Here is a 72,089-nt window from a genome sequence, read left to right on the forward strand (position 1 = left end):
GCCCTATTTTGTGATTCGGCACTGCCTTAAGTTAACGGACAATTGCGCGGTCTTGTGACGCTGTACCCACATAAAATTGATGTCCTTTTCTTCTCACAAATAGAGCTTTATTTTGGTGGTATTTGATCACATGTGCGATTTTTATTTTTTGCACTATAAACAAAAAAAGAGTGACGATTTTGAAAAAAAAAAAAAACAATAGTTTTCACATTCTGCTATATGACATTCTCAAAAAAAATTTAAAATCAAAATTTTTTAACATTTTAGGCAAATTTGTTTCCTGCTACATGGTAAAAAAAATCGCAATAAGCGTATTTTGATTGGTTTGCGCAAAATTTATTGCATCTACTAACTAGGGGAAAGATTTATGTCATTTTTATTGTTTTTTTTTTACTAGTAATGGCGGCGATCTACAATTTTTTGCGGGACTGCGACATTGTTGCGGACAGATCAGACCCCTAACTGACATTTTTGACACTTTTGGGGGTACCAGTGACTAAAAATCACTAAAACAGGGCTAAAAATATGCACTGTTATTGTAATAATGACACTGGCAGGGAAGGGGTTGACCCTATGGGTGGTCAATGGGTTAAATGTGAGCCTAGGGGAGTGATTCTAACTATATGTGGGCGTGGCTTGTGAAATGACCATAGAGATGTGATCCTATATAGAAGGATCACATGAGCTCTGTGATCATTTCAGGGAGAAGAACGGTCGGCTGTGTTTACAACAGCTGACCGTTCTTCTCTCTCAGTGGGGAGTGATCGCGGGTGTCAGACGGCAATCGGAGCCGCTTGACCCATGCATCGGCTTCCCTGCTGCCGAGTCTACGTCGGTTTGCGCAGGAGAGCCACTCTGCCGCAGTAAAAAGGCGGCAGGTGGTCGGGAAGTGGTTAACTATACCCTAATATATAAATAAATAAATGTATAGAGTAAATAATTCTATCATTCCTAATCCCCCATAATAAAATGTTACAATATACAGGAAGGATGAGATTCATATATTTATTTTTTACTGTACAATTTGACCTAAACAGTAGATCGAATAATAATAAAAAAAGTTATGTGTGTGGCTAGCTTCACTATATAACCATTCTATATCATGTGCAAGTTAAACAATAAACTAACCGCACCAAGGGTAGAACAGAAATATATATATATAGAACTAAAGATATAAATGGAACTAAAAATAAATAAAAAAAGTGTACCCCCTGCTGCCACTCAAAATTGTGTAAACCATAAATACTCTAACTGTCACAAGTTAGCCTATAGTTTTGTCTGTATATTCTTACCTCCTTGCTGCAGTGCTTCTGTCTTGCCTCCCTTCACATGTGATGTTTGGGCTTCTATGGGCGTCGCCTGCTCCACTGTGGGTTATATCCTGTTCCTGTCAATTACTTCCTGGGTCACCTCCCTGTGTGCTTCCCTATATATACACATGCTCAGTGCACTGCTCCTTGCTTGAGCAAAATCGCTGTTCTCTGAGCTCCCATCCGTGTATCCCTTGGCTATTGTATCTGATCTCCTGTGTACCGACCCGGCTTCGTTTCTCTGTTTATGTTCATCTGCTGCCTGTCCTGACCTCAGCTTGTCTCCTGGATCGCCTTATAGTCTCCTGTTTACCCTGCACACGCCAGCGGTCTCCACATCCTCAGCTGGGCCTACCTGGGGTCTGCGACCTGGTTCCAGTCTGCTGCAAGTCCATCCCCACCATCAGGGGCCCTGGTGAGGAAGCAGGCTGGGGCTTAGACTCCGCGCCCTGGGGAATCCTGAGCTGGGGATCTATAAGGGCTCACTACCACAGACTTGTTGACACAAACAATATATATAAATGTGAATAGCACTAGGTCTCCAAAATATTATTACACTTAGTGTCCTCAAGTATAATAAAATGGTGCCAGAAAACTGTTACATGCTCATATCCTTCATGTGTTATACTGTACATTAAAATCCACCATCAATGTCCATCACCCATGTCCATAAAATAAAAAATGTGCTTCACAAATTCTGTGCCTCTTTAGTGCCAAAAAAAGTGTTCTGTCTAAATCTGTGACATCTCATCCTAAGCTCACTGAGACTCAATGGATGTTTTGACCCTATGTATATAGGCAGGGAATTAAGATGCCCACGTAACCCCTGTGATGTCACTTCTGGCCTGTGAAACACACGCTGCATCAGGATTTCCAAAGTAGCAGGGACTGGCCTATACAGTCTTGCTTGATTACACTGTGTGCCAGTCTTTGCCCACGACCATGTGTGTTTATTAGATGTGACACTTGTGTGCATATCGGCGCATGAAAATAAAATGGGTTGCGCTATGATGTTGTCTGTGGTTCTTTTATTCCTTTCCTGAGCATTGGAGAGCGGGGAGACAGTGCGTGGAGATCTGGAGTGGCATTAGAAGTAGAGGCGCTAGCACTAGGTTGACCCATAAATACATAGGGTCAAAGGATCCTGTGAGCACTGGGTGAGGTGTCATGGACTTAGACAGAACACATTCTTTGGCACTACAGAGGCACAGATTTTATTTTATGGACACATGTTATGGTCACTGATGGTGTATTATAATGTATAACACGTGTCTGATATGAGCATGTAATAGTTTTCTGGTACCGTTTTAGTATATTTGAGGACTATAAGTGTATTAATCTTTGAGAGACCTAGCGCTATTCACTTATATATATATATCATGTGTCTACCAAGTTTATATTGAATAGCTCAATAAACAAATCTTAAAACAATTAAGAAAATGTTATTAATGACTTCTATGTATAGCCAGAGCTACAGTCTGGATGCACTAGAAGTTTTAATTAGCCATAAGCAATCTATATTTCATATAGTCCCATATCTATAGTTCATATAGTCCCATTTTTTATGTGTGAGTCCACACACAATTGCTGTACAATACTTCCTAATTTTAAGAGATTTTGCTACATGAGTGCATAGCATATTCTGCAGACAGATTGTTACCCAGCTCTATTACACATTTTATGCCAATGTTAAGCTATATAAACATATATAAAAATTCCAATTACATTTTTCTTATAAATATTCTGTGTTCCACCCCTTCTCTCCCCAAGATATGATATCATCCTGTGGTGTTTCCTTAGCATAGCAACCAACAGTAAAGGAAGACTGCAGTGTTTTAATAGATCAAATTTGGTTTTGTGCACTTTTAGGCTTTATTCCAAGAACAGTTCCAAAGCAAATAAAGATGTGCAGAGGAAAGTAACCCATATCATTAAGATTTCAGCTAAATGGAGTCATCTAATATGTGGTATCTGTTGCTGTGGGTTAATGCACTCTTTATGTCATCATTGCTCTAAGCTGCCACCAATACCTTTTTTTTTCCAACTTCTCTTCATTGGGAAACAAAGATAAAGGATTACAGTATATCATGTTAAAGTACCCATTCAAATGATGGGCAAGGAGCATACACACTCAGTAGGGAATTTTTGTTATTCAAGAAGCGTGGCAACATAGCAGCTATGGTGCTGCGACAAAATAGAAAATAGAAAAATGTAATGTGCATTTATTATATAAAGCCATTAGGAAACACCGTTTTTAAGACAGGGTATACTGAAATTTTCAGTTTAGGTCATAAAAAAATGTGAAAGGGACATATGAATGTGTACAGTAATGAATAGTTTTTATATTTTGGACAATGGTCTTTAAAAAGAAATACATTCTATCAAACATTGACACATGAGTATCTTAAAATCTACACAATAACAGACTGTGACATATCTTCATATTTCAAGAAAAAAATACTTTTTGGTGGAAAACTAGTAAAACAAGGTTTTTGACTTACCAATAAAATATGTTTCCTGGAATAAAGTATGGGCTACAGACTTCTTTAAATCATTACTACTGAGTTGTTTGCAGCTACTTTTACAGTGCCTTGAAAAAGTATTTATACCCCTTGAAATTTTGACATGTTACAACCATAAACGTACATGTATTTTATTGGGATTTTATGTGATAGACCAACAAAGTGGCATATAATTGTGAAGTTGAACATTTTTTACAAATAAATATCTAGAAAACTTGTATTCAGCCCCCTTTACTCTGATACCCCTAACTAAAATTGAGTGGAACCAATTGCCTTCAGAAGTCACCTAATCTGTAAAAAGAGTCCACCTGTGTGTAATTTAATCTCAGAATAAATACAGATGTTCTGTGAAGCCCTCAGAGGTTTGCTAGAGAATCTTAGACAACAAACAGCATGATGAAGGCCAACGCACCAGACAGGTCAGGGATAAAGTTGTGGAGAGGTTTAAAGCAGGGTTAGGTTATAAAAAAATATCCAGAGCTTTCAACATCTCACAGAGCACTGTTCAATCCCTCATTCGAAAATGGAAAGAGTATGGCACAACTGCAAACCTACCAAGACATGGCCGTCCACCTAAACTGACAGGCTGGGCAAGGAGAGAATTAATCAGAGAAGCAGCCAATGGTAACTCTGGTGAAGCTGCAGAGATCCATAAGCTCAGGTGGGACAATTTGTACACTATTAATCGTGCATTCCACAAATCTGGCCTTTATGGAAGAATGGCAAGAAGAAAGCTATTGTTGAAAGAAAGCCATAAGAAGTCCCATTTGCAGTTTGCGAGAAGCCATGTGGGGGAAACAGCAAACATGTGGAATAAGGTGCTCTGGTGAGAGGAGACCAAAAATTCTAGGATGTATAACTAGAGGGGTCACCAGCAGGAGGTACTGATTCTGCTATACAGACATTTAGATAGACCTTATTTCGATTACTGTGTCCCGATCTAAAGAACAGATAGAATAAGTCTAAAATGGGAAACAAAAATGGTGAAAGGTCCGAGGGGTAAAACATATCAGGAGAGACTTCGGGAACTTATGTACAGTACAGAGGAAAGAAGGGAAAAGAAGGGAAAAGGGAGACATGATTGAAACCTTTAAATACATCGGGGGGGGGGGTGAATAAGGTTCAAGAGGGAAGTATTTTCAATATGAATCCAAAGTCAAGAACAGGGGGACATGACCTCAATCTAGCAGTAGGAACATTAGTAGGAACATTAAGTAGTTGATGCTTGGAATAAACTTCCAGCAGAGGTAGTCAGTCAGTCAGTCAACAGTAAGTATATTCAAACATGCTTTGGGCAAACATAAATTTTTTACGCAAACAATAAACAAAATAAAAAACATACTAAAAAATGAATAAATTAACAAAAAAAATTGGGCAGATTCAATTGGCCAATTGGTCCACTCTTCCATGTTTCTTTGGATCTACCACCGGAATTGCTCCACTTCCAAAGGAAACATTCCTCAATGGGATACTGTTGGTCAAAATGATTAATGTGGAAAATCTTCTCTGAGTGAGGCCAGCCTCCATTTAGGATAGGTTCAACCAGGCTGTGAACCAGAAAAGTCTTAGCTGATATAGGGAACATTAGGAACCCCATACCAGGCACTTTAGGATGAGCAGACCCAGGCTTCTCTAATGCTAAGCAAAGGATGTATAGATTCAATCAGTGTAGTAGTAGTCTTAGGTTTTGGAGAGATTTATTTAGCAGATGTACCATCCTATTTAAAGGCAATCTAGGGCAAGGATTCTCCCCCTGTATTGGGTCTACCTCAAGGGCCAAGTCAAAGACTGAAGTTGAAGGAGAGTTAGATGGGGCATAATCATAATCTAGTCTAAAGTATCAACAAGTCTAAAAATTCTGCCCATAATCTTTGACACTACATAGCAACTATACAGACTGGTCGCACTTCTTAAATCATGTAGGAACTGGGTATGGTCCCCCAAAGCTCTGCTGAGTAGTTTACTGATCCAGAAGCTGGCATTGACTATGGTGGAACAGAGTGATGATGAAATCTTGAAAGAAATCATCCAGAGAAAGAGAGAGGAAAAAAACCTCCATAGTGAGAAGGTAAGATTCTCTCAGCAGAGAGAAGAGGTCCATCACCTAAGGACAATAGCAAAAACTGAGGCCTAACTCGTAGTCAGATGGGTTATATGGGGGATGTCCCTGCAACTTTTCTTCTTGTGTCCAGTCACCTGAAGGTATAGCTGCACTTCACCCACCCATAATGAATTCAAGAAGTCTGTACTGTATGATCAGGAAAAATAATTTAAACATTTTAGAAACAAACATTTTCCAAGAGATTTGTATATAATGGAGAAAGTATAATTCTATTAACTTTTTTTATACTGTATTTTAGTATGCCCTCCCCACCACAACCTGCCTATTCAGAAAAAATGGGCTGAATGATGTAGCCCACATAGCTCCTTGGAGTTCTCTCAATTCAATAAAGCAGAGTAAGCTCCGTAATTGTAGAGGAGTTGGTTATGTGACTTTGAGAGGTCACATGAAAAGGCTCTCCTCCCAACCCTACTGCACTTTTTAAATGAAACTTTAAGAAATGTAGCAAAAATGTTAGCTCATTGTCACACTGTACTGTAAACAATAGCTGACACAATGCCTGCCTGAGCTCAGAGGTGATAAATTACACTCCACACTAGCAAAAAAAAAAACACTGCCTTTGACTTATTTTATAATTCATTGTAAAGGACTAAGTAAAGTCTGGTATCTGTACATGAGCATATTTCTATGTTCCTTTATGATGTTGATAATATGTCAATAATACATATAAGTAAACAATTAATACAAATATGTATGTAAGTGATATTCAAATAAAGCTGCAATTTAATGGTTCTAAATAACAGTGCAAAATTTCCAAATTCTCTTCCTCTGGCTCTCTTTCTCTCTCTTTCACAGTATATATAATATATATATATATATATATACATACAGTATCTCACAAAAGTGAGTACACCCCTCACATTTTTGTAAATATTTTATTATATCTTTTCATGTGACAACACTGAAGAAATTACACTTTGTAAAGTAGTGAGTGTACAGCTTGTATAATTGTGTAAATTTGCTGTCCCCTCAAAAAGCTCAACACACAGCCATTATTGTCTAAACTGCCTGCAACAAAAGTGAATATACCCCTAAGTGTTAATGTCCAAATTGGGCCCAAGGTGTCAATATTTTGTGTGGCCACCACTATTTTCCAGCACTGCCTTAACCCTCTTGGGCATGGAGTTAACCAGAGCTTCACAGGTTGCCACTGGAGTCCTCTTCCACTACTCTATGACTACATTATGGAGCTGGTGGATGTTAGATACCTTGCGCTCCTCCACCTTCTGTTTGAGGATACCCCACAGATGCTCAATAGGGTTTAGGTCTGGAGACATGCTTGCCCAGTCCATCATCTTTACCCTCAGCTTCTATAGCAAGGCACCAGTCATCTTGGAGGTGTGTTTGGGGTCGTTATCATGTTGGAATACTGCCCTGCGGCCCAGTCTCCAATGCTCTGCTTCAGTATGTCACAGTACATGTTGGCATTCATGGTTCCCTCAATGAACTGTAGCTCCCCAGTGCCGGCAGCACTCATGCAGCCCCAGACCATGACACTCCCACCACCATGCTTGACTGTAGGCAAGACACACTTGTCTTTGTACTCCTCACCTGGTTGCCACCACACACGCTTGACACAATCTGAACCAAATATGTTTATCTTGTTCTCATCAGACCACAGGATGTGGTTCCAGTAATCCATGTCCTTAGGCTGCTTGTCTTTCAGCAAACTGTTTGCAAGCTTTCTTGTGCATCATCTTTAGAAGAGGTTTCCTTCTGGGACGGCAGCCCTACAGATCAATTTAATGCAGTGTGCGGCATATGGTCTGAGCAGTGACAGGCTGACCCCCACCCCTTCAACCTCTGCAGCAATGCTGGCAGCACTCATACGTCTATTACCCAAAGACAACCTCTGGATATGACGCTGGGCACGTGCACTCAACATCTTTGGTCAACCATAGCAAGGCCTATTCTGAGTGGAACCTGTCCTGTTAAATGGCTGTATGGTCTTGGCCACCATGCTGCAGCTTAGTTTCAGGGTCTCGGCTATCTTCTTATAGCCTAGGCAATCTTTATGTACAGCAACACTTTTTTTTTCAGATCCTTTAGAGAGTTATTTGCCATGAGGTGCCATGTTGAAATTCCAGTGACCGGTATGAGAGAGTGAGAGTGATAACACCAAATTTAACACACCTGCTCCCCGTTCACACCTGAGACCTTGTGACACTAATGAGTCACATGACACCGGGGAGGGAAAATGGCTAATTGGGCCCAATTTGGACATTTTTACTTAGGGGTGTACTCACTTTTGTTGCCAGTGGTTTAGACATTAATGGCTATATGTTGAGTTATTTTGAGTGGACAGCAAATTTACACTGTTATACAAGCTGTACACTGACTACTTTACATTGTAGCAAAGTGTCATTTCTTCAGTGTTGTCACATGAAAAGATATAATAAAATATTTACAAAAATGTGAGGGGTGTACTCATTTTTGTGAGATACTGTATATGTGTATTGATTGAACACAATTGAAAAGCCTGCTTTAACCAAAATATCTTCTTTAGGATAAGATGTTTTAAATCATCATGTCTATTGGGTTATGCTGCATCATAATGCCTATAACTGACACAAAAAGATTATTTGAGCGAGATTCGTTCTCTGGTGATTATAATGCAAAGCAGCTCTGGAATGATCACTTTTTATTACTAGCCCAGTATGCTGTACAGTGTGTGCTCCAGTAGACCTCCTATGACGAAACGCGTAGGGTGGAGTCTGACGTCAAACGTCACTTCCGGTATCGGAGCCTGAGCCGTGGAATGCGGAAGCTTCCCGGCTGTTACACTGATCTCGACCAGCCTACACAGTGAGTCTGTATTACTTGCGTTTTATCGCCTTGTATACTATATCATGGGGTTTTCCTTCTGTTTGAGAACACAGATCGATTGATCATCATCTGTCAAAACACATTTGCTCATCAAAACGGAGGGGACCTCTGGATTTATCAGCCTGTCTATACCGCATACCAACAGGTTGTATTGGAAGTGCGACACCTAGTGGACTACACAGGTGTAGGGCCAGCTTTCCTACACCTTTTATTCACTGGAATATTGTTGGTTTATTGCGGACACTGCACACAACACCTTTTATGAAAGAGCCTCTCTCTTTCCTATATTTATTTATCTTGCTCACTATTTATTCCATATCTATTCAAAAGAAAAAATATATATATATATATATATACACATTATTTATATGAACTTTATCCTTTCTCATTTAATTTCCGCACTATAATTTTATCACCTGCACTATATAGTATATCATTTATAATAAAGTTTTATCACTATTTGTGCACCTCTGCTTCAAATTATTGCCTATTGCACACCATTTCGCTCACGGTATAGCATTTTTTATATACTGAGCACCTTATTGGGGGTTGTGAGATTTAACCCCCTTGTTATTGTAGTTCACTGGCACTTTTGCACTTTATACCATTTTTTGAATTTTGCTATTGGTTTAAGCACATTAAGTGATTTTATATACACAGTATCATTTTAGCAGTATATTCACAGGTAGCGCCTTTTACCAACCTTTCTTTCTTTTGTATCTCATATTTTAACCCTTGAAACCCAGGGGTTGGTTGGTGGCAGCTTACACCGATTAATTATATCTTGAATTTCTAATATTTATTAATTAATTTTTAACACACTCCATAGCGCTGGTCACCTTTGTTTTTAATAGTGTGTGCTTACTGGTTGCAACTAAGGCCCTGCAAAGTAATGAAAATGTCAGTCATAGCTATGGCAATGACTTCTCATCATTTATTATTAATAAATTGATTTATTGACCTTCAAATGTATGTAAGATTGGGCTCATTCATAATTGGAGGTAGGAATGAGGTTTGTATTTAAGTCTAACATGGGTCCAAGGCCTGCTTGTTTGCGGATCTCATGATGAACCTAATGCAGGATTTCACTGCCATAGTAACCAACTAACCATAATGCACTTCCTAGCCTTTTATTCGTCAGCTGGACTTCGAAGGTCGGGAGCTGCAGCGCAAACATAAGTCATTTATTTAAAACAATAATAAACTTACATCTAGGTAAGCAGATGGCTGTGTCAGGTGAGAAAGCATCTGCGGCAGGCATGGCTGTCTGGCTGGCAGAACCGTCTGTCATGCACGGATTGCTGGAGGTGCAGAGAGAGTTAAAAGTGGTAGAAGTGTCTCCGTTGGGCAGAGTGACTAGCCACGGGGGGTGTAGGGGGCATATGCATTGTTTTTCGGAGGCCCTGCCACCTTTGTCAAGATACTTGAGTAGGGCTTACAGGTCTCTTAAAGAAGACCATGTCTTGTAAAGATATGGCATATTCAGGAGTAACGCATTTACCACAGCTGACACCTAAAACTTATGTGTGGGCGGGTCACAGGATTTCCACATTAGTAGGAGTAGCCTACATGCATGGAAAAGGGCCCTCCCTACTGCTGCCCTGGAATGCTCGTCCTCATTGACACCTTCTAGAACATTCAGGAGACAGCATTGAGGGTCCAGTGGAATTTTTACCTAAACACCACGTTTAATGTGTCTATAACCTGTCTCCATTAGGGATGATCGAACTTTTGAAAAGTTTGGTTCGGCCAGAACATCCGAACTTCAGAACCCCATTGAAATCAATGGGACCCGAACTTCAGTAATCAAAAAACACAATTTTAAGCCCTAAACCCCAATAAATGCCCCTAAAAAGTCCCTAGGGTTCTGGGTCATGCCCCATTAACTATTAATCACACAAAAAAAGTTCTTAAAAATTGTAATTTTTGATAAAAAAGCCAATTATTGAAAAAAAAAAGAGAGATTTTTTGATTTTGACTTTGGATTTAGTATCTGGGGGGTCTAAAAGGTGTACATGTGAAGTTTCAGCTCTGTAGCATGTCCAGAACCATGAAAGAAAAAAAGATAATTTTTCAGTAGAACAGGGATGTGGGACCCTCCTTTTACACCTATATGATCTTTTTTTTCTGGTTCTGGACATGCTACAGAGCTGCAACTTCACAGGTACACCTTTTAGACCCCCCAGACACAAAATCACACAAAAAAAAGTTCTTAAAAATTGTAATTTTTGATAAAAAAGCCAATTATTGAAAAATTAAAAAAAAAAAGGGATTTTTTGATTTTTACTTTGGATTTTGTATCTGGGGGGTCTAAAAGGTGTACATGTGAAGTTTCAGCTCTGTAGCATGTCCAGAACCATAAAAAAAAGATTGTTTGTATTAGAACACTTTCAGCACAGGAGTTTTCACACCTTGCCGGTTTAATAGCAGGCATTTTGTTGGGTTCTTTTCAGTCAGGAAAAACATCTGAACTTGTGTATAGTGGTACTGTGCACAAGTTCTGATGTTTTCCCTGCCTCCAAAAACCCCCAAAAAATGCCAGCAAAAACACACCTGGGCATTTTTTTTTTTGACGCTAGTGTTTTTTTTGGCATTTTTTTGGGTTCTTTTGAGGCAGGCAAAACATCTGAACTTGTGTATAGTGGTGTATATACACACATACATATATTTACACTTCAATTAATTTTTATTTGGTTTTCGCAACAAAAAACAATCACATAAGAAACACAATAAGTTGATGCAAGATAATAATAATAGAAAGAAGGAAAGAAAAGGAAAAAATTAAAAAAAAAAAAAAAGAGCAGAAGAGACTATTGATGTAGTATGTTAATCACAATACATTATGACATTAAGTATAGCAAGAACAGGAAACGAGGAGGTCTAATACTGTATACGTTCAAAACCTAGGAGACTACCCAGGAAATATATAAGAGATACATAAGAGATACCCCAAGGGGGGGAAAAAAAAAAACAAAAACAGAGAATGCCAAGACAGATCCGGAGGAGGCACCATCATGCTCTGAATCCCACCATCCACCCGCCTCCACTGCTCTGTTAGACACTGTGAAAGTAGGGGCTTTGTTGCCAGAGAAGCCAAGCTGTATAGAATTTCTTGCCACGACACACTGAGTATGCATATGCCTTTTCCAAAGAGTAATTCTGGTTGACTAATCCTATTACCTCTATATGGGAAGGGGCTATGGGTTGTTTCCAACATCTAGCAATTACCGTTTTAGCTGCTATCAGTATATGTATAAATACTGTTCTGATATCAAATGGTATATTTTCAATACCCAAAAATAATAGAGCTGTTGCGGGTTCAGGTTTGATCAGTATGCCCGAAACTACAGAAAGTACTTCAAAAATTTTCCTCCAAAAACTAACAAGACCTTTACAGGACCAGAATATATGAAAAATTGTGCCAGCTTGGTCGCACTCACGCCAGCACAATGGGTCATAATTAGGGTATATTAAGGACAGACGGTAGGGGGATAAATACCATCTTGTGACTATTTTTTGAAATTGTTCCCAATGTGTTACACATTGTGTTGCTTTGTAAGACGCTCGTATCGCCCATCTCCATTGCTCATTGGAGAAGGGCTTACCGAGGTCTCTTTCCCACTTCTTCATGTACGATGATTTAAAAAAGGTGAGTTTCTGCTGTAGTTGATTATAGAACACCGATATCCCTTTAAGCTTAGAGTTTGGATCTGTGAGATATTTCCAAAGTAATTGAGGAATTTCAAGTTTAGGGAGTGGGTGTTTAGATATAAAACTCACTATACTAATGTAGGCAAAAACCGCTTGAGGGGTGAGTGAAAATTCTCGTTGAAGGGCTGCGAAAGACTTAATAATATTATTTTGGTATAATTGTGTCACTGTTTCAATACCTGCTACCACCAATTTATTAATGTGGACGTTAGGGAGTAAGATACACATTGTCGATAGGGGTATGGGAACTAATATATTGTTTGGCTGTGGTTGTAACTGTGATTGAGCAATTAGGTAACGCCAAGACTGAAGAGAGGCTCTTATTGTTAACAGAAGGGTCTGAATTGGTATAGGTTTCCACATATCTGCCAAAAGTAATGTATATAGTTCCTGTGAATTAGATAGTGCAGCTTCAATCGGAAGCCACGGAAGAGAAATTTTGTGAGTTTTATGGGTAAACCAATACTGTAAAGGAGCCAAGCGAGATGCGTGATAATAGTCCTCAAGGCTTGGTAGTCCCAATCCACCAACTGATTTGTGTCGTATCATATGTAGATATGCACACCTTGCCCATTTTCCCTGCCAAACAAAGTTGCGCAGGAGTTTATTGAGCGAGTTAATGTAATGTTTAGGAATATAAATCGGAAGGGCGCGAAAAATATATACTATCTTGGGGAGGCACATCATTTTAAATGCAGCTTTTCTTCCTGCCCATGATAGTTCCGTCTTTTTTAACTTATTAGTATCATTGGAGATGGAAGTTGTCAGTGATCGCAAATTAAGTGTCTGTAGCCCTGAGGTTGGAAATGTCAAGGTTATACCCAAGTATTGCAAAGCTTGGGGGGTCCATGTATAAGGTAAATTTTGCTTAAGATGGTTAAGTGCGTGGCCCTGTATGCCCATATTTAGGATGACTGATTTATCGAAATTGACCTTATAGTAAGAGATATTGCTAAATGTCTGCAGAGTGTCATGGACAGCAGGTAAGGACACGATGGGATTCGTCAAGCTCAGAATTATGTCATCCGCAAAAAGCGTGATGGTATGTTGTAGGTGCTGAATTTTAAAGCCAGAGATCCTAGGATTTTGTCTTAACGTTTCCGCCAAGGGCTCGATCAGTAAGTTAAATATTAAAGGAGAAAGTGGGCACCCCTGGCGCGTGCCATTTAATATTGGAAAGGTTTTAGATAGAGTGCCCGCAGAGAATACTCGAGCGGTTGGAGATGTATATAAGCTCATAATAGCCGAAAAAATCGGTCCAATAAAACCAAACTTCCCCAGTACTGCCCTCATGTATCCCCAGTGGACACGATCAAACGCCTTCTCTGCATCTATTGATAAGAGCAGAGAAGGCGTTTTAGTGCGTTCTGCCTGATGGAGCAAATCAATAACTCGCCTTGTAGCATCGGGGGCATGTCTCCCCTTGACGAACCCCATCTGGTCCTCCTTTATCAAAGTAGGTAGAATTAATGCGATCCTATTGGCTATAAGTTTAGCATATAGCTTGACATCACTATTCAAAAGAGATATCGGCCTATAGCCGGCAGGATCAGAGGGAGATTTACCAACTTTAGGGATTGTGATTATATTGGCTTGTAGCATTTCAGTGGGTAATGTACCCACCTTAACCGTTTTTATGAAAAGGTTCAACAAGTGGGGTGCTAATTGGTCTTGCAAAGACCTGAGATATTCGTTTGTGAATCCATCAGGACCTGGAGACTTATTTGAGGGCATAGTTGCGAGTGTATCAGTCACTTCTTTGATAGTAAATGGTCTGTTTAGTTGTGTTAATTTATCGGTCGACAAAGTCGGAAGATGGAGGTTGTCTAAAAAATTACAGATGGATGCGTCCGTCGGTTGAGGGGTGTCTTTGTCTATCTTGAGACTATATAGGGCGCTGTAGTAATCAGCGAACGCGTCCGCTATCTCTTGTGGGTGCAAGTGTTTGTTACCCGTGTGTGGATGCACAATACCTTCGATTCTGGTTTTAACTCTCTTCGTCTTAATCCTAGATGACAGAAATTTGCCTGCTTTATTGTTTGCAGAGTAATACTGCATGTGAAGGTGTGCTAACATGTTTCCATGACGTTCCAACAAAAGTCTTCTAAGATCAGCATGGAGAGACCTCAATCTTGAAACGTTGGATAATGAAGGGGTCTTTTTATTCGCAGTGTCCAGAATTTGGACATCGCGAATAAGCTCTTCCATTTTGCGATTGAACCTCTTCCTCAACTTAGCCCCCAGCTGAATGAGGAGTCCTCTCACAAAAGCCTTATGTGTAATCCACAACAATGCCGGGTCTATATCCGGTGTATTGTTAATAGAAAAAAATTCCTCCACCTGTGCTTTCAAAGATTTGAAAGATTCAGGATCTGATAGAATGGAGTTATTACATCGCCATATAAATGTAGTTGGGGAAACAGGACGGTGGGACAATGACATGTGAATTGGTGCGTGGTCTGACCATGTTATCTGAGAAATAGATGTGTGAGTGACATGTGATAGTGTTTGTAAGTCAACTAGAAACATGTCGATTCTACTGTAGGAATTATGGCTCACAGAAAAATATGAATAATCCCTCTCCTCTGCGTGCTGGTAGCGCCACACATCGTGGAGCCCCTCAGCATGGATGAATGTAGCCAAGGAAGGAGCCGAGGATCTTCCCTTGGATGAAGCATCCATACCGTGGTTTGCCACCATGTTAAAGTCTCCACAAACAATTAATCTTCCGGATTTGAGTTTGTTAATTTTAACCCACAGTTTACGAAAAAACCTTAATTGGTGCGTGTTGGGGGCATACACATTTACTATGGTGTATAGGCAATTATCGATAGTGCAGTTAAGTATGATATAGCGACCTTCTGTGTCCAATACCACCTTATTGGAGGTGAAGGACACTGAGTCTCTAAGTGCCACCAATACTCCTCTTTTTTTTTCCCCTGCTGAGGATTGAAAAATATGCGGGTAATCCCTGTGGGAGCATTTCGGGCTGTGATCAAGCCGAAAATGTGTCTCTTGGATAGCAAGAATATCTGCCCTATGAGAGCATGCTTCCTTCCACATGGAGTACCTCTTCACAGGGTGATTCAACCCTCTAACATTCAAAGATAATAGTTGTAAGGACATAGTAGTACATTCTATTTTGAAACCTGGATTGTAGATATATATTGGAAGAATAGTACCTTAAGTGTCTATTAAGTTTAATAGCCTCTGGACAGTGCCAAATTACAATTAAAGTTGTTTGATCCGCATGGGATAAAAGGTGAGAAAAGAGATACCGTTCGTCCGGTCTTAAGTGCCGGTCTGAAGGGTAGACCAGAGCATGACGGTGCCTCCCATCGATCGTGGCATACATCTTCGCTTACTCCTCGTGAACCTGTTCTACAAAAAAAAGTAGAAGCAGAAAAGGATAATAAGAAAGGGATAAAGAAAAAAAAAGAAAACACCAACATATAAGCATACAGACTGTCATACAGGCAAAAACTACATATAAAAAAATAAAAAATAACAAGGCCCAAACAGACCAAGTGCGCAGCTGTAGCTGCATCTTCAACGAGAGAAAAAAAAAATAAGCACGATGTAGAGTGCTATTCAAAAGGAAGAAGAGAAAAAAAACACGATGTAGGGTGTTTATTCAGAGACAGGGAGTCTCTCTCCGTCTAGCTCAAAAGAAAAAAGAAATAGGAAAAGAAAAAAGAAAAAACAGAGAATGGTAGTCCTCATTTGTGACGTTGAGTAGATCTAGAAGAGCGATTGGCTACTTGCCAATCTGGTTGCAAGTGTTGTGGTTTCTGATCGTCGCTGTCTTCCGGCAGGTCTATATTGTCCGGGAGGATGTTCCATTGGCGAAGGCTTCTTAGCCCTTGTTCCTTAGTAGTAATCTGAAAGGTTGATCCTAAGTGGGTCACACATAGCTTAGCCGGGTATTTCCACTTGTACAATATTTTATTGTCACGTAGAGCTTTAGTTATTATGTTAAGGTTGCGCCTCAGTTGAAGGGTGTACTGGGAGTAATCCGGAAAGATCTGTAGTGACGCGGCCTGATCGGAAAGATGTTCCTTTTTTCTAAAAGTCTCCATGATTTTTTCTTTCACTAAGAAAAAGTGAATTCTCACCAGTACATCCCTGGGGACCTCTTGTGATATAGAAGAGGGTTTCGGGATACGATGTACCCTGTCTATGATGAGATCAGAATCCGTGAGATCGGGCATGACTTTGGAGAAGAGATCATGTACAAACCCTGTTAGTTGAGACGTTTGTATAGATTCAGGGATTCCCCTTATCTTGAGGTTGTTACGCCTCGATCTATCCTCCAAGTCTGCTATTTTAGTTTGCAGGCGCAGTATGTCTTCTTGTTGTGAGAGGTGGGAGTCGATTAAGGCGTTATGAGATTCGACAAACTCTCCCATTTTTGTCTCAACCACATCCACTCTGTCTCCCATCTGGTGCAATTCCTTATGGTAATACTGAATTGATGTTAAGATGTTGTTTTGCATGGATGTATGAAATATTGATAACATTTCTTTCAGAGTCGTGTCTGATACTGGTTGACCTGTAGTTGGGAGATGTATGAAGGGATCTGGTTGTGGTATAAAAGCCAATGTGGCTTTTATACCACATACATATATTTATATACACACCTAGACATATATAGGTGTGATAGTAGCAGAAATATATGCTTGCGCTAATGAAATAATTTACAGTAATATATTTCTGCTACTATCACACCTATATATGGCTAGGTATCTATATACATATAATTATGTGTGTATATATACCACTATACACAAGTTCAGATGTTTTGCCTGCCTCAAAAGAACCACAAAAAATGCCAAAAAAACCGCTAGCGTCAAAAAAAAAATGCCCAGGTGTGTTTTTGCTGGCATTTTTTGGGAGTTTTTGGAGGCAGGCAAAACATCAGAACTTGTGCACAGTACCACTATACACAAGTTCAGATGTTTTTCCTGACTGCAAAGAACCCAAAAAAATGCCTGCTATTAAACCGGCAAGGTGTGAAAACCGCGAAGCCAACCCCCTGTGCTGAAAGTGTTCTAATACAAACTATCTTTTTTTTATGGTTCTGGACATGCTACAGAGCTGAAACTTCACATGTACACTTTTTAGACCCCCCAGATCTGAAATCCAAAGTAAAAATCAAAAAATCTCTTTTTTTTTTAATTTTTTCAATAATTGGCTTTTTTTTATCAAAAATGACAATTTTTAAGAACTTTTTTTGTGTGATTTCGTATCTGGGGGGTCTAAAAGGTGTACCTGTGAAGTTTCAGCTCTGTAGCATGTCCAGAACCATAAAAAAAGGATTGTTTGTATTAGAACACTTTCAGCACAGGGGGTTGGCTTCTCTTCTCAGTTTTCACACCTTGCCGGTTTAATAGCAGGTGATGTCATGTCTGACATCAAACATGTCCTCAAAAAAGCACTTGCAGTGGCAACCCCTGCAGCATGAAAAATGCTTGCTGGTGAGGAGCCATATTCCTGTCCCGAAGCAACTCAGAGAAATGATCATTTCTCTATAGCGGTCACCCTGCTATGGAAGGGTTTTGTCACCCTTCCATAGCAGTCACTGTCAGTTAACCCTACACTACACTACGGTCCCCTTACACTTAACACTTTCCCTACAGAAACTAAATTTTTGAAGCTAACTAAAGTGTAAAGGAGCACTCTAACTACACTAGATATCCCTTTCCTCACACTAATAAATGCTAAATGACACTTTTAAAGTAAAATTAACAAAACTGCTTCCACTCTCTTCCATGTCCAGTATAACAATGCTAGGAATATGGCGGGGGCTATCTTATATACTGGGGGGCGTATTCACTAATGATTGGTCTAGGGTCCCCCTAGTCACTCCAATCACATTCCTAGCATTCTCCTGCCCCCTCAATTGGCTTTTGCTAATGGTTCTGGTCCAATCACGGGCTTTTAAAGCCCATTTCCTGAAGCATTTTGGTCGGTTCTGGTTGCCGAATTCCGAACTTTTTGGGCAAAAAGTTCTAAATTCGGCCGAACCTCGAACACCCAATGTTCAGGTCGAACCGATGGTGGACCCGAACCGTTCGATCATCCCTAGTCTCCATTAGAGGTGTTGTTTGGGGCATCGCCATAGTAGATGGATTAAGTCACCATGGTCTCTTTTACATCTAAAGCACTGTGGTTCTGTGCCATAGTCCATCTTATAAAGACTCAGGGGATGTAATGAGATCGTAGAAGAATATAGAGACAGCTTCTTGGCATTTAAAGAACCACAGCCTGATATGATTCCTTTCACTGGTCACCCGACATCAGCCCCAGAGTTCTCTCCCAGCTCAAAGTCCCCCTGCTAGGGTGGCTTTTATGAAATTCAGACAACAACATGTTATAACATTAAGAAATAAAGCCTTTTGAGCTTTCAGCCATTTGTATAAGATTGAAAATAGGGGTGGGAGATAGATGCCATTCCTCCAAGTCCCCCTGTGCCCTGACTGCATGCTCTAATTGCAGATAGTAAAACTGCATGTGAGCAGGTAACAAGTATTTGGCCTGCGGTTAGACTAAAGGCAACAGGACCCCATCCTTAAAAATCTGGGACATACATTCATTCCCATCTACCTTACACTGAGTACCATGCATCAATTTGGCTTGTCCTGGGTAATTATTATTACTCCAGATTTGGCTATACTTCATATACCAGTGATATGTTGCAGATATTTAGCCTTGTTCAATATTTTTTGTAATGAGTCTGTACGTCAGCAGGAGCTTATTTGGTTTGGCAAAGCTAAGAACCTCAAGATCCTTCAAGACTGAGTCTTTCTTGATATGGATAAGCATAATATGGGTCATGGAGGGAATATGATCTGTAATTTTCTGTGCAGCAGCAATCTAGGGACAATTAGCTGCTGAAATTGTGCTGCTACATAGTATAGTCAGGGGTTAGGGAGTGCAAGACCCCCCCCCCCATCCTTAGGCTTTTGCAATTGTTCCAATTTAATTCTTGGTGTGCATTTTCCCTATAGCAGGGTTCTAAAGATGGTTTTCACTCTTCTAAATGTTTTTAAAGGTAGGGGAGTTATGTAAGGGATAAAGGAGTTGGGGCACCAGTATCATTTTGATAAGGTTCGTCCTACCTGCAACCGACATTGGTAGTTTATTCCAAATTCAAATTTTATATCAAAATTTATTTAGTATTTGGGCAATGTTTAGTAAACCATAATCTAAGGGAGAGGAAGTCACATATATCCCCAGATACTTAAATGTATCCGTGATAGCTATAGGACAAGCGGGAGCTATTGGTTGTGTAGAATCGCTGTCCAGTAGGAGCAGCACTGATCTGGTCTAATTGATTGGCAAGCCAGAGTATTGGCCGAAGTCAAGGATAGTATTTATGACAGTTTTCAGAGACAAATTAGTGTCCACTAGTAGCAGCAACATGTCGTCTGCATATAACTTAATTTTTTTGTGGATTTTGCAGCAGCGAAGCCCTGTGATTAGCGGGTTGGCTCTTATGAGGGCAGCTAGCGGCTCAATGGCAAGCGCAAAGAGCATAGGAGACGGGGGTCAACCCTGCCTAGTGCCTCTGTCCAGTGCAGTTGTAGAGGAGACCCTGTCCAAAACTCCTATGGATGCAGAAGGTGCACTGTATAGGAGGCGGACCCAGGCTACAAACTGTGTTCCAAAACCAAATCTGATCAAGACCAACCAGAGATAGTCCCATTCAATGCTATCAAATGCTTTGTGGGCATCTAAGGATAGTAAGGCTCTGTTACCCATGTTAACAGCTGGAGTCTGAATGTTAACAAAAGTCTTTGAAAGTTATCCGTTGTTGACTTTCGGGGTATGAAGCCTGCTTGATCCTGATGCACTATAGACAGTACGACCTCATTCAGCCTAAGGGCCAGAACTTTTGCCAAGAGTTTTACATTGCTCTGCAGCAAGGAAATTGGCCTATATGAGCCTTGATCTAAGGGGTCCTTTCCCGGTTTCAAAAGAAAAACCACCAGAGTTCGGGACATTGATGTTGGTAGCCGATTTGCTTTCAACGAAGCATTGAATACCTTTAGCAGGTGTGGCAAAATCAACTCTCCGTATCTAACATATACTTTCTTCAGGATGCCATCATCACCAGGGGCCTAACGGGTAGGAAAGGAACTGGCTGCCCTCTGTAGTTCCGCCAAAGTGACAGGGGCATCTAGTCTAGCCTTTTGGGCTGTCGTTATAGAGGGGCAGGAAATCCCCTAAATATAAGAAGACAAGTCCTCTAAGGACTGTGTCCCCTGTGGTTAATAAAGGGAAGAGTAAAAATCTGTTAATTCCTTCATAATTAGTTTAGGTTTATTATCAATCCTACAAGAGTTACTCATTATAGCTCCTATGGCCGAGAAGGCCTGTTGCAACTGGACGATCCTTTCCAGGAGATGACTAGTCTTCTCCCCTTCCTCAAAAAATGCTCCTTTTTAAAGAACCATTTACGTTCCACTGCGGAGGCCTGCAGATGATCCAGAGAGTCCTGGGCCAACACCCAGGCCTCCCAAGCAGAATCAGTTGGTGTAACTATATAGGCTAATTCGAACTGTTTAACCTGATCTTCCATATGGGAAAGAAGTTCGACTAGAATATCTCTAGAAGATCTCTTTTTTATTGCCTGAATGTCGGCAATAAAAATACCCCTCAGTACCGCCCTAAACATCTCCTATATTCGGAGAGAGGGTTCTGATATGAGTCATGATCTTGAAAAAATGCTGCAATCTTGTGTTCAATACAATCATGGGAGGGGAACAACTGTAGCCAGTGGGCATTGAGTTTCTAGGGCACCCTGGGGAGGCCTGTCAGAGGACGGGCTGCAAGCTCCGCAACAAGTGGAGAATGGTCTGATACTCCCTGAGTATGGTATACAATAGTAGAGACATGACTGAGCATAAGACCATTACCCACACAAAGATCTATCTGAGATAAAGATAAGTGTGTTTTAGAGAAGCATGAGAATAATTTAGTGGTAGGGAAGTTAAAGCGCCACAGGTCCAGCAGACCAATCTCCGACATAATCCTACCCAAAACTGTGCCTCTATGCCCCTCACGATAGGACAGCGGGGGATGGCAGTCCAGGAGAGGGTCAAGACAACAGTTGAAATCTCCAATGATCAGTAATGGAGATCAGGCTTCTCTACCAAATAAGTCATCAGAATATGTAAAACATCTCTTGAAAATGGGGGCAGGATATATACAAACGCTAGCACCAAATTCACATTGTACAATTTACAATAAAGAGACACATAACAACCCTCTAAATCCACCTTTGAGTCAAATTCCCAGGAACATAAGCGATCCATGTATCAGCACACTGACACCCCGGGAATAAGAGGTATGGGTAGAATGGTATACTTTAGATGCTCAAGAGTATTGCAGGGATCTTGTCATCTCTGCAGTCAGGTGGGTTTCCTGCAAGGCAACTATGGCTGGTGAAACTTCCAGAGGAACGTGGAGATTATAGTGCATTTTAAGGGATTGTTCACACCCCTAACTTACCATGATACTATGGGTATCGACATTGGACAGCATTATGGAATACATTAAAGGAGTGGACCGACAAGGAATCATAAAGTTGTCACCTTTCCAATTAGCCATCTGTCAAATGGATAGGTCCAATAGACTCATTGGAGAACATGGAAGTAGGTGGAGTGCATGTGGACCATGAAACCAGACAAAGGACTGCGAGCATAAAATTCTTATGAGTACAAGTTCCTGTTGAGAGTCAGGACAAACGTTACCAATTGAAAAGCACAACTGCGCAATAGGGACTGAGTGAAGTACCACCCTCAGTGGTGTAATAAGCAAAAAGAACTGACGGATTGTAAAGCCATCCTTGGCTGTTTCAAATGAGGTACGCCTCAGTGTAAGGAACAGAAACAAAAAAGAAAAAAAGCATTCTGCAACCGCAGGTAAAAGGTTAACTTGATGAGCACACATAAAAGGTTAACTTGATGAGCACACATAGCGTAGATAGCAGTAAGATAGATTTGTCGTTGTAAGGCTCTTGCTGTTCAACATTGTAAGTAATGGCTCCCGAGCCTGTTCAATTAGGAGTTTTAGGGATATCAACTCTGAGATCCCCTTAAAAGGGTCAGTCCTCACCTCCAGCAAATTGTTGGTGGCGCAGGGTGTTCTCGTTGCGGTCCAGCCAAGAGGCCGTCTCAGTTTCCAATTCAAAGAAATTAGATTGGCCAGCTGCAGTACAACATGGCATAAGATGGTGTAGACTGCGCAGCCATGCCTTGACATCATAGAACTTTGAACATCCGCAGAGAAGTCCGGGTATAGTGATATTTTCGCTCCATTGTATCGGATATCAGCCTTCTCCCTGGCCAGTTGCAGGATAATTTCTCGATCTTTGTAATTGAGAAGGCATGCTAGCATAGCTCTCGGTGGGGAACCCTGTGGTAACGGGCGAAGTGGCGTACCATGGGCCCTTTTCCCTGCAAACAGCGGGGTAAAAACATATATTTCCTGAAGGTGTCCAGTAGCCAGCGTTCCACAAAATGAGTGGGATCTATAAACTCAGTTTTCTCTGGCACCCCACTATGTGCACATTGTTGTGACACAACCTATTTTGTTGTATGTCATCTGTCTTGTTATGGGAAGCAGCTGCCTGTTGGATTGAAATGTTAGTGTTCCTGATCAAAGGAGGGAGTTGATCTTCCAGGTCGCTAATACGACTCTCTATGGCGGTTGTTCCACTCCCTGATCTTTTGTAAATCCTGTCTTAACAGTGATACTTCCTCCTTCAGTCTGCCAAGGTGCACTTTAAGGTTATCAACAGATGCTGTGCACTTGTGCACCACTTTAAGAATTTCACTTAAAGATGGCTGTAATGCACTCTCCATATCCTGTTCTGAGGATTTCTCCTCAGGTCCACAGAGGGCTGGAAGGAAAGTGTTAAAGACTTGATGTTCAGGGTTTTTAGCTCTGTGGCCTGTGAGGGAGCCAAATCTTCTGAGGCAGCTGGACGGCCTGACAGTTTCTGGACATAGAATAGCATGTCCCTTGGTTGCTCGCTCCCTGCTGCTTTAGTGGATGACTTACTTGCAGGTCTTTGGATTTGTCCCTCGGACCATGCTGTGGCATAGGAGTCTGGGCGCCATCTTGTTCATCTGTGGCTGAGGCCTTTTCCTGGTTTCTTCCCTGCACCATTGCTGCTATCAGAGCAGGATAACTCTGCTAAGGCTCCCAGGAGTGTCAGCTGGCGATGCATGGCCATATTGAGCCTCCGGGTGGTATTATATTAGGAAACAACAGACAGCGCTACAGTCTATCCGCATAATAAAGAAATTGTGTCCATAAAAAGTCCAATAAAAAAAGGGGGGGGTTTGTAAAATAAAAGTCCAGCTGCACCAAGCAGCTTTACTCAGGAGTGAGGAAGAAAACTCTGGAATAACATGTAAAGAGAACAGAAAAGCGCTCTAAGTGCAGACTGCTTTATTAATTACATATAAAAACAGAAAAGCAGCAACTCACAAAACCTGATGGTAATTGGCTGACATAATGTAGAAGATTCCTCCAGGTGGTGCAATCTCTCTACCTGGTCGGTGGCGCGAGAAAAAGTGTCCAGCTTATCTGAAGGTTGTCCGGGACCTCCAACAGGACTACACGGCGAGAGTGGAAGTGGAAGTCACGGCTGTGACACGGCTGGAACACCCGGAACCGGAAGAATGCACAACGCGTTTCTGAGCATGCGCCAAGTCCGGGTCGGACATGCGCGCTCTTTCCTCAGGTGCAGGGAAAAGATCCTACTGGCCGGTGTTAAATAGAGCAGCGTGAGTCTCTACTTGGTAATCAAATAGATTGGGGCCTTCCGTATGGAAATAACCATTGGTCACAATCCACAATGGGAACTTTAATGAAACAACAGGAATTATATACAGCTAAATACATATCTAAAAATGGCCATACAAATATGTATATATATGAGATTACACAAAAAAGTGAGCAATATACTTATAGAGGTACAACCATAAATATATATATATATATATATATATATATATATATATATATATATATAATATATAAGATATATACAATACATATATACAACTAAATGTAAAAATAAAAAGAAATAAAGAAAAAGAAATATAAATATAAAAATATAAATAAAGATAAAAATAAAAATAGGTAATACAAAATAAAAAATGATAATAATCATGAATAATAGATAATAATAGATAAAAAATATATCAATGATAATCATTATGACCCAAAACGAATGCAGAGATTACCGGAATGAGGATAAAAAGTTCACAGTATAGTATTGACATCCAGTTCCTCGTTTAACCTTCGAGGTGCAAGAGTGTCAAGGGTGTATATCCAGTATGTCTCACGCATGCATAGTCTAGAGAAACGTTCTGGATTCAATCACCCAAATTTTAAGGCCCATAGTGGACTTATTGTGGGCTTCTGCAAAGTGTCGCGGTATGCTATGTTTATCACACCCGACCTCAGCAAACCGGCGATGTTTGCCGAACCGCTGCCTCACTGGTCTAATAGTACGTCCTACATAAAGTAACTTGCAGGGACATGTGAGACAATAGATGATGTATACAGTAGAGCAATTAAAAATTCCTCCTAAAGTGTATGCCTTGTCCTTGCATGTAAACTCTTTTTGACCATGTTGGACAAAATCACACATTTTGCAAAGTTTCTTACAGCAAGCAAACATCCCTTTTAACGGGACCATACATAAAGGATTTTTGGGGGCTTAACATTTTTTAGCTTTCTGGGTGCGATCTTATTTTTCAAAGTAGGGGCCCTCTTATAGGTAACTTTGGGTCTCGAATAACTGAATTCAGATGGGGATCTTGTTTTAAGATATCCCAATGTTTATGCAGAACCTTCTCCATTTATCTATACTGGCAGTGAAACATTGTAACAAAACTAACTGGGGGATCATCATTACTAGCCCGAGATATAACAGATTTGCTGGGGAAGTAGATCTGATGTGCTTGATCTACTAGATCCTCCGGGTAACCCTTCTCACAGGAACTTGAGCTTTAAATGCTCACTCTGGGCTATATAATCAGAGTCCCTAGTACAGTTCTGTCTCAATCGACAAAACTGTCCTTTGGGGATATTCTTGGTCCATAGAGGGTGATGGCAGCTGTTGTAATGAAGATAAGAATTACCTCCAGTGGGTTTAATGTAATTCCTAGCGTAAATGGTACCTGCATCATGCCCAAGTTCTAAATCTAAAAAAAGAAGGGTATCAACATGCCACACTGATGTGAACGTAAGCCCAAAAGGATTATAATTGCAATGTTTGACAAAATCCTTAATCAGTGAGAAAGGGCCATCCCAGATAATGATCACGTTGTCAATATAATGACCAAAAAACGTGAGATGCTTCGAAAAGGGATTATTCTTCCAGATAAAAAGCATTTCCCAATATTTTTAGATATGTATTTAGCTGTATTTAGCTGTATATAATTCCTGTAGTTTCATTTAAGTTCACATTGTGGATTGTGACCAATGGTTATTCCGATAAGGAAGGCCCCAATCTATTTGATTACCAAGTAGTGACTCACGCTGCTCTATTTAACACCAGCCAGTATGATCTTTTCCCTGCACCTGAGGAAAGAGCGTGCATGTCCGACCCGGACTTGGCGCATGCTCAGAAACGCGTTGTGCATTCTTCCGGTTCCGGGTGTTCCAGCTGTTACTTCCACTTCCACTCTCGCCATATAGTCCTGTTGGAGGTCCTGGACAGCCTTGAGATAAGCCGGCCACTTTTTCTCTCGCTACCGACAGCTCCACAGTGATACTGCATGCCACACATGCCATTCAGAGAGACTGCACCACCCAGAGGAATCTTCTAAATTATGTCAGCCAATTACCATCTGGTTTTGTGAGTTTCTGCTTCTCTGTTTTTATATGTAATTAATAAAGCAGTCTGCACTTAGAGCGCTTTTCTGTTCTCTTTACAGGGCAGTATTATATTGGCTGGGGAGAGGATTACTGGAGGATCACAGGTAGGAGCACTGTGAAACACAATCGTTCACATGCCCCCCCCCTGGCCATGCCCCCCCTTCCCCATATTTATATTTTTTAAACCTTATAAAAAATAAAAAAAAAACCTTGGCTGTATTTTAATTCATATACAAACTGTTAGGAACGCTTCCTGAGCACACTGATGTGTGTCATGATGTGCTGTCTGCAACCTAAAGGGTTAATCCAGAGCAGACTAATTGCAGTGATTGGCAAACAGGCTGCCTTATTTAAACAGCTCAACAGCACTGCACATTGCTGTGTTGTCTTCAGCTTCCTGTGTTCTGAACCTGCTTCCTGTTGATTTCCTGTCTGATACCTGTTGACCTTTGGCTCGTCCCTGACTTCGCTTGTTTGCTGCCTGTCCTGATCCTGGCTCGTTTTGACTACTCTTCTGGATTCTCCTTGTCGGCTCATCCACCTTCGGACCTTGACCGGTTACCCCCTGGTGGGGCGACCCTGGGGACCGCGACCTGGTATCCACCTGCAGCCAAATCCATCCTCACCTTCAGAGGCTCTGGTGAAGACCGGTGGATGCTTAGACCCCGCACCTCAGGTTAGCCTGTGCTACTCTCCTCGGGTTTCCAACCAAGCTCCGCCCACCGGCAACGGTAAGCCTTCTCTGCACGACAGGCTTCCACCTGCCTTATAACAGTACAACACAGCCATGTCGGAGCCTGCAAGAGAGGCCTCACCGTTGGAGGAAATTTGCCAGCACCTCGCAGTCCTGTCACAAGCCGTGAAGACCCTCCGGGATGGTTACACACAGCTAGAGGGACGATTACAATCCGCCACTCTCCCGGGGAACCCTCCAGTGTTATCAGCTCCGTCCACCTCTGCAGCGTCCACAGGATCTGCTCCTAGTCCCACGGTAGTGATGTTGCCACCGGAACCCCGTGTTCCGAACCCCGAAAAATTCTCCGGAGACCGGGGTAAATTCCGAGCCTTCCGTAATGCCTGCCAATTGTACTTCTCCTTGCAGCCCCGGACCTTTTCCCTGGAGGTCACCAAGGTGGGGTTTGTTGTTTCTTTGCTCCTAGGCGAGCCTCAATCCTGGGCCCATCGGCTTCTAGAGGAGAGCAGTCCCCATCTGGACTCATTATCATCATTTTTTACGGCCATGGCTCAACTTTATGATGATCCGCAGCGGTCCTCCACCGCAGAAGCTGCACTTCACGTTCTCCAGCAGGGTCGCAGGCCCGTCGAGGACTACGTCACCGACTTCCGCCGCCTGAGTTCCGATACCTCCTGGAACGAGGCGGCACTGCGCTACCAGTTCCGCCTGGGCTTATCTGAAGGACTGAAGGATGAACTAGCCCGAGTGGGTATACCTGACACCCTGGAAGATCTGATTTCCCAGGTCATTCGGATCGACCGCCGGCTCCGGGAGCGCCGGGCAGAGCGGCCTCCACAACAGTTTCGGCCAACCTGGATGCTGCCACGGGTGACTACTCCCGCACGTTTTTCCCCGACTGGACCAGTCCCTGTCTGTCCTGCTCCTACCGGTGCCACTCCAGATATGCCTGAACCCATGCAACTCAGGATCATGCGACCAGCCCTGTCTCCAGAAGAGAGGTGTCGTCGGCAAATGGGTAACCTCTGTCTCTATTGTGGAGAAGCCGGCCATTATGTGCGTTCCTGCCCTGTAAAACTCTGCAAGTTTCGTTCTGTTCCTCCACCCAGTTGTGTGGCATCTGTTACCAATACCTCTCACCTAGCTTTCCCTGTGTCATTGCAGCTCTCGGAAGGTCCCGTCCCGGTTACAGCGATCATTGATTCAGGAGCCTGCAGCTGCTTTATTGATCGCACCTTCGCTGCTCAACACGGCATACCTCTCCAGCCGAAGACCCAAGGCCTCACCATCTTTCTGGCTGACGGATCCCACATTAAATCCGGACCTGTGACCCAGGAAACCCCTCCTCTTCCCATGGTCTCCTCGTCTGGCCACAAGGAGATGATAAGTCTGGACATTATTGCATCTCCCTTATTTCCCGTTATCCTGGGGTTGCCGTGGTTGCAGGCCCACAACCCGCAGATCGATTGGACCACAGGAGCCATCCAATTCCCGTCATCATATTGCAGAAACTCCTGCCTACCCATGCCGCTCCAAGCTTCCAAAGCCCTACTCTGTCTCGAGTCTGAGCCTGAACTACGCTCCGTCGTGCCCCAGGCCTACCACGACTTTCTGGATGTGTTTAGTAAACGGGGCGCAGAGACCTTGCCCCCGCATCGTCCGTATGACTGTCCCATCGAACTGCTGCCTGGGGCTGCGATTCCGTTCGGCCGGATCTATCCCTTATCTGAACGGGAACTGGACGTGCTGAAGGATTATGTGGACGAAAACCTAAAGAAAGGGTTCATCCGCCCATCCACTTCTCCGGCGGGAGCAGGTATTTTCTTCGTGGAAAAAAAAGATCACTCTCTCCGACCTTGTATTGACTACAGGGATCTAAACAAGATCACTATTAAGAACCGCTACCCCCTTCCTCTGGTTCCCGAGCTTTTTCAGAGACTCAGGTCCGCTGCCCTGTTTACAAAATTGGACCTTCGTGGGGCCTATAACCTAGTCCGCATCCGAGAGGGGGACGAGTGGAAGACGGCTTTCCGCACCCGGTTCGGACATTTTGAGTATCTAGTGATGCCGTTCGGCCTATGTAATGCTCCGGCTACGTTCCAACATTTCGTGAACGACATCTTCAGGGATTGGTTGGACATCTTTGTCATTGTATACCTGGATGACATTTTGATTTTTTCCGCATCCCTGGAACAACACCGCGAGCATGTCCGAAATGTTCTCAGCCGCCTCCGCCAGCATGGTCTATATGCCAAGGCTGAAAAATGCGACTTCGAGCAAAGCAGCATTTCATTTTTGGGGCTAATAATTTCCACGGAAGGAATAAAGATGGACCCCCAGAAAGTTTCTGCTATTCTGGATTGGCCTCCGCCATCTGATAAGAAAGGAGTGCAGCGCTTTGTCGGCTTTGCCAATTTTTATAGGAGGTTCATAAGGGGATTCTCCAACATCATTTCCCCTATCACCCAGCTCACCAAGAAAGATGTCCGTTATTCTTGGACTCCTGAGGCCCAGTCCGCTTTCATGATTTTAAAGAAGCTCTTTACATCTGCTCCTATCCTGAGCCATCCAGATCCCACCTTACCCTACCTCCTTGAGGTAGATGCCTCAGAAGTCGCTATTGGGGCAGTCATCTCCCAAAGACAGGGGGTCAAGGACCTGATGCACCCAATAGCTTTCTTTTCCCGAAAACTCTCCACGGCGGAGAGGAATTATGATGTGGGAGACCGGGAACTTTTGGCTATTAAAGCCGCCCTGGAAGAATGGCGATATCTGCTTGAGGGTGCGGCACACCCTATTCTCATTTTCACGGACCATAAAAACCTTGAGTACCTGAGATCTGCCAAACGTCTGCGACCCCGTCAGGCACGATGGGCACTGTTCTTCTCTAGGTTTTCGTTCCACATTACCTACCGACCTGGATCCAAAAATGTCAAACCAGACGCCCTGTCTAGGATGTTTGACAACCCTAAAGAGGTCCCAGTACCTGACACCATTCTGTCTGAAAAGAACTTTCTGCTTCTTCTCACAGGTCTGAGGTCCCGTCTCGAACAAGCCTCGGCTAAAATTTCTGACCCACCGGGAACTCTCCTGTCACGCAGGGATGGCTTGTTATGGGCCGGGGACAAGATTTTTGTTCCAGAGGACGTCCGAGTGGCAGTTCTGGGTGCCTGTCATGATCATCTTCTAGCCGGTCATTTTGGCATCCAAAGAACTCTTGACCTTCTGCAGCGCACCTTTTGGTGGCCCGAGATGGAAAAGAACTGCAGACACTATGTCCTTTCCTGCACCACTTGTTCCCGGAGTAAGACCGCAAGAAGCAAGGCTTGGGGGCTTCTCAGACCACTCCCAGTTCCTGACCGGCCCTGGCAGACAATCGCCATGGACTTCATTGTGGAACTGCCTCTTTCAGGAGGGTGCTCTGCCATCTTTGTGGTCGTAGACCGGCTTTCCAAGATGGCCCACTTTTTACCCCTCAAGGGTACTCCCACCGCGAAAGAGACCGCAGACATCTTTCTCAAGGAGGTAGTAAGACTACATGGTGTACCTACCAGTATCATCTCTGACAGAGGGGTGCAATTCACGTCCCGTTTCTGGAAGGCATTATGTGGGCTCCTGAAGATCGACCTGGCTATGTCCTCATCCTACCATCCACAGACTAACGGTCAAACCGAGAGGACTAACCAGACCCTGGAGCAATACCTCCGTTGCTTCACTACATTTGTCCAGGATGACTGGGTAACCTTATTGCCATTTGCGGAATTCGCATATAATAATTCCAAACATTCCGTCACCGGGCAATCCCCCTTCTTCGCCAATTACGGGTTCCATCCCTCCTTCCTGCCTGACATCTCCTCTGAATCTGGAGTTCCCGCAGTCCAGGACATTTTCAACTTTGTCACCAGCAATAACAAACTTCTGCGGGAAACGTTGAGCAAGGCTCAGGCAGCGTCCAAGAAAACCTTTGACGAGAAAAAGAGGGGAGAGTTAATCCTCCAGCCCGGTGATCGGGTTTTGCTGTCCACAGCTAACCTCCGCTTGGCCTGCCCGTCCAAGAAGTTGGCTCCCAAATTTATCGGCCCATTTTCAGTTAAAAGGAGACTCAATGCCGTTGCTTACGAACTATCCTTACCTGATACCCTGCGGATCCATCCTGTATTCCATGTCACCCTCTTAAAGCCCGTGGTTCCTGATGCCTTCCCTGGCAGAAATTCTGGACCTCCCGAACCTGTGATTATTGATGGAGACGTGGAGTATGAAGTGGAGGCCATACTTGACTGTCGGAAGAGAGGTAACCAGCTCCAGTACCTGATCAAGTGGAAAGGCTATGGGCCGGAAGAAAATTCCTGGGAACCGGAGAGGAACATCCATGCTGCAGATTTAATCCAGGCGTTTTTTCTTGCCCATCCTCAAAAAAGCAGTTTGTTGGGCACCCGGAGGTTGCCCTTAAGGGGGGGGCAATGTTAGGAACGCTTCCTGAGCACACTGATGTGTGTCATGATGTGCTGTCTGCAACCTAAAGGGTTAATCCAGAGCAGACTAATTGCAGTGATTGGCAAACAGGCTGCCTTATTTAAACAGCTCAACAGCACTGCACATTGCTGTGTTGTCTTCAGCTTCCTGTGTTCTGAACCTGCTTCCTGTTGATTTCCTGTCTGATACCTGTTGACCTTTGGCTCGTCCCTGACTTCGCTTGTTTGCTGCCTGTCCTGATCCCGGCTCGTTTTGACTACTCTTCTGGATTCTCCTTGTCGGCTCATCCACCTTCGGACCTTGACCGGTTACCCCCTGGTGGGGCGACCCTGGGGACCGCGACCTGGTATCCACCTGCAGCCAAATCCATCCTCACCTTCAGAGGCTCTGGTGAAGACCGGTGGATGCTTAGACCCCGCACCTCAGGTTAGCCTGTGCTACTCTCCTCGGGTTTCCAACCAAGCTCCGCCCACCGGCAACGGTAAGCCTTCTCTGCACGACAGGCTTCCACCTGCCTTATAACACAAACCCAATTCCAAAAAAGTTGTAAGTAAAAAAGGAATGGACTAATTTACAAATCTCATAAACTTATATTTTATTCACAATATAATATAGATAACATATCAAATGTTGAAAGTGAGACATTTTGAAATGTCATGCCAAATATTGGCTCATTTTGGATTTCATGAGAGCTACACATTCCAAAAAAGTTGGGATAGGTTAGCAATAAGAGGCCGGAAAAGTTAAATGTACATATAAGGAACAGCTATAGGACCAAGTTGCAACTTATTAGGTCAATTAGCAATGTGATTGGGTATAAAAAGAGCCTCTCAGAGTGGCAGTGTCTCTCAGAAGTCAAAATAGGCAGAGGATCACCAATTTCCCCAATGCTGTGGCGAAAAATAGTGGATCAATATCAGAAAGGAGTTTCTCAGAGAAAAATTGCAAAGAGTTTGAAGTTATCATCATCTACAGTGCATAATATCATCCAAAGATTCAGAGAATCTGGAAAATCTCTGTGCGTAAGGGTCAAGGCCGGAAAACCATACTGGATGCCCGTGATCTTCGGGCCTTTAGACGACACTGCATCACATACAGGAATACTACTGTAATGGAAATCACAACATGGGCTCAGGAATACTTCCAGAAAACATTGTCAGTGAACACAATCCACCGTGCCATTCGCCGTTGCCGACTAAAACTCTACAGGCCAAAAAAGAAGCCATATCTAAACATGATCCAGAAACGCAGGCGTTTTCTCTGGGCCAAGGCTCATTTAAAATGGACTGTGGCAAAGTGGAAAACTGTTCTGTGGTCAGACAAATCATAATTTGAAGTTATTTTTGGAAAACTGGGACGCCATGTCATCCGGACTAAAGAGGACAAGGACAACCCAAGTTGTTATCAGCGCTCAGTTCAGAAGCCTGCATCTCTGATGGTATGGGGTTGCATGAGTGCGTGTGGCATAGGCAGCTTACACATCTGGAAAGGCACCATCAATGCTGAAAGGTATATCCAAGTTCTAGAACAACATATGCTCCCATCCAGATGTTGTCTCTTTCAGGGAAGAAATTGCATTTTCCAACATGACAATGCCAGACCACATACTGCATCAATTACAACATCATCGCTGCGTAGAAAAAGGATCTGGGTACTGAAATGGCCAGCCTGCAGTCCAGATCTTTCGCCCATAGAAAATACTTGGCCCATCATAAAGAGGAAGATGCGACAAAGAAGACCTAAGATAGTTGAGTAACTAGAAGCCTGTATTAGACAAGAATGGGACAACATTCCTATACCTAAACATGAGCAACTTGTCTCCTCAGTCCCCAGATATTTGCAGACTGTTATAAAAAGAAGAGGGGATGCCACACAGTGGTAAACATGGCCTTGTCCCAACTTTTTTGAGATGTGTTGACGCCATGAAATATAAAATTAACTTATTTTTCCCTTAAAATTATACATTTTCTCAGCTTAAACATTTGATATGTCATCTATGTTGTATTCTGAATAAAATATTGAAATTTGAAACTTCCACATCATTGCATTCTGTTTTTATTCACAATTTGTACAGTGTCCCAACTTTTTTGGAACTGGGTTTGTAATTATTTTATGATAGACCAAAACTTATTTTCATTAAATAAAATGTATTTAAACCTACCTTTACCCTACATGGCATGTTGCCATGCCTCCTCTCCCTTCTATCTCTTATAATTGGGCATTATTATTTATTTTTAATTAATCTCATGTATTTGGACTACAAAGTGGCACATCTGTGTTTTTAGGCAGGAATTAAATTTTTTCTCCCTGCCTCCTGAGTATGCACAGATGTGCTGCAGGGCTTTGGGTCCCTAATATATCTTGTGACAGGTGCACACATGTTGGATTTTTAAACCATCTGTGCATGTGCAGGGTTTTCCAGGCATGCACAAGGACGTTCAAAACACCTCCCTGTCTTTGCACATGTGTAGAAAATCACGTGTGCATGCACAGATGTGCTGAAGGGCTCTGCCAGGATCCAAAGGCTCAGCACTGCCCTTTAGTGTATCTGTGCATGTACCAAAATGGCAGAGCTGGAGAAGCAGCATTGCTAATCTGTATTTTTCCAGCCAGATCGAAATATCCTCTGACTGTTCTAAGATATATTCATTCTTGGTGGTTATTTAACCTTTTCCCAAATCTATGGGACCTCCCTCACTTTTTTTCAGACCCTAAAGCTGAACTCCAGGTAAACAGCCAAATATACAGATGAAATGCATATATGAGAACTGTTTTTCCCAGTTAAGGATTAGTATTTCTGTTCATTTGTATCCAAATGTTATACAGCCCTGCCATGCAACACAGCCATCCTGGAGAACTGAGCAGTTAAGTAATACAACCGAGCCTTGCCCGACCCATGTCTGAACAATGAAAAGAGAAGAAACAGACTAATAAGCTCACTCTGTTCTCTCCTCATGTCCTCATGCCCATTGTTAGCACTTAATCACTGCAACACAACTGAATGACTACTTTTGCAACTTTTCCTCTTTGTTCTCAAGAGTTGTGCTGTACAGGGGATTGTACAGAGGATCTACTGCCCAAATTCTTCTTTTATTTATGTTAGGAAAGGTTGGCATCGGCACCCAGATGTACAATGCATATAAAATCTTCTTTGTAAACCCACAGGGACAAAAGGATTTAATTCACAAAAGAGGCTAACGTGTTTCTGCCCTTATGGGCCTTAGTCATAGAAAACTGCTAAAGGATAACAGCACTGTAAAAAAATAATCTCCCTCTTGATTTACAAGTTGGGCAGGGTCAAAAATTAACCCTTTCATGAAATAGCGATATTCACCCTCCAATAACGAATCCAGAGAAATAGAAATAGAAAAACAGTTTTAGAAAAAATTGCAACAATCATGACAACAATAAAAATACAAAAAGTATAAACAAATAATTCTAACCCAAATGCAAAGTGTTGCAAATAGGACTAGCGAATCAAAGAGCAGAAATAAGGATGTACCAATATAATATTGGAAAAGGAAAATAGTGGATATGCAATACTGTCTCATCTAAGGTTTAACCCGTGTGGGACACTAGTCTGCAATTAAAATATCCACTTAGCCTCCTCCAAAAATGTATGTTGACAGTCTCCTCCTCTAAGAGCTAGGATTACGCGTTTAATTCCACAATATCTGGAAAAGGAGGTATCCCCTCAATGTTCCTCTTTAGAAATGCCTGAAGACATTAGAAATAAATTTTGTGTTTGGGTTACACACACACAAAAGCATTCTCCAATTTAAATTCTTAAAGACTGGATGGTACATTCAACATATTGCAGATGGCATGATGTGCAGACATTTACAAAAAAACAAACAAAAAAAAAACATAATTAGTTCCACAAATAATATAATGTTTGATCCCAAACTGCTTACTAGTAGCCATGGAATTAAACGTCTGGGTGCGTAAATTCACATGACAATACCTGCATGTTTTTAAAAATATATTTAGATTATATATAGTATATATTATTTAAACTGCAGATTAGAGTCCCACATGGGTTAAACCTTAGGTTGGACAAAGATCTGCATCTCCACTTATTCCCTTTTTAAATATTATATCTGGTACATCCTTGTTTCCCCTCTTTGATTCACTGGTCCCATTTGTTAAACTTTGCATTTGGGGTTAGGATCATTTGTTTATACTTTTATGCATTTTTATTGCTGTCATAATTGTTGCAATATGTTGCAAGATGTTAAAGGCCCCTTTCACACTGGCGAAGTCCGCCAGCGGATCTGCCCACTCTGTCCACTGATCCCCGCTAAGCAGGCAGATGACAGGTCTGTGTCTGCTCCGCTGATACAGAGCTGACACAGACACAGCCCACTGTCCTTTATGGGCTGTCGGATGGAAATGGACCGCCTGTCTACTTTCATTTAACTGTCATAAGATCTGCTAGATGGATGGGGAATGGATCCCTGTCTGTCTGTTTTTGCAGACAGGATCGGCTGAATTCAGGTGTCAACGGTTGTGTGTCCGTTGACATCCGCTGCTCCATAGAGAGCAATGGATGGTCCAATCGGGTACATCTGAAAAACTGACAGGCGGACCTGATTTGTCCATCAGTGTGAAAGGGGCCCTACATTTCGATTTCTCATATTATTTTACTTTTTCGAGATATTAATTTTAACATAACTGTGTCACTAAATGTTTTGCCTTGTTTATTAGGTACAAGTGGGTTGGACAAGGGAAATATTTGAAAAATGTTGGAAAGTGTCAGGCAACAGCCCTGACCCCATCATGTGGGAGTGAAGTTAAAGTTGTTGTAAAGGCAAACACTTTTTTATCCTAATGCATTCTATGCATTGAGATAAAAAGCCTTCTGTGTGCAGCAGCCCCCCTCAGCCCCTCAAATACTTACCTGAGGTCCATCTAGATCCAACAATGTTGCAGGAGTGTCTCGGCTGCCCGGGACTCCCATCCTCCTTGGCTGAGACAGCAGCACAGTACCATCGGCCCCTGCTACTGTCAATCAAAGTCATTCAGCCAATGAGGAGAGAGAGGAGGCAGAGCCGGGCTGCGGCTCAGTGTCTGAATAGACACAGGTGCCCCGAAAGCAAGCTGCTTGCTGTGGGGGCACTGAATAGGAGGGAGAGGCCAGGAGCATTGAAGAGGGAGTAACTGGGCTGCTCTGTGCAAAACCACTACACAGGGCAGGTAAGTATTATATATTTGTTTTTTTAACTAAAAAAAACAAGACCTTTGTATCACTTTAATGACCAGTATTCATTTATCACAGTGAGAAACATGAGAGAGAACCACACTCCCCCGTTTGACCCTGATTGGGTGAAGGGGTGAATCGGACACTCCACAATCTGAAAAAGGGTAAAACTTTGTAAGCAAGTTTTACCTGAAATTACGAGATTGATCTAACTTGGGTTAGGCGTGGCCCTGGATCATAATTCAACCAGAATGACATAGAGTGTCGGACGAAATCTGCAGTGTAGAGGACCTTGCTTGCATGTCTTGCACCAAGTGCAGTAGCGGAGTCAACTCCTAATCAGTTTTTTTCATTTCCTGACTTCCACAAGTGATTTTCCATTTCCTGAAACTTCCAGCCTGTGAATCCATGCATGCCACCTCCTATGCACCTGTGAATACCGTCCACTCAGCACTCAGCAAAAGATGGAACTTGCCATAATGCTCAGAAGGATTTTAAAAAAAAGGGAGCTTTGCCTAATGATGCTCGCTTTCTCATCTCGGGAATACCATATATTGTTAACTCTCTCTGTCTGCATACTTGCAAACATGTGGTATAAACTGTACTCCTTAGGTTAGAATAAATACTGTATATGTTATTTTTTCAGTCCTCAGTTTCAGTCCTTCAGAGGGAAGGTCATTGGCATTGCTTCCCTTCAGATCGATTAATTAAATGCTGTTTGATTATCGAGTCGGTGGAGCTAGTTTATTAAACAATTTCCATATGGATAGCCTTTTTTTTTTCATGATAAAGGGCTTGCTGATACCTGTCCAGGTGTTTATGTAGCTCTTAGAATATATGGTCACTAGTTTGATTTATTTTTGAGTTCATTTTTTGAGAACAGTGATAATCCTTGAAAGATTAAGTGCTCCCTGCTTACTCGCTGTCGAGAGCAGTGTCCTCAGGATGATATAGTTTGATGAGTTAGTTAAAGATTTGCAGAAGTGCGGGAAGAAAGACATTTTGTAAATATTGTAATTTGATGCAGAACTGTGATGTTTAAGTGGTCAGTTCCAATTAACTGTGTAATGTGTATTCTTACAGTCAATACAATTGAGAAAAAAAATTAGAAAAGCATTTTTTCGGAACCTAACATATTTTTTTAGAACAAATGCAGTTTTTCATTCATTTCAGTTCACTTTTTTATTTGTCATACAATTAAATTTCTACGTTGAGGCCCCTCCAACTTAAAGTGCCCCGGGCCCCCAAAGGTCTAAATCCAATAACAGATTACTTGTTTGTAGAAAATCCAGTGACCCCAATTTTTCATCACTTGCCTAAGATTCACAAATCGCTCAACTCTGTACAGGGTCACCTGATTGTGGCAGGCATTGGTTCACTTTGGAGCATTTGGGGTAATGGGTAGATATCCACCTCCAACCGCTAGTTTTCCACTTACCGGGCTATATTAAGGATACTGGTACTAGTCTTTTAAAAGCACACACTGTTGTGTGTGTTGGGCACCAAACTTTCTTTGGGTTACTGTGGACATTTGAACCTTATATTCATTGATCACCCACAGCATAATGTTCAGGCCTTTAGGCATCTTTTTTCTAGATATAGTTCTTATACTCATGAATTACAGGAATATTTGCATTTATACATAGAATTTTTGCTTTTTCACGATTTATTTTTGTTGTATAGCCTATATTACATTCAGTGCTGTGGAGCTTTGATGGGGGCTAACATCTCACCCTTCATGACAAACTTTTTCATGGGATAGTGGATGGAGCTAATTGTTTTTTCCACAAACAACCCCTTTACTAAGTACATTTACTGGTACGGTCACTTTTTTGACGATGTTCTGATGTTGTGGAATGGAGACAACAGTACTTTAGATCATTTTTAACATTATTTTAATGACAACCAGTTTAATGTTAATTTTACAAATGGATGTCATCTTTTTGAGATTGATTTTTTTGGATGTTACCTTGCTGGAAATATGGACACTGGTGGGGTGACTACTTGTACTTCATAAGCTAACCGTGTTAGTCCGTAGTAACAGCAGAGGCAGTGCACCCGTGCCTTGAATCTCCCACCTCGCAGCTCCGTACAACTTGTGGCTCCGGCTTTGGCTGAGGCTCTCCTGAGGCGCCATAGATTACGTTGGTATAGTGCGCAGGCGCACTAGAACCGGCATCCGGTGACCAGGCAACACAGGAAGTGAAGGAGAGCGGGGATACAGCGGCGGCAGCCGCGAATGAGGAGACCGCAGAGTCACCATCTGGAGGGACGGGAGGAGCGAGTAGCTCCTGTTGGAATGCTGTAAAGCGATTGTCTTAAAGGAAAAGTGTGAGTGCAATTCCAATGTACTGTGTTGTTGTCCTTTATTAAAGCGTTATTGCCCGAGGTTGTGTGCGCTTTTCTTTACAGATTTGAATTGTTTTGATCCCCCCCCCCCCCAGTGGAGTGAGAGAGGAGCAGCAGCAACCAGGACATTTCAGCTATAAAACATACAAACAAAGGAGGTGAACACATGGACAGCGCCATGGGCTGGTGAAGTACTCCTCTTTGTACTTGTTGTATATCAGCATGTGCAGGATCTGTCCTTTTTGATTGTCAAACCACAGTTCACCAGTTATTAGGGATAAGAGAGTGAATGGGGGGGGGGGGGGGTCTGGGTTCTAATAATATATGTTAATGAAGAGCAGAGTGAAGGACTGTAGAGAAAGTGCTAAGGCTGTATTTTGGGACAGGACAGGGTCAGCTAAATGGCTGCTTGGAATGCTCAGAGCTGGGACCAGAGGCTGCAGGACATACAGTACAGATTTATGGAGGGGACAGCTGAAAGATAGAAGTAGATGAAGGGTTAATGTGAACAGGAGAGAGAGGAGTACAAGAATCGCTGCTGACTTACGATTGTGCAGTGCGAGGAGACGGACAAAGTGAAAGTGACCTGACCGGGAAGGAGAACAAACCAACACCAGCAGGGGGAGGGGAGCTTGGAAGGAGAGAAGTGATTAACGGCTGCAGGAGAGATAAGTGGCTGGAACGGAGGAGTCCAGAAATCATGCATTGTGCAATAACAGGAGGGAGAATGACATTCACTACTGTCAGGCAAGTGAAGGCAGAAGCTCCTAGTGCGCCCCCCCCCCCTCATCACAGATATGGACATTATCCACCCCTGCACATACCGACAGTGTTCTGTCTCTTCCTCTCCTCTCTCGTCTTCAATCATTTTTCACTCGCAAAATGCGAGCAGGCGAGTGGAAAATTTGAGGGCTGCCCTAGGTTGTATGGGAAGAGACAAGGGTATGTTTGGGACTTTAAATACACATCAATGTACACTTAAATAAAGATAGATTGAACCAAAACATATCTAAAAAAACATGGTTTTATTTTATACAATATTAAAAGACACAACACCAACATAGCTGAATTTAGTACATAACGACAATAGGTGCACTAATCCACTGGATGGGTCAATGTGTCTCGGGCTGCGGCTTCTTCAGGACCACTCAGGTATAGTGCAATAAAGGAGCCTATTGATAACAGTTAAAACAAATCTACAAAACAAGGGGAGAACACAGATCAAAGTAATAATTTCATACAACCATTATACAATGTTACATCTTGGTCATATATTAGTATAGGTCAAATAATAATATCAAAACAAAATACATACACATTAGAACATGCCTCATGCATAGTAGTATTAAAGAGATATGATAATGGTTTATGATGCTATACCCCAATAGGATGGAAAAATATATAGCCTGTATTAAAGATGTTTAATCCCCCCCCCCCCCCAATGGGTGGTACAACATACAGAGTGATTTGGAGGGCGAGGTCAACGATCCATCAAAGCCTGCCGGCCCATGGGAGGATGATCCGCAGGTGTAGAAATAGTATATGGTCACAATGGTCAAGCAGATGAAATACTAAAAAAGGAGATTATATAGCCATTTGCTAGTGGGATAGTAAGATAGTTTACATATATGTTTCCTATAGTAAGCCATAAAGATTAAATCAAGCACAGAAGGTCTCTGGAACTGACAGACCTAAGTCTGTCAGTATATAATACTACTGTAGTAAGTAATGGTATGCACATTTACAGAATAATATATTAGAGCATATTAATATATTAACAATGTTATTAATATATTAAAAAGCTGTAGCAATATTGAAACGCAATGCAATGTATGTAGCATAACATACTGCAGCTACCACTTTACTGCAAATAAAAATTCCAAGAAAATGTATAGGGGGGAAAAAACAAAAGAAGATCAAAGAACAAATGTTGAACAGTTCTGGTCAAAGGTGATACTGCAGCTTTTAAGTCCCCGTTCACACTAAGGCGACCTGTGAGGCGACCTGGTCGCCTCACAGGTCGCCGTAGGTCGCCTTCCATAGGGAAGCTGCGGACCCGTTCTAATAGGAGCAACACAAGTCGCTCCGACTTAGAAAAAGGGTCCGGAGCTTCTTTGGGGCGACCTGGAGGCGACCGCCATAGACTTCAATGTTATGAAGTCCGTGGCGGACGCTCCGAGGTCGCGGCGCGCTGCTCGCACCGAGACCTCGGAGGTCGCGGTGCGAAGTAGCGTCGCTTGTATGTGAACGGGGCCTGAATGAACCAAACAACAAAGAAAAATAAATGGATACAGTACAGGTTTGATACAGCAAAAAGTGCAAAAAGTAAAAAAAAAAAGCCTTATTAACCTTTACAGCTTCAAGGCTGTAAGACAGCTTCCTGCAGCAATGTTTAATTAAAGTAAGCCTAATTTTAACTGAATGACATTTAGTTTGCTTAAGCACTGTGTATTGTAAACAAGTATAGTTTTTACAGATCCTAATGTGCATGTGCCCGGGTCAGCCGGCGCTGTGCTCCGAGATCACGTGAACCCACATGAGCAGGATACAGGGGGGAAGAGAGTGTGGATGTCACACAGTTGCCATGACAATGCATTTTTAAAGCATAGCCTTCTTCCAGAGTTCAGGTCACAAATGAATGCTTCTTGCACCATGTGCTTACAGACTTCAGCCATGCTGGGCATCTCCCACAACTGGCATTTGTTACAACCTACCCTTCAAAATTTCATGTGTTTCCTTATTGACAAGTCATTTTTATGTAGAATTTTTATTCATTTTGTTTAGCACTGTAGAAAAATTAGTTACATGACCAACTGGGAAAAGAAGCCCCAGGCATTATGTTAGGGGTCCTTCCCTCAATGTACTCACTACACCCTCCTGCTGTGTTGCACAGATTGCTATCACCACAAATCTTGGACTTCTACTTACCCACATCCTCATGGAGGCTTCTCAAATTGCAGATCAGTAAAATGCAGAGGGCCCCTTACCTGAACCAGACTTAACCCCCTAACTGGAGAAAGTGGTTTTATTCTTTTCATGTATTCCCCCTCTCACCCTATACTAAATGTACACTTTATCTTCATCCAGCTATGCAGATTCATGCAAATCCTGAGGACTGCTACCCTGCGAATGACAGCTCTGATGGGTGGTTGTGCTGGGGGGACAATGCTAGAGAGTGGGAAGGGTAAGTAAAACCTTTGCATGATAAGCTTATTACCTTTCCCTTCCTATGTGCATGTAACCGCCTGGAAAAACACACTTGTATTGTTACTTAGAATTTTGGTTTAAATTTGAGCAATATGCTGAATGGCCACAAGATAGTGATGTTCTATGATCAGTATCCACACACTAGCTTGTGACCCTAAAAAGGGTTAATAGAATCAATTTATGGACTGGGCATGAAATCACCTGATATCTCCCACATGGGAACACTCCTAAAACTTTAAAGGACCGAAAAGCAAGTAATCACGCTTCCCTGAAGAAGTCCACACCTCTTAGTGGATGAAATGCATCAGTGTGTTTGCTCCTGCACACCCCGATTCATGGTAAAACCAGGTGACCCTCTTTGATCAGCTGTTGAACTCCCCTGCATGCCTCTAAATACTGCTGTATTCCGCTCTGCAGGAAGGCACATGAGGAAGTGTGAGACCGAACAAAAAGCCAGTGAGATATTGAGGCTCCCACCCACGAGCCTGAGGCTCCTAAACCTCTACCATCCTCCATCATACTATCTGCCCACCAGGCTGAGAGAAAGACTTATCTCCAGCAACCCTCAGCAAGACTTGGCACTGGACCTTCCCAGGGAACCGATTGGAATTACTTTTTTCCCCCGGGGGATTCTAAAATCGTGTGAGTACTACCCCGAAAGGTGGTCAGTCCATATGGGATAAGCCCAATCAGTATGCATTCACACTGGTTACCACAAAGCGGTAGAGGGAGACCCGCAGGCTTTGCTTGAGTGGCTATCACTACTCATTTAGCCCCTACCAGACCTACACTGATACACAAAAGACACTCTTCATTTGTGCCCAAGGCTGGACTAAATTATGCCTGAATATCTGCCTGCTCACAAATACCGCATAGGTATTGCCGGCAGACATGGCACTTACTTATCAGACACTCAATTTAGTCCACCATCAGGGGACTTTACTTGCGGCAGTATAGTAAGCACCTGTAGCCACACAAAACTCTCAACCTCGACAAAGTATGTTTTCAATGCTTTCCCCATAATTAGACTTCTGGTGGAATGATACATAAGTACATAGTTACATAGTAGGTGAGGTTGAATAAAGACAATAGTCCATCCAGTTCAACCTCTGTAGGCGTGTGTGGCTGTAATCATCTCACATAGCCCTGAATGTTCTGATCCTTGAGATGTACGTCTAAGAGTCTTTTGAAAGCCACCATATTTCCCGCAGAAACCACCTCTTGTGGTAGAGAATTCCACAATCTTGTAGCCCTAACAGTAAAGAACCCCCCACGTTGCCTGAGGTTAAAACGTTTCTCCTCTAATCGCAATGTATGCCCTCGAGTCCTCATGGTACATAGTCAAAGGGAATGCATATCGTATATCTAACAATTGCCACTGGTGGATAATTGGTAAAATAGCGAGATATCAACAAGTGTCCTCTGCAGCTAAGTATTGGCTGACACCATTGATGTTCCCTAACACTCACTGCTACCTGATCCCCAGTCTCTCTATGCTACATTGTTATTTGTGATAGAGATATTGCATATCTGATCTTGACTGTGAACCCAGTTGTGTGTTTTTAGCGACAACGTTGTCCCATTTTTAACTAACTATTAAGTATCAGAAATAAATGGAATCACATTAAGCAGACTACACACAAAGTTTATAACTTGGGGAGAGACTGTCGTCTGCCCTATTCCCCTCCTCCCCTATAGAACTCCTGTTGGGTTCCTTCCCATTTATTTTTGTTTGACAGTTATTATGTGAAGGGAAGGGCTCCACCATAAATTATTGGTGAGTCGGTATCCCTCATTAGTGCAGGTATTAACACTATTTAACCAGCACTTTAAACTCACCGTACTTCCTTTTTTTAAATACTTGATATATGTAAAATATGGCAATGGTTTTTTTTTTTTTATTATTCAGGTGGTGGGGAGCAAAATATATACAGTATATAAAAAATTTCGTTTTCTTTAATTGCCCTTTACAGTCTTCTTCAGGAAATTATTTTTACACAAGCTAGAAACTCACTTTGACCACTTCATAACAATTGTTTTGAATCTAGAATGTTGCCATAATGCCATTTGTTTAGTAGTTATTGGATTTTCACCAAATATATTTTTTTAATTGCTATATGTATGTACGGCCTAAATGGTTTAAACTGTCAACACAAAATAAGCTTGCAATACTTGAATAGCTTTGTGTTAAATCTAATCTCTTCATGTAGCTTAAAGTGATACAAATGCATTTAGGTAACAGTGTGCTGGAGTATAAGCAAACAGGAAATTATGGAAATGAAATTAAATTACTTTGTTTACAAAGACACGGCTGGAGTGCATTGATATGGATGCATATTATGGTAACTATAGCTACGTCGATATTGATTATAATGTCATTCCCAGATGTAGCTTGAAACGCACAGTGAGTTTATTATACAACATAAACCTAGGAGCAGGAAAAGCCTGATAAGTGGAGCTATAGAAGCAGAAAATAGCCTGATAAGTAGGGTTATCTGTTTTAAATATTAGACAATCCTCAGTTGATAAATTTAATGTACTGGCCATAATATATATTTAGGACTGTTATGGTTGATGTATTACATTTCAAAATCTTTTATATAATGATATCTACTGTAAGAGTAGAACTATGTTAGGTGAATTCTGGCTCCCATAAGTACAGAGCATGTATGTAAAAAGTGAACAGTTTTGCTTATCATTGTTCTGCTGAATATATTTTTGAACAATGTACTTAATGTGAACCTGAACTCAAGAATAGAAGATATTATAGGGCAGTGATGGCAAACCTTTTTGAGCCAGAGTGCCCAAACTGCAACAGGTGTAGAAAGCGGTGTGTCATAGGTCATGTGACTGCGCCCGGAGAGGGGGAACTCCACTCACCCCATCATATGTCCGATCCCCGGGAGAAGATCACACATGGTCTACTACTGAATTGGCCACTCTAGGAGTCCCCGTCCTCCCCTGCAGGTGCAGCGCCCCCTCCACTCTCACCTGTGCACCTTGCTCTGAGCACACAGTAATCACCATCCTCAAGGGGCAGCAGTGACACCCAGTAATGCTCAGACTACACCGACCTGTCCAGCATCAGATTACAGAACCAAAGTCGCTTTCATCGCAAATCTCCATACAGCGTAGAGCCGTTACAAGCGCACACTCTCCACCGAGCACAGCACTGCCCCTTCCTCCTTGCCTGCCCATTATATAGAGCTGGTGATGGCCATCAGCTAAGTACAGTGATTGGGATCAGCTGTAGGGAAGCTCCCGGCCAGAGGACAGGGCGGAGGATCTCCCTCTACCTGTGATCACCTGACTGCATACTCTGGGGTTTTCAATCCACCCGCATCGGTCTCAGCGCACTAGTCACAGGCAGGCCCAGCTAGAGTTCATGTGACCTGGGTAGTGATCTGGCGACTTAGCTCACGTACCCACAGAGAGGGCTCTGAGTGCCAGCAGTGGCACGTGTCCCATATAGGTTCACCATCGCTGTTATAGGGGATATCTAGAAATTTCACAATGAGATAGTGAGTGCCACTCACAAGTCCCAAAATTGGTCTGCTCATCAGACCGCTAAGTACCGATGGCAGAAGGAGTTAATCCCAGGGCTAGAAAAGATCCACCACAAAAGAAAAAGAAACCAGAGGTACCCCAGACTATTCCAGTATAGATAAGGGAATTAAATGTACTGGACACAATGCAACAGAAAACCTAAGCCCATCTCTGGGTATAATGTGTTAGCATTCCCTGGGCTGGGTTCTCTATCGCATTGTCTCTGGTATATTCAATCCCTTTTCAATTCCTTTATCTACGTTGGAATAATATGGCTTGCATATAAGAAGATTGGGATTTAAAAACGGTGAACTGGTGAAGTCCTATTGGCCTGCAAACTTTGGGAGGGGAAGGGGTGGAGGTAAGTGAAGGCAGTGTTCATTGTGATGTCAAATTTCAATTTAGTTTTGGTCTTAGCCTTTTGACAAAATATTATTTTAGCTTTATGTGTATTGTAGCGATCTGAATTGAAACTGAATTTTATTTTCATTTCTCAGATTTTGTTACTGAAACAAGTAGCTGACGAAAACTATGACAAAAATATTTTCGTCTATGAAATTAACACTTAGTGAAGGGAAGGGAGGCAGGATCCCCAGGCACTGTTTTTAAACCATTTTTTCAAAGCAAAATATTGGCAGAAACACATTATAAACAGCAATGGGGCCCTGTAGCATTCTGGCAAATTTTGGATGTAAAATAAAGTCCTAGGCAGTTAGTAGGGATGGGCCAAACAGCCCCCTTTGTGCCCACTTTGAAGGCTTATATGCAAGTAATTGGCCACAAAAGGGGTATGGGGATCCAGGTACTGCCCTGATGGACATGTATCAATCATTTTTTTTTTTTTAAACGATCATTTTTTCAGGAGCAGTGATTTAAATTATGCTTAAAGTGCAACAATAAAAATGCAACAACAAATAAAAATTATTTTAAATATAGTGCCTGGGGGTCCCCTTAATGCACCTGTAAATTGGCACATCTGTAGCATGCATAAAACATGCTAAAGCAAAAATGATATTTCTAAAGAAAAAAAAAAAACAGTAAAATCACATTTAAAATGACTTGCGGTTACTATTGCCAGCACCTGGCTGTTGAAAAAATAAAGAAAAATCAGCAAGGGGTCCCACCCAGTCCATACCAGGTCTGGTATGGATCTTAAGGGGAACCCCACGCCAACATCCATACCAGACCCTATTCCGAGCATGCAGCCTGGCAGGTTAGGAAAGAGGAGGGGAGGAGTGTGTGCCCCCCCCCCCCCTGAACCATACCAGGGCACAATCCCTCAACTTGAGGGGGGGTGCATTGGGACCATCATGTTGATGGGGACAAGGGCCTCTTTCTGACAACCCTGGACTGTGGTTGTTTGGGTCTGCAAGCAGGGGGCCGGAATCTGGGTGCCAAATTCCAGATTCTGGCTCCTTAACAAACAGCTTACACTACGCTCTGAACTATCCTAATCAGCACCTTTACAAGAAGCAAGCTGACTTTTTTATAAAGATGTCCTGGCTGATACAAAAACCTATCCTACTATAACCTACACCACAGGCTAACCATAAAAACGTACATTCCCCTCAGCAAATGATGGGAAAGGCAGGTCATACATATATCCCCAAAGACCTTCACAGTTAAAAAAACAATTTGTACCATTTACAGTACTTTTACAGTGTCCTTTTCACAGAATAATAGGTGAAATGCCAGCCATGCTTTTTCAGAGATGTTTTTAAATAATGAGTACTGTATGTATAATTACCTAAGGGCTTTTTCACACAGAGCGGACCGCATTACGATTCGCTCCGGCACTTTTTTTTTTTTTTCACGGAGCGGATGACACTTGTGTCATCCGCTCCGTATGCTCGCATATCATCCCATCCGTTTGCGGATGATATACGGAAATAATGTATGTCTATGGGCATTGCGGATGTCAGCGGATGACACCGCTGACATCCATTTTGCATCCGTTCCATTTTTTAAACGGAACAAAAATAGGGTTCTGTTCCGTTCCAAAAAACGGAACAGAACTGAAAGGATGAAAATCGTATGTCAGCGGATGGTTATCCGCTGACATCCGCAATGCCATTGACATACATTATGTCCGTATATCATGCACAAAAAAATAGAATGATATACGGACATGGGGAACACCCGTGTGAAAGGGCCCTAAAAGTGTGAAAATCATGCAATAAAGGACTGGCTTGACCAAAACTATTTTAGTAGTGTTAGCAGCAGTTGTACAGGTTTTTTTTTTTTCAATTCTGTTATATTATGACATTGAATTCTGTAAGGAAAACACACAAACAGGGCTTTCCACTCTCTAAAAAGTAAAGTTTTAGGGCAAGATTTTCAAGCCTATTTTCTTTGGTGTCTGTATTTCGTTATCCAAAAATAATTGTGTGTAAAGGGCTTGTGTTGACTGGCTTTGGTGGACAATTTGCTTTTGACATCCGTTTGAAATACTTCTTCATTTATTGCAGGTGCAGTTGACCTGCTTTAAGCTAGTTTTGTATTCCCATAAATTTATATGAGGGACAAAAGCTCATTGGCACAGAACACAAGACTGGCCAGCTTAAAGAGGTTGTAAACCCACATTTTTTTTTCTTCAACCTGAAAGAGAAACACATAATGAGCTAGTATGCATCGTATACTAGCTCATTATGAAATGCTTACCTTAAAACGAGCCTCCGCCGTGCCGACCGCTTACCTGTATGACGGACGACATGTCCAGTTGCCCGTCTTCCGGGATCGCGGCATCCGGCCATCTGATTGGCCGGAGCCGCGGTGACGTCACTCCGGCGCACGCGCACGGGAGCTGATGGTCACGGCACGGGGCTCTGAAGGAACGGCACGAGCGGCCGTTCCTTCAGAGCGCATTTGCCAGTGACGTCACTGGCTGCATGTAAGGTAAATATCTCCTAAACGGTACATGTTTAGGAGATATTTACAGTACCTATAGGTAAGCCTTATAATAGGCTTACCTATAGGTACAACTTGCAGAGGAGGGTTTACTTCCTCTTTAAGGGGAAAAAATGAATGGAGCAGGTTTTTCAGCCTTCACAGAGGAAACTGCTGTGTGCTCCCCAAAAATATACTTATATTTATTCATTTATATTCTGGAAAAGCATAATTCATTAACTTAATACAGAAAGACAGTAGTGGAGCAGATATGCTCTTTTATGTCAACAAAGCTCTCTTTCTGAAATAAAACAATGGTAGACAAAGGAAATAACGCTACAAGCAACTTATCAAAAAAAAAAACAGACATAATTCAAAGGGATACAGGAGCTGTAAAGCCTATTTTGTATTATAAAAATGAATGAGTTTCTATTGAGTATTGTAAAATGTAACTTTACTAAGTGCATGCATTATAATTTCTTCAGCTGGAATGCAAACACTTAGCAGAATCAATGCAAACTGCATATGAAGCAATGACTAGGCCAGTGATGGTGAACCTTGGCACCCAAGATGTTTTGGAACAACATTTCCCTTGATGCTCAACTACACTGCAGAGTATATGAGCATCATGGGAAATGTAGTTCCAAAACTTCTGGGGTGCCAAGGTTCTCCATCACTGGACTTGGCTCTGAATCAGCTGTTCCCTTACTTATATACTGGATACTAGTGCTGTAAACTGAACATATTTGCTAAGTGCCCATTCCCACCTCTCCAGAGCAGTGCATTACTGCAATGCACAATAATGCATGTTATATTCATTGAAGTGTTTTGGCGCTATTTATTTTCAATAGCAACCCCAGTGCACTAATCAAATGCACCTCCAACACACATGCATTGCAGCATTCCATAATAGACGGTAACACACTGCCATGGTGCTTGTGTGCTGCATCAGAAAAAATTGCGCATATCTGATTTTTCATCCATTTTAATTCTTTGTCAGCCCATTCAAATGAAGATCTGCCTTAACACAATGCATGTAAATAAGCATGTTCATGCAATGCACCAAAACAAACCAGTTCCAGAAGGCCCTTAGTCACTGTATTGTACTGTATATGTTGTCTCATGAAATGGCTGCCTAAACATACAGGTTTTAAGCTTTATAACAGAATCTATTGAATTAAGCTCATAAAATATAGCTTCCTAGGTGTATACTTTATATTTATGATGTATACACTTGAGTTTAGAAAGTACAAGAATGCAAATCAATTATTAGAGGCATGATCCAGCTACAGAACCTTTTCTTTTATTTGGACATACCCCGAAAGCTTGTCCTGAAAAATTGTATGTTAGTGCAAATAAAAAAAAAAAAAAATCAAGGACAGTACTCAATTGTTTCTTTCGCAAGTGCACTAATAACGCTAAAACAACCTCAAGCATTTCTTTTATTTGCAAACTGTACAAGTACAATATATGCATGAACCTGAATTACTTTATACAGCTACTGAAATTTAAAATAGATAGAATTACATAGCACAGTGAACTGTTATAAAATAGAAAACATTTTTATATATCAAGTAATTTAGGCAAGTAGAGATGATGCCATTGTATCTGGGCAGACCTACTGTGTACACATGCACTCCAAAGCCCTCCAGCTCCATAAAAATTGTGGAAGTAAGAATGATTTCTAAAAAGAACTTTTACAGCTATCTAGGGATTCTATAGAGCTGTGATATGTGAGCAATAAAGAACTGACAGCAGCCTTAATGCACAGATACTGTTAGATTGGCTAGCAAAAAAAATAAGGGTCACTTTAACAGCAAAATATTCACTGAAAAAGACTTTACTGTATAACGTGGTGACTCTAACTAAAAATGTATTATGATGGATTTTGTTCATCTTTGGTAAATATGGCTAAAAAAACGTGCAATCTGTCCTTCATCCTATTGGTGACACTGTATTACTGTTCCGATGTGCAAATGGAGACAGCATAGGGGTCACCAGGGAAGCAGTGGTCCGATTAGGCACTGTAACACTGAGTGAACTATGGACGTCATCTTTAGTTTCGGTACTGATAATATATACCAGTGCCCTGCGGTATTTGGCATGCAATTGCGAGTGGCTAGGTTGGAAAAAGGAACCTGGGGACATTGAATTAGCTCAGAGAAAAGTTCTTGTTCAACGTGGGACATATTAGGGACACTACTGTTGGCTTTGCTATCCGTTGGACTACAGTACTTCACCACAGGATTAGCACTGCTCTTCTCAGTGCTGCTTGTACCACCACTCTGTCTGTCAGCCACTACCTACACAGATGCTGCTCCAGTAACGTAGGCTATGCCATGTGCCAACCTTGCTAAAGATATACTGCTGTACTATTGGCATTACTGCACTTGTCCTGCCAGTGTCACTGTGTTTGCCAATATAATAAAGTCTGGAACTGTTATGTAAACTAGGTCTGGGGTGTGGTGGTAGAATGTGGACCAAAGGATCCTGAGCAGCTGGCCAGCAGGGGTAAAGCTCAGATTTTTCACTGAAAAACAAAAGAGAGGGAGGCGGGAAAGCCCTTACAGGTCAAAATGGAAATAACTGTTAAGGCTGCGGTCCCCCAACTATGGGGGAACACGCGGCCTTCCTAGTGCGTGGGTGGAGAAAAACTTTCTCCACGCAGAGTCAATGTGGTCACTCTCTATGCCTCAGGCATTTCCATCCTGGGTGCTCTAAGGGGGTTCTCTTATCCGAGCATGCAGCCCGACAGGCCAGGAAATAGGGGGAGCGAGCGCCCCATACGACAGAGTCACCTTAAAGTGGTTGTACAGTCAGAAGGTCTTTATCCTAATGCATTTTATCCTGCTCCCTTGTTGACATCATTGTGCCTCACTGGTGTTTCCTGCAAAAACAGGGGGAACAAAATCTTATGAGAATTCACTAAAGCGATTTGCTGCATATGGTATGGCCTAGTGATGTTACCAGCTACTCCAAAAAGTAGGTGGAAGTTGGTCCAGGGTAAAAAAAATTTAATTATTTTTTTATAGCATTGACTAGGCAGTTTGTGTTCAAGGGGCACATGGCTGTCAGTAAAGTGGACCTTTTATTTTCACACAATAAAATAAAAAAGCTGACTATGTTTCACTGTGCACATTATGACTAAATCACACTGAATTAACCATGGCAAAACACCCATCCCCACTCCCATCCCATTCAGTTTCCTATGGACAAAATGGGGCCATTCTAGGGCCAGTGGACAGTGTCTGTCATTTCTTCACCTTGTTCCTTGCAAGATGACCCATTTCAGCCTTGGGGGAAACACTTCGGCATATTTATCTTAGGTACCAGAGGACCTTGTTCCGGTACTGATTGTGAATACAATCCAACAGTTATATGATGGCAGATGTATCAAAACTCATCTGTCACATTTAATAAATTTAACCACTTGCCGTCTGCGTACGGTAATAGTACTGCAGCAAAGTGGCTCGTTATCGTCTGACGATGTAGATCTACGTCATCAGACACTCCCCTTTCTCGGTGGCGCTCGCGCCGCTTGAGGCTCGCTGCCACTGTATTCAGTCACAGCGGGAGTCGGGCCAGGGGAGGAGCAGCGGTGATTGCCGCTGCTCTTCCCCGATCGTCGGGGATCTAGTGTGGAGATCTGCCCGCTTGTGTAAACACAAGCGGGCGGATCTCCTAAGTGACAGGCAGGGTCAGATTGCAGGGTTCAGCATAGCTGAACCCTGGATCTGTCCTTGTGTCACTCAGTCACCTCCCCCCACACATGTCAGTAAGCACCAGGCATACATTAACCCCTCCCTCTCCAATAAAATTAACCCCTTCCCTGCCAGTGTCATTTTTACAGTAACAGTGCATACATATAGCACTGATTACTGCAGTAATGTCACTGGTAACCCCAAAACTGTCAAAAATGTCAGTCAAGGGTCCGATCTGTCCGCCGCAATGTCGCAGTCCTGCAAAAAAAATCGCAGATCGCCGCCATTACTCGTTTAAAAAAAAACACCAAAAATGACAGAAATCTTTCCCTTAGTTAGTAAACGCAATAACTTTTGCGCAAACCAATCAAAATACGCTTATTGTGAATTTTTTAACCAAACATAGGTTGCAGAAAACAAATTGGCCAAAAATTTAAAAAGATTTTGATTTTTACATTTTTTTGGGGGGGGGAATATCATATAAAAAAATGTGAAAAATATTGTTGTTTTTTCAAAATTTACGCTCTTTTTTTGTTTATAGCGCAAAAATTAAAAATCGCACAGGTGATCAAATACCACCAAAAGAAAGCTCTGTTTGCGGGAAAAAAAGACGTAAATTTCGTTTGGGTATGGTGTCGCACGACCGCGCAATTGTCAGTTAAAGTCGCACAGCACCGAATCGCAAAAAGTGGGCCAGACGTAAGACAGCAAAATCCTCTAGTGGTAAAGTGGTTAAAGGCGTTTTCTAAATACATTTCTGCTTTTGAAAAGTTGTTTTCATTTTAATTTCTGTAAATATTATTGCTATTTTACATTTCACAGTTGGCTAAGCATTATAGGATTAGTCTTTTTTTGCCTTTTCTGCTTTTCCATATGTGCCAAGTTTTCAACCATTTTCCGCACTATTCATACTTAGCAAAAGCAAATTCTATTGTTATTTCACAATGCAAATTTGTTTCCAATTAGGAAATTGTGCCAGCTTATCTCAAGGGAACAACTACAATCTGACAAGGATCCATTGTTGTTGTTTACCTTTACTGAAGGTAATCCATCAAGCAGCTTATTTTGTGAGGAACCCACAATTTCCCATGCATTTAAGATCATAATTCAATCTCATGATTAGCCCCATATGCATACTTATGGAAGTGATTAGAGTCAGAGTTTAGAGTGATTAGAGTTACCTAACTATAGGTTTCTAAAGGGCAATTTTGTCCGTTTCATTGAAAATAGGATTTTTTGTTTCTCATCTAAAAAATGTTCCTGCCATCATAGCCCATGTATATGGCCTCCTGTGTCTATAAATTGTGGAAATCTCACTTCCTTCCAAACCCCTCAAAGTCTGTGCCTTGCACCAGAACTGATGAGAACTATAATTAATAACAATAAAATAATCTGCCTTCCCTGCCCTTCTTCTTTTTTTTTTTTTTTTTTATAGGATTGCATCTACTAATAATTGTAGGTGCCTGAAACTGTTGCCACACATGTTATAACAGTCTTTTCCCACTGACTGGTGGACATCCAACATGTATTTATTCAGCAATGCTGTTTCTTTACCTTCCTGTAAAAAAAGAACAAGATTACCTGTCCTAGCTTATTAAAAGCCCCAAATCTACTACTATATGCCAATTCTAAATACAGTTGATTCTTCACACATCTCACTTTAAATTCCTCTTCTGTCATTCACATAGCCCAAAGATTTGTCATTCTGTTCACAGTCAATATTGGGTCAATGTATCAAAGTATTCTCACTTTTCTTCATTATTACTCAGCATGTCTTAAACTCAAATGTAATTACTTGTGTTTTTAATTCATCTTATTCTCTCCCATGATACCTTTTCTTCGTCACTTCTTTAAACCCCTTTCATTCACAATTTTGCCCAGATGTATTCACATTTTAATGAATCATTTGTTTCTTTCCATCATCCTTTCTCTACAGGCTTTTTTATCCCAATCATCTAAGTGCACTGAAGCCTAACGCTGAATCGTTATTGTATATTTTAATTATTATTTTATAGAATTTTAAAATAAACACTACAACAACAACAAAACCTGATGCTGCAGTCCCACGGATTCACCGTTCTATATGGCAACAGTCTTCTTTGAGGTGGTAAGCATTTACATTTGCTCCCCTCTGGTATATGTTACCCGTTGTCGATCCAAATCCGGTCCGGTATCTGCTATCCCCTGAGGACACTCCCCGGTCCCCTGGGACCTGGGTCTGGGTTATCTTCTGGCTGTATGTGCACACTATGATCCCTGTCGTTGTTAATGGTTATATGCCCCAAATTATGAATTATTGAACCATTAAAAAGGTCACCCTCATCATTGGTCCCGAAGAAGCCCACCATGTCGGCGAAACATGTCGGACCTTGGTGACCCCATGATTATATCTTCTGGTTCAGATTTCCATGTGTTTATTCTGTATATTGTTTGTGTTTTTGATGCTATTTTGCATCCATGTTTTTTAATGACTGATCATTTTGATAATAAAACTATACCTTTTTAACTGCTGTGTTTATATTTATCTATTTTTTGCCATAAAGATCACTGCCTTCAAAGTCCCATGTTTGGTGGTTCTATCACTGTATACCTCCCCTTGTGGGGCTAACTTAGGGATTGGTACAGTTGAGGAACACCTTTACAATTCTTTCCTACATTTCAATAGGGATGTGGCAGTGATCACTGGCTGAAGGTGGTCCAGTGTCGACATTTTACAACTTTACAAACAACAAAAAAGAGTTTTTATATACCTCTGCCACTAACCTCATTACCTTATGCTCTTCAAAGATATATTCAGTATTTGTAAACTCTACAGGTGGTGGTAGCATAGCTTAGTAATTCACTATTTTCTACCAAGTAAAAAGATGGCTTCTTATACTGTACGTATGTAGTATCATTATTTAAGGTATTAGAAATGACACATTACAAATTACTAAAGTAAATATGTATGTGAGGTAGAATATTTCCTAATTTTAGTAATGGACTGTTAAAACACACAAATAAATATTCAAACATAAATAAGTACATCTTGGTTATAATTCAACTGGCTTTCTATAGATTTGTACATGGGAAAAAATCTTTCTTTCCAGGAGAATCAATTGCATTAAAACTCAAAGCTGGTTTTAAAACATACATAAACCCAATCACTAACATTTCATAGAAGCTTTAACTTGTCAATGCAATTTCAAAAGTAATTTTCACACAGAGCCAATAATGGATACACAACAAGATGTAGTGAAAGCCTGTTGGCAGAGGACAAAGAACCTGCGGGTTATAGGCTACATTGGCTCACTAGAAAGGGTCATTAGTTCCAGCACAGAACAAAACAAAGAGAGGTAACAAAGAAAAGGAAAAAATAAAGAAAGCAAAGGTAGAGATGGGGAAAGAAAAAAAAAGTGAAAAAAAAAAAGTGAAGAGAAGGGAGTAGGAAAAGAGGGAAGGAGAGCGAAGGGTGAGGGAAAGTAAGAGAAAAAGAGGGAAGAGCTAGAAGGTGGGAAGCCCAGGGTAGTATATTCTAACAAACACAATCTGCAGGGCTCTTCATATGGTAAGAAATGTTTGATCAAAGTCCGGAGATTTGCAATGCATTATTCAGGGTTATTGTCCAGAACCATTGAAACCTTTGACAATTATACTTAGAATCATGCAGTATCACAAAACACTTCTTCTTGACTTGTTAGACTGCTAGAGTAGCCCATTTATATACCTTTGCTAAGCTTTGCTTAGCAGTCATAAAGACAAAATTCTTTATCCTTTTCATTTTAGGTTTAACAGAGTCTCTTATGGATTCTTCCATAAACTTTACTCCATGATTGAGCTGCATAAAAATAATTAGAGATATGGGAAACTGAGTCTAATATTTAATTAATGTTGAAAATTAAGGTTTTAGAGACACAGGGTCAAGAAACATACGAATAAAAAGTAAACACATGCACATTGAAATTGATGCAACATATACTGTAGGTAAGAATATAGATTACTAAAACTCTTATGGGGTATAGGATTCTTGGAAGCAGAGAATTCTTAAGCCCAGTTGCAAAATTTAGTATTGTTTCCAGGATTCAAGAAGTTGCTTGGTTTGTGGTAGGTGGGCCAGAAAATTTGCCAAATTTAATTGGTCACAATTAGATGTATTGTGGGCTCCGAGGTATTTTAGGATGGTTGTTTCCCAATGGAAGGAGAAAAATTACTGAAGTTGGAAGGCCAACTGCCGTTTAAGATTTAATGTGACTGACCTAAAGTCCTGAGATTGATTCAGACTTAGATATCAATAGTATTAAACTGGGAAGTGAAGTGAGTGGATTGGCAAAAAATAAGTATTGTCTGCCAACATACAACCGTAAGAATACCGTACTTTATATCAAGTTATATCTAAAACTTTCATGTCCAGGTTGCGTTGAGTAGCCACAGCTAAGGGCTCGATTGCCAGGGCAAAAAGAAGAGGGGAGACTGAGCACCCTTGGCGTTTGCCTTTAAAGACTGCAAACCGTTGGGAGCGGAAACCTGCATATTGTATAAAACAAAGGTCATTTTCAATATTTTTAAATGTTCCGTGTTCATTCAATTATACCTAATGATCCTGCCATGCTATTCCTTGCCATTTACTTCTTATTGCAGGGAGAAAACACTCTGTCCTTGTCTCCCAAATGTGCTCCTGTATTGTCACCCTGTCACAAAGGCTCCCAATGGATACCAAAATTATCCATATCAAAACATTTTTTTATTGGGAATGTTTTATAGCAGAAAGTAAAAAATATTGTGTGTTTTTTTTTCAAAATTATTTTATGTTGTTTTTAAAAAAAGTTTTTTGTTTATAACGCAAAATCTAAAAACTGCAGAGGTGATCAAATACCACCAAAAGAAATCTCTATTTGTGGGAAATAAAGGACATCAATTGTATTTGGGTACAGCGTCGCACGACCGCGCAATTGTCAGTTAAAGCAACGCAGTGCCTAATCACAAAAAATGGCCTGGTCATTAAGGGGGTAAAACCTTCCAGAGCTGAAATGGTTAAAGGATTCTTATGAACCTCTTGTTTTAACATTTTGGATTTCCCTTTCTTTCTCTGTCATAGACATTAATCATTGCACAGACAGCAATAAAAACCTCACCGAGGTCCTAACCACATCACACTTTATCCAAAACTTTAAATAGTTTGCCTTTAATTTGTTACTAAACCCACAACAGTAAAATCAGTCTGTATATGTAGTAAAGCATGCTTGTTATACTCAACGTGGAACATAAGAGGTGAATCCTCTGCATTATGTTAAAAGTCTGTTTGATCATGTCTCCTCTGATCCTCATCTTCTTCCAGTGTCCCCAACTCATCCCCAGGTACTACAAAGGGTAGGAGACAAGCTGCACATGCTCAGTTTGGTGTGTATTGCTAAAGATTTTTTTTTCTCTTAGGAGAGTGCATGTGATCAGCACAGGGCCAATCAGCACTGTCCAGACAGAGGGTCAGGGGTCCTTTAGCTTTAGAGGAAAATCACTGGAGAATAAAACCTCCATCCTTCAAGCTTTAACCAGACACTGATAGAAGTCACAAGTATGCTCCAACTGCTGATGAGAAGAGGTATTGAGCAGTTTATATTTACTCAAACAATTACATTTCCATGTGCTGTGTACTGTGGGGGGCCAGATATAGTGAGTGCAGGGTCCTGGGTTTAGTAACACTTTAAATACACTTTAACTATAGCAATTATAATATTTTGTGATGATAAGAACATAACCTCTGGAGCAAATAATTAAAGCAGAAAATAGAGTTGTACGTATATTTATACATTTATGGCATATATTTATACATAATTATGGTCATTGTTTTTAATCATTCTTGATGACTACATGGAACGTTTGCACCAATTATTAATAAACTTGATTTGTCACACTAAATAAATAAATAAGAATACCACCACTATGGGGTGGGAAAGAACTGTGCATCATTAACATGTTCTGGGCATGATTCAATTCATTATCTATAGATGTATGTAGTGGCCTGTAGAGGGCCTTAGGTCATTAGCCAATTATATCCTAGCAGCTCAGGGGTGTTTGGCTCCCATGCCCCATCTCAGACTAGGCCCCCTTCCACACTGGCACTTATATGACCACTAACTCCACTTATTACCTCATTAATGGATTTGTTTTCTCTAAGAGGGGCCTAACACCTCATTACCACTGCCCATACTTTACTGAGAACAGAGCCACCTAGTGGCAAGCAAGCAAACTGCACCTGCCAACATACTTTTCTTGTTACTAATATTGGTCTGGACACACAAGTGTGTGAGTCCTAAGTTTGCCCAGCATCCTTACATAGTGAGTTGTATAAATAACTATAATTCAAAGCTGTATTTGCTTAGTTCTTCGACAGTGTCTGAATTGATACATTGTAGCCTGTCCTCTTATGTGGCAAAGTATATTTTAAATGTTTTAATGGACTTCATGTTTTAGGCAATTTAGGCAAAATGGTGGTGAAAATGCAAGCCCGATTCCCAAAAAGTTGGGACACTGTACAAATTGTGAATAAAAACAGAATGTAATGATGTGGAAGTTTCAAATGTCAATATTTTATTCAGAATGCAACATAGATGCCATATCAAATATTTAAACTGAGAAAATTAATCATTTTAAGGGAAAAATAGGTTTATTTTAAATTTCATGGCATCAACACATCTCAAAAAGGTTGGGACAAGGCCATGTTTACCTCTGTGTGGCATCCCCTCTTCTTTTTATAACAGTCTGCAAACGTCTGGGGACTGAGGAGTTGCTCATGTTTAGGAATAGGAATGTTGTCCCATTCTTGTCTAATACAGGCTTCTAGTTGCTCAACTGCCTTAGGTCTTCTTTGTCGCATCTTCCTCTTTATCATGCACCAAATGTTTTCTATGGGTGAAAGATCTGTAAAGCAGGCTGGCCATTTCAGTACCCAGATCCTTCTTCTACACAGCCATGATGTTGTAATTGATGCAGTATGTGGTCTGGCATTGTCATGTTGGAAAATGTGAGGTCTTTCCTGAAAGAGACGACGTCTGGATGGGAGTATATGTTGTTCTAGAACTTGGATATACCTTTCAGCATTGATGGTGCCTTTCCAGATGTGTAAGCTGCCCATGCCACACACTCATGCAACCCCATACCATCAGAGATGCAGGCTTCTGAACTGAGCGCTGATAACAACTTGGGTTGTCCTTGTCCTCTTTAGTCCGGATGACACGGCGTCCCAGTTTTCCAAAAAAAACTTCAAATTTTGATTTGTCTGACCACAGAACAGTTTTCCACTTTGCCCCAGTCCATTTTAAATGAGCCTTGGCCCAGAGAAAACGCCTGCGCTTCTGGATCATGTTTAGATATGGCTTCCTTTTTGGCTTATATAGTTTTAGCCGGCAATGACGAATGGCACGGTGGATTGTGTTCACCGACAATGTTTTCTGGAAGTATTCCTGAGCCCATGTTGTGATTTCCATTACAGTAGCATTCCTGTATGTGATGCAGTGCCTTCTAAGGGCCCGAAGATTATGGCCATCCAGTATGGTTTTCTGGCCTTGATCTTTACGTACAGAGATTGTTCCAGATTCTCTGAAACTTTGGATGATATTATGCACTGTAGATCAGTGGTCCTCAACTCCGGTCCTCAGGGCCCACTAACAGGCCAGATTTTAGGTATTACCTTGGGGAGATGCAGACTAGAGTACTGCAATCACTGAGCAGCAAATTATATCACCTGGGATGGATTTCAGTTATCTTGCAAACCTGGCCTGTTAGTGGGCCCTGAGGACCAGGGTTGAGGACCACTGCTGTAGATGATGATAACTCCAAACTCTTTGCAATTTTTCTCTGAGAAACTCCTTTCTGATATTGTTCCACTATTTTTCACCCGCAGCATTGGGTTGAATTGGTGAACCTCTGCCCATCTTGACATCTGAGAGACACTGCCACTCTCAGGGGCTCTTTTTATACCCAATCATGTTGGCAATTGACCTAATAGGTTGTAAATTGGTCCTCCAGCTGTTCCTTATATGTACATTTAACTTTTCCGGCCTCTTATTGCTACCTGTCCCAACTTTTTTGGAATGTGTAGCTCTCATGAAATCCAAAATGAGCCAATATTTGGCATGACATTTCAAAATGTCTCACTTTCAACATTTCATATGTTATCTATATTGTACTGTGAATAAAATATAAGTTTATGAAATTTGTAAATTAGTCCATTCCTTTTTTAATCACAATTTGTACAGTGCCCTAACTTTTTTGGAAATGGGTTTTACAATTATGATCATTTTGGATACATATTGGTATAAATTTTGATTTTTTTTTTTTTTCATTGTTGTGACACAATGAGTTTTTATATTTGTGTCCCTTTATGCCCCACAAATATTTATATGTTATACACAGAAGCATTTAGACTTAATGATAGCTGTAAAAAGAAGAATGGCAAATATTACATCTATGTGCATATAAATCCTGTCTAGCTGGGTCTTATGTATAAGAGTGAGGAGCTGTGCTGATGTGGAGACCTTTTAGCAGCGATTTGATCAATGCGACCTCCTGCAATTACTGGTCACTTCAGTAGCATTTATTAAACTAAACAAAAGCCTTTGTTTCAAAACAAAAACATGCCAACTGCAATGAATATACTCGCCATTGCATTTGCGAATCCGAAAGCATTTACAGTACATTTTTCTTAACAACTTGTATACTTTATGGTACTTTTGAAAGACTGTATTTAAAGGTATCCTATTTTTTAAAGCTGTTTTCTTTAAAAAAAACTTGCAATTTTATCACATTATTAACTACTGGTGTACAATGAAGAGAATAAATGTCTAGTTTGTGAACCATGCTGTTTGGAATAAATGAACTTCTGTGGCAAATTCCATATTTTTTACAAAAAGAACGGCATTGACGTTTTACCAAATGAACTCTGTAGATACAAGTACTTGTATTTCAAATTTTCTTCTCTTGACGTATTTTTTGTCACTCTTCTATTGTGATGTTCATTATTTTTTCCCAGAATAATGCTTTCACAAAACTTTTGTAATAAAAATATCAAGAATTTTTAGAAACAGGTCTATTTATTTTTTTTTTCCTATCAGCAAGTCATGTTTTTGGGTCAAGTGGCTTTTGGAGTAGCAGGAAAAGCACAAGGCAAAGATCAACTTTTATTTCTGAAAATGTTGTTTTCTAGTAAACAGTATAGCAAACAATAATTTACATAGTGCCCATATGGAAGAAAAATGTATTTCCAATATATTTAGGGAAAAAATATTTTGAAATATATTGAATATGGCCAATATTGTAGCATTTCAAATATATTTCCAATATATTTGGGAAAAATAAAAAATGTTTTTTTTAAAATATATTTTAAATATATTTTTCTTCCATGTGGGTGTGGCCATTTTAAAGTGGTATTAACCCCTTCCCGACCCCCGCCACCTTTTTACTGCAGCAGTGCGGCCCCCCTGCGCAAACCGACGTAGACCTATGTCGGTCTCGTGCCAGCAGCTAGGGGGCTCCCGCGCGCCACCGACGGTGTGCTCCCGCCCCCACTCGGCATCGGGGAAGCCGATGCATAGGGCAGATGGGTCAGATTGCCGTCTGACACCCGCGATCGCTTCGGCTGAGAGAAAAGAACGGTCAGCTGTTGTAAACACAGCTGACCGTTCTTCTCCCTGGAATGATCACAGAGCTCCTGTGATCCTTCTATATAGCAACACAGGTCTCTATTATCATTTCAAAAGCCACGCCCCCCACAGTTAGAATCACTCCCCTAGGTACATATTTAACACCTTGATCACTCACAATGTTAACCCCTTCCCTGCCAGTGTCATTATTACAGTAACAGTGCATATTTTTTTACTGTAGTAATGTCACTGGTCTTCACTAAAGTGTCAAAAATGTCAGTTAGGGGTCCGATCTGTCCGCTGCAATGTCGCAGCCCCGCTAAAAATCGCAGATCGCCGCCATTACTAGTTAAAAAAAAAAAAACAACAATAAAAATTACATAAATCTTTCCCGTAGTTAGTAGACGCGATAACTTTTGCGCAAAACAATCAAAATATGCTTATTGCAATTGTTTTACCAAAAATATGTAGCAGAAAACAAATTGGCCTAAAATGTTAAAAAAATTAGATTTTTTTATTTATTTTTTTTTTTTTTTGAGAATGTTATATAGCAGAAAGTGAAAAATATTGTTTTTTTTTTCAGAATTGTCGCTCTTTTTTTGTTTACAGCGCAAAAAAAAAAAAAAAAAATCGCACAGGTGATCAAATACCACCAAAAGAAAGCTCTATTTGTGGAGAAAAAAGGACATCAATTTTATTTGGGTACAGTGTCGCATGACTTTGCAATTGTCCGTTAAAATAACTCAGTGCCGAATTTCAAAATATGGCATGGTCATTAAGGGGGAAAATCTTCCGATCCAGAAGTGGTTAAACCAAAAATATATTATATTGCAGTTTACCAATCATTAGATGCGGTGGCTGCTTCGGTTTTCTTTCTTTGGCCAGTAACAAACCTCCTGTACTAGTGAGAAATTAGAGGAATGAGCACAGACGGCATAGCAGAAAGCAGCATTGTAAGTCTAAAGGTGGGGTGGGGAGGTAGTGTTAAATAAATTAGCAGATTTAATTGCACTCACAAATTGAAGCCAAACTCAAGAAATGGTGAGCTACAATATAGTGATTGTTTGATTTTGGGTTTAATACCATTTTAAGTTAAAGTCATTACAAATGAATGGTGCTCTGCTCTTATTTGTTAAATGTAAGGTTGTTTTTTAATTTATAATTTATTAGCAGTCCTTCGATGTAAGGTTGTTTTTTAATTTATAATTTATTAGCAGTCCTTCGAGAATTATGTCAAATATCTGTCCAGTGCACTTGTCTTTGTTGCCATCTGATAGAAGACAAGGACATAATAGTCCTATATTTGTTCCCAGTCTCTTGCTAGTCATTTGAGCCTAGTGTCTCTGTTTAGTCCCTAGAAGGGAACAGGTTGAAAATGTTCTGTGAATTGGTATATAATATTTTCCACATTTGCTTAGTGGAAACTGTAGATTTACTAAAGAGAACTTGGACTCATTCTTGTTGTTGATTTATGATAGAAGTATGGCACAATAACTTATGTGAAGCTATGTTCACTTTAAATACCCACCTAAGTGAAAAGGAAATTTAAAAAAAAAGTTTTTTTTCTTGCCCACAACTGGGTGACTAAAGCTATGACAGTTTCACCTTATTCACTAAGCTAACTGAACTTTCACTTTTTATTTTGAACATGCTATACAGTACTCGTTTATTTAACCATTTCTTACCCAGTCAATTGATGGCTGGGTGGGACATTCATCAGTCCGGGTAGACGTCACATGACATCCTCCCAGATTTCGATGTCATCTGTCACGGACACAGCCGATGACTGATCAGTGTACCTCCTCGCTGTTAATACCATGTGACCACTGTGACCAATCACAGTACATAACATGACAATTGTAAACAATGAAAGGCTTCCTTTCATGCCATCCATTGTGTACAATTGTGTTGCCAGCTGTAATTGGTTACACTGATCACATGGTACAGTCAAGGCCAATCACAGCTCATCTGTACCATGTAATTAGATGTGAACATTCACAGCTAATCACAACAAAACACACTGATTGAATCTGTTTCATTCAATAAAAATGGTTGCTTTTATCAGCAAAATTCACTGGTATAAACAATCATAATGTAAAAAAAAAATCCTGTCACTTCCCCAGAGTAGTACAATATTACTATGGTAATACTATATTGCTCTGGTCACAGGGTGTAGAAAATAAAATCATAAAAAATAAATTTAAAACATGTCACAAAAAAAATAGAAAAAATATTATTATTATAATTTATTTTTACATACTGTCACCAGTCAGTGTCCCTGATCACCGCAATACCTGTTATATGATAATTCTGCACTGCACTAGTGACAGTATATAATGAAAAAAAAAATGTGAAAAACAAAAACTTGCCATGCCTCTTACTAAATACCTTGGACTTTCTGCTTTCCAAAAATGGATCATTTGGTGGATATTTGTACTGTCCTGGTGTTTTCAGGCCTCAATAAAGGAGATAGGCCTTCAGTACATCAGAACTGATACATTTTCAGATATGTACCATAGTTTATGGGCTCTCTAACTTTCCTACAGAATAAATAATATACACGCATTTGGGTTATTTTCACCAAAAAAAATGTAGCAGAATACGTTTTGGCCTAAATTTATGAAAAAAGATTATTTATTCGTAAAACCTTATAACTGAAACAAAGAAACGTTTTTTTTTTTTTTAATGTTTTGTCTTTTTAATTTATTTAGAAAAAATAAAAAAACCCATTAGTGATTAATTGCCACAAAAAGAAAGCTCTATTTGTGTTTAAAAAAAATAAACATTTCATATAGGTACAGTGTTGATGGAGTAATTGTCATTCAAAGTGTGACAATGCTGAAAGCTGAAAATTGACCTGGGCAAGAAGGCAGAAAAAGTGTCCGGTATTGAAGTGGTTAAAGGCTAAGTTTATTTGTTGGTTATGTTACATGTTACACGCGTATTTAGGGTATAATATGTAACATGCTGCTAGAACCCACTCTCCCCTCGATTCACTGATCGTGGGTGCAATGCTTTGCAGGCTCTTTGGGGGGGGGAATAAAAAATGCACATTTTGTTATGATAAATATGTGCATTTATTCTTATTTCCCCAGAAATAAACTTAGCCTTTATTCAACTCCACTAAGAAATATAAACAGGGAAAGATTTAACTGCTTTTATTACCAGCTTTAAGTTCTAAAGAAAATAATTCTCCACAAGTCATGTATTTTCAGTGAATAGGCTCACAGCTGTATTACTGGCTCAAACAAAAAGACATGTCAAACATGTTTTAAGTGTATAAATGTGGTTCAAACTATATAGCAGTTATGCTTTAAAAGGTAGTTTTATCCAAAAGGTCCTTTTTTTGAATCCCAGAACTTTTTTTCAGCCTGACCTTTGTCAAAGACCAGCCAACAGGGAATCACTAGACTTCAAAGAAATGTGAAATTTCCCAACATATTGCACTTTCAATGATTGCCTTGCCCATCAACTTTCTCTTGGGGATTTTGAAGGATTATCAAAAGTAATTACTGCAGCAGCTGAACCTTGAAGACCACTACACAATTTCCACCAATGTACAGGTAAAGGTAAGAGAAGACATCTTGTGGTACCTGCTCTTGGGAACGCCTTTTTACATATTAAAATACCTAGCTAGCAAGCTCACTTAATGTATTGCTCTTTTTTAAAGGCAGAAAGCTATTATAACTGTAGTACACCCCTAACTTAATTAATCTTAGCAGTTAGCCACATGTCCTGGACATTATTAATAAAATATGGTACAACAAAATAGTGAGTGCTCAATTCCAATCTAGAGGGGAAAGGCCTTATATAAAACAGATTGGTAAATGGTTTTCCATTAAAAGATTCTTTATTTGGTTGTTGCAGTTATAGTGAATTGGCTATGATTAAAACAACCAAATACAGCATCTTTATCTTACTAGGGACCTGACTTTCTTTCTGTCCTGTCCAACTTTTATTCTCCCTTTCCAATAAGAGAACTTCGGTAGCCATTAAAATATATGTCCGGACAAAAATGTACACTCACCAGCCACTTTATTAATTACACCTTGCTAGTACTTGGTTGGACCCCCTTTTGCCTTCAGAACTGCCTTAACCACTTTACCACCGGAGGATTTTGCTGTCTTACGTCCAGGCCACTTTTTGCGATTCGGCGCTGTGTGACTTTAACTGACAATTGCGCTGTCGTGCAACGCCATACCCAAACAAAATTTACGTCCTTTTTTTCCCACAAATAGAGCTTTCTTTTGATGGTATTTGATCACCTGTGCGATTTTTACTTTTTGCGCTATAAACAAAAAAAGAGCGTAAGTTTTTAAAAAATAACAATATTTTTCACATTTTTTTATATGAAATTTCCCCCCAAAAAAATGTAAAAATCAAAATTTAATAAGCGTATTTTGATTGGTTTGCGCAAAAGTTATTGCATTTACTAACTAAAGGAAAGATTTCTGTCATTTTTGGTGTTTTTTTTTGTAACGAGTAATGGCGGCGATCTGCAATTTTTTTTGCGGGACTGCGACATTGCGGCGGACAGATCAGACCCTTGACTGACATTTTTGACACTTTTGGGGGTACCAGTGACATTTCTATAGTAATCAGTGCTATAAATATGCACTGTTACTGTAAAAATGACACTGGCAGGGAAGGGGTTAATTTTATTGGAGAGGGAGGGGTTAATGTATGCCTGGTGCTTACTAACGTGTGTGGGGGGAGGTGACTGAGTGACACAAGGACAGATCGCATGCTCAGCTATGCTGAACCCTGCAATCTGTCACTGTTTGTCACTGAGGAGATCCGCCCGCTCTGTTTACACAAGCGGGCGGATCTCCAAACTCCATTCCCCGACAATCGGAGAAGAGCAGCGGCGATCGCTGCTGCTCCTCCCCTGGCCCGACTCCCGCTGTGAATGAATACAGCGGGAGCGAGCCTCCGGCGGCGCACGCCACCCACAAGGGGAGGAGTCCAGCGACGTAGTACTACGTCGCTGGACGATAACGAGCCACTGTGCCGCAGTAGAGGCACAGTGAGCAGTCGTCAAGTGGTTAATTTATTAATCTACTATTCATTTATTTATTTGCAATATTGCACAGTTTTCACCCACCTACACAAGAATTTTGGCACCAGTCACTTTATATATTCCGATTTGCGCTGTGTGTCCTTTTTTGTCATTCTCTTACCTACAACCTTCCAAAACACACACTTTACACGTCATCTCTATGCTCTGAAAAGCAGGGGGGATCTAAAGTCTTACACTGCACAGCTCAGCGAGGAGAGCCATGATTGGAGGGAAGGAATACATCTACCTCCTGACAGTACAATGGAATATGAACAGCTGTGGTTGTCAATTACAGGCTGTGTGCTGCAGCTCTCCACCCCCATCACCGATTATTTCTTTAGGTCAGGAAAAGCTGTCAGAGTGACTCATACAGATAACAGAGAAATGAATCAGAAGGGAGAAATCACAAATAGGGGTTTATTTACTAAAGCTGGAGAGTGCAAAATCAGTCTCACTTCCGCACAGCAATCAATCAGTTTCCAGGTTTTATTGGCAAAGCTTAATTGAACAAGCTGAGGTTGGAAGCTGATTGATTTCTCTGCACTCTCCAGCTTTAGTAAATAAACCACACAGAGATAAATACACGCTATAGAAGGATGTGCTTTATCCATATTTCATGTCTCAGGTTTACAACCACTTTAAGGAATTAATCATATTTAGATGACTCTTTTTTAGAGCAGCACCATTACTACATAATGAAAGGCCAAATAATACCTTGTTTTTACAACAGTTCTGCATTTTATGAACTTTTTATGCCCTATTTTGATAATAAAAACACACAGGAGCCTGCTTATAATATCTTGGATGCCAACAAAGTGACATTTACCCAGATGTGTTTTCTTCTCCAGGAAAAGGTCAATTGTAATAATACAATTTACATTTAAATATTAATTTATTTTTTGCTTTAGTTTGTCACCACAGAAAACAAATGTGTAAATATAGTAGCATGATTTTGGGTTGAAAAGCTGTGTTTACAGGAAAGAGCCACTAGACTAACACACGTTGGTTTTAGAAATGCAGACAATGTGACATTTTCTGTATAAACTAGGCAAGCTGTCTTCTGAGCCAGATTTATTTTATTTTTTTTCATTAAGCATTTTTTGCTGCAAAAGTCATACACTAAGCTTTAATACTTTTCCGGCCAGCAGTGCTAATTTAACAGCAGAACACCACGGCTGCCAGCACACTGGCTCAGTTTTATTGACAGCACCAGCTTTCTGGCTCATTACAATCTCCAATCACAGAAAAAGCATAAGCCTGTACTCATATTAAGCCCCCCCCCCCCCAAATGCCTGTTAAAAATGTGGACTTCTGAAAAAAAATGAATGCCTCGAAACGCGTCAGCCGTCATCCAAATAGGACTATGGACAATCGTATGGACTACTCCTGATACTCAAGTTCTTGGGTTCGATATGATTGATTTTCACCTATGTTTGTGAGTAGCCATTTTTATGTTTTAACAATAAAGCCATTATTGAGGATAATGCGCTAGGTCAGTGAGCCCTTTTTTGTGTTTTTTATTTGCTTCATTGCCAGAACTGCTGGGATACCATGAACCCAGGCGTGCTCAGTATTTAAAGTTTAAGTATAAGTAAATAGTGTCCTAATTGTATAGAATAGAATATTGTGATATGAGTATTCCTACTTGAACATTGCCTGTGTGCAGGGAGTTTCCTGTTGTAAAGACCGGTCACTGCTGCTCTCCTTCCTTATGCAGAGTCACTGGTCTTGCATCTGCCCTCTGTAGATTTCTTCAGGATGCCTGTAGTGGATGTGACTGCTGAGTCCATCCCACAGCTCTGGATTTGCAAGGGTATTCACTCTGTGTGTCCATTCAGGGGATGGAGCAGTCGTTCAGGCCCGCCCCTTCTCTCTCCTGGTTGGCTAATTGACTTTAAATGATTGCAGCGGGAGCCAATGGCACAGCTTCTGTGTCTCAGCCAATCAGGAGGGAGAGACTTATACGGCTGAGGGACTCGTGGATATCGCTGGATAGAGAGGGGGCTCAGGTAAGTATTAGGGGGTGCTAGGGCAGCTGCTACACGCAGAAGACTTTTTATCTTAATGCATAGATTGCATTAAGATAAAAAAAGTTCTGCCTTTACAACTCCTTTAGAGTGGTTGTAAACCCTTGAATATACCCACTGAAGTGATTAGCCTCAGATGATACACAGAAATGAAACAAATAATTTTACATAAGTGGTACCTGTTTATCTGCAGCTCTGTCTTCTATACAGCCAGGGCTTTTTTTCAGCGTGATCATGGGGAAATGCAGTTCTGGCACCCCCAGCACTAAAAGTATGCAATGGCAAGCTGTGTTGTGGTGTGCAAAAGGGTCTATTGATGCAGGCCGCTGGGGGATACATTGTTACTGGGGGTCTGTTGTTGTTGGGGAGGTCTATTGTTACTGGTGCATAATCCAATGTTGAGGGAGGAGCATTATGTTGCTAGCTGCTGGAGGGTTTATTGATGCTGGCTGCTGGGAGATCTATTTTTGCTGGGGTGGAGCTATTTTTGCTGGGGTTGGGGGGGGTATTTTGTTGCAAGTGGTCTGTCTTTGCTGTGGGATCTATTGTTGCTAGGGAGATCTATTGTTGCTTACTGTAAGGGATCTAATTTACTGCTTTATTGGTATTAAAACGTTCCATACAAATTTCATATCACCTTCAAAAGATATTTGGTTTGGTTTTCTCTAAAAGGGGCAGTACTGGGAGGTGGCTAGGCTGAGGAACCAAGGGACAGTACTCGGAGGTGTGTAGGGGCGGAGGCAAAGGGTGACTTGGAACAGGGAAGTACCTGCACCTTTCCTGAGAGAAAAAAAGGCCTGTGTACCGCCATTCAAAGTGCACATTTTACATAGCATTTATGAGCTTCAAAAGGCAGGAGGTAGGGATCTGATGCCAATACACTGCACAACATAGAGAGCATGGTGTAATCTAAAACCTGAGTGGAAGTAATGGACTCATCCCTCTCTACACAGTTTTGTAGGAAAACCTGCAAAGTTGAGGCTATCAATCACCTGCAGCGTACTAGGCGTGTTTTCCAGGATTCCCTGGTGTCAGGATAAATGATCAGAAGTGACTCATGTAGATAGCAGAGAGAGGAGAAAGAAGCCAGAAATCACACTAGGTTTTTTTCAATTGAGATAGGTACAAACTATAAAAGGATATGCTTTTTTAATTAATTAATTTACAACCACTTTAAAGTGTACGTCAAGCTCAATGTTTAGTTTTAGATAAGAGTGGGAAAGGGTTGAAACCTCTTTCTGTCTGAGTACAGCTGAGGAAATGTCTTTTCATTTCCTGTCCTGGAGATACAACATGGGAATGGCAGGCAGGATGTTTTTTCTTTAAATAAATTAGTAAAACCATTTTTTTTTTAATAAATTATATCAAATAAATAACATACCCAATTTCTTATTTATCAATATTACTAAAATTTTTTTTTTTTTTTTTTTTTAAAATAGACCACACAATATTGGCTTGGACATAAAAAGGCCGCGGTTTGTTTTATTATTAGCTTTACATAAATAAATACTTTGAACTGTATTTACAACTTAGGCTGCATTCACATGTCAACGTTTGGATCGCGGGCAGAACTGCCGCGGTTCCGCCCGCGATCCGGAGATTATTGCAAATCGCGGGACGCCTAGCGTTGCCCGTTGATTTGCAATAGCCCCCCAAACGCCGAGCGATGTTGCCGCGATTTCCGCCTGCCGAATCGCGGCAACATCGCGCAAACAAAATCGCGGGACGCAATACGCTCCAAAGAAGTACAAGAGCTTCTTTGGAGCGTATTGCGTCCCGCGATTTTGTTTGCGCGATGTTGCCGCGATTCGGCAGGCGGAAATCGCGGCAACATCGCTCTGCGTTTGGGGGGCTATTGCAAATCAACGGGCAACGCTAGGCGTTCCACGATTTGCAATAATCTCCGGATCGCGGGCGGAACCGCGGCGGTTCTGCCCGCGATCCAAACGCTGACATGTGAATGCAGCCTTAAAGAATTGACTTACATCAACAACCCAGCCAGACGGCTCAGGTTGACAAAACATCACTATAACTTTTACCAACAATATCCAACAGCAATATATAATACTGAAGAAAACTTTTCGTCCACCCAAGTATACAACTAGGGCGACAGTAAATAGCCAATAATAATAACTATGGCCGCGACAAAAAAGGGGGGGGGAGTGGAACACCTCAGTTGAATCCTGACAGGGTGAAGTGACCCGGAGTCCCGCGGCCGCCTCTTAAATAGCCCACTTGGGAACCAGTTTGAGCTGGAGCGGCTGTGTAAACTTGGAGCATTCAAGCGGGAAAACACAGCTCCCTGCTCAGATCTGCCCAGTGATAGCCCACCAATCGGGCGGGAAAGCTGAATTCCAGCTAAAGTTTGCCTGGATACTGCCCATAAAGCGGGAAAACCAAACTAAGATTTGACCTTTGATCAAAGTTCACATCCCTGACTGACTGAGAGAAAGCCCCCATAGCTGGATATTAATTAATACTCCCCCTGCCGCCATCCCATAAAGAAAGGGGGCTATAAAAGCACCCCTTATCTTTTTAGGAAATTAGAGTAGTTGTCTGAAAAATGAACGGAATTCTCATCTCGGAGAGTTGTCACAGGAACTGGTGTACCCTTTGGGGAATTTTCCCTCAACTTTTACTTTGATGGCAACTCAATATTGTTTGGACTTCCTCTCACTTTCTGTATCAGGGACAATGGTCTCCAGCACACAGAGGGGATGAATCTCAACATTCGGGACATAATAAAAACTTCCCTTCTATTTAAAACTAGGAAAAAATGATTTACCTTTCAAACTCTTTATAAATTAGTATTTAGGAGGCCTCTGATGAAACATGCCAGTGTTTAAGGCTGGCTTCTGCTTGATGTTTTATGATTTTAACCTTTTAAATAAATTGGCTTTACTTTGTCAGTTTTTTTAACTTCTTCAACATTTATAC

The sequence above is a fragment of the Pelophylax lessonae genome, assembly GCF_965119305.1.
Source record: "Pelophylax lessonae genome assembly, chromosome: 5".
In the NCBI taxonomy this organism is placed as follows: domain Eukaryota; kingdom Metazoa; phylum Chordata; class Amphibia; order Anura; family Ranidae; genus Pelophylax; species Pelophylax lessonae.